The sequence below is a fragment of the Phocoena sinus genome, chromosome X, assembly GCF_008692025.1.
Source record: "Phocoena sinus isolate mPhoSin1 chromosome X, mPhoSin1.pri, whole genome shotgun sequence".
NCBI lineage: Eukaryota > Metazoa > Chordata > Mammalia > Artiodactyla > Phocoenidae > Phocoena > Phocoena sinus.
The window spans coordinates 53,847,765-53,919,853 of NC_045784.1; the positions used below are offsets into that span (position 1 = coordinate 53,847,765).

The window sequence follows — 72,089 nt, forward strand, 5'->3', positions numbered from 1 at the left end:
CTCCTTCAAATACATCAAGAATACATCTAAAAATGGAACAATCCTCACAGAGCACTTGGTGAACATTAGCAGAGAACCTCAGACCCCTAAAAGGACAAGAAAAATCCCTTCACAACCAGGTAGGATGAAAGAAAGAAAAAAAGAAAAGAGAACATAAGATGGGACCTGCACCCATTTTGTGGGGGTGGGGGATCTGAAGGAGAGGATTGGTTCTTGCACTCAGGAAAGTCCTCTCACTGGCAGGGACATCAGCTGGGAGAGAGAGGGAACTTTGGGGGCTTGGAGGAGAGCACAGCAACCACTCTGTGGCAGGCAGGACAGAATAAGATTTACACAGATGGTCTGTGCCACAGCCTTGCAAGGCCCAGCCTGAGTTGTGTGTCTGCTAGAGTGGAGTGGGGCTGGTTGCTGGAACATTGGGTTTGGAGAATGGACCCAGGGAGGGAACAGCTGTTGGCTATGAAGAAACAGCCTAAAGGAACAGGAGTAAGGAACTTCACAAAGGGAATATTCATGGAAGAAACCCAGACCACCAGAGAAGCAGGGTGCCATTGTTGAGTGGTGCCAAGGGGCAGGGCCGCCATTGTATCCACCTTCCCTATACACTGGCCTCTGCCTCCAAGGGCACTAGGAGAGGTGCCTGGCTGAGGAGCCTCACCCACCTTGCCCAGCAATGCTTCCTCTACCCCCACCAGTCCCTGGTGGGCTCACAGACCCCTCTCACCAATGTTTCCACCCTCCCTGCCAGCCCCAACAGGCTCATGCACCCCTCCCACCAATGCATCCTTTGCCCCAGCCAGCCTCTGGTGGGCTCTTTTGCCAAACCCACCACTGCCTCCTCTGGCCCTGGTGGGCTTTCCTATACTGCCTGCTGCTACCTCTGTCCCTGCCCACCTGGGCAGGCACATGTGCTCTGGGGAAGCCTCAGAAGCACAGGGAGGGACACACACAGAGGTGGGGCTGAAACAACAGCTCGGCCCTAGGTGCTGAGCAACTAAGAAAGAAGAGTTGAAATCTCTCCTTGTGGTTGCAGGAGCTGTGGTTTTACACCCCCCACTGCTGGCTTTGTAAACTCAGTGCCTGCAGAGCATCTGAATGGATGAATGCCCCTGCAGCTGAGACAGGTCTATCTTTAGCAGCTGTGGGCTTTGTGAGCATGTACATGTGGGGACTGGACCAAGCCAGAATCTGAGCTGCCTCCATAGCTCCCATAGTAAGTCCAAGTACATGATTACTACAGTCCTGGGACCTGACTTTGGTGGATTGGTGCAGGTGGCCTGGAGGAAACAACATATGAGAGATACCAAGGTCAATTGCCAGCATACCCACAGTTAAGGTTAGACTGAGAGCAGTTCCAACAACAGTGTAATTTGTGAGCCAAACAACAGGTAAAAAGTGACACAACAGAGTATACTCACAGGTGAACAACTCCAGAGGAGGAAAACTCAGTGGCTTCTCTCCCAGTGGGAATTCTCAAATCCCACCTGTCTAGTGCCACAGAATAGAAACATAGCTCAGAAACAGATGTGGGGGCCTCTACTCCAACAACTAGGGAGCAGACACTGACTCTGAATGGGCAGTAACAACCACAGAGCAAAGGGGAGGCCCCACCCAATATCCAGTGCAGGCTCATGTCACCACAACATCAGTAACAACTCCTATCAAGTGTATAATGGTGAGCACACACTGAGAAAAGATGTGCCAAATATTCATACTAAAAATAGGCCTCACACCAAAAATTACTAAACACGAAGACTACACAGGGATGTTCCTTCGTAAAAATAGCCCTCCAAGAGAGTTTGAGGTTCAAGCACCAGGTGGAAGAACCCCAAGAGCATTTGGATTTGAAGGCCAGCACAGCCTGAGTGCAGGAACACCAAGGTCTGGGAGAAAGAGAGACTCCACTCTTGGAGGGTGCACACAAGACCTCATGTGCACTGGGACCCACCACAAAGCAATACCTTCATAGGAACTGGAACTAGACCTAACTAGATATCTGGGAGGGTCTCCTGGGAAGGCAGGGGTAGGCTGTAGCTCACTGTAGGTGCAAGGACACTGGTGACAGAGGGCCAAGAGAATGTTGATCAGCATGAGCTGTCAAAGAGGTCCCCACTTCACCACCAAGATCCAGCTACAACCAACACTCTACAGTCTACAGAACTGGAACACGTCAGCCCAAACAACCAGAAAGACGGAAACACAGCCACACCCATCAGCATATTGGTTGCCTAAATACATACTGAGCTCACAGCTACCTCAAAACACACCACTGGACACAGCACTGCCCATCAGAGGGACAAAACCCATATCCACCCAACAGAGGGCAGGCACCAGTTCCTCCCACCAAGAAGCCTGCACAAGCCCCTGGACCAACCTCACGCACAGGGGGCAGACAAAAGATGCAAGAGGAACTATGATCCTGTAGCCTGTGGAAAGGAGACCACAAACACAGAAACTTAGGGAAAATGAGATGACAGAGAAATAAGTTGTGAAAGAAGGAACACAGTAAAAACCCACAAGACAAATGAATGAAGAGGAAATAGGAAATCTACCAGAAAAAGAATTCAGAGTAATGATAATAAAGATGGCCAAAGATGTCAGAAAAATAATGGAGGCACAGATCGAGAAGATATATGAAATGTTTAACAAGGAGCTAGAAGATTTAAAGGAAAAACAAACAGAGATGAGCAATACAATAACTGAAATGAAAATGCACTACAAGGAACTAATAGCAGAAATAAGTAAGGCAGAAGAACGAACAGGTGAAGCAGAAGACAGAGTAGTGGAAATCACTGTCACAGACCAGAATAAAGGAAAAAGAATGAAAAGAAATGAGGACAGTCTCAGAGACATCTGGGGCAAGATTAAATGCACCAACATTCTCGTTATAGGGGTCTCTGAAGGAAAATAGAAAGAGAAAGGGCCTGAGAAAATATTTGAAGTTATTATAGCCAAAAACATCCCTAACATGAGAAAGGAAACACTCACTCAAGTCCAGGAAGTGCAGAGAGTCCCATACAGAATGCACCTAAGGAGGAACATAACAAGGCACATACTAATCAAAGTGACGAAAATTAAAGACAATTTAAAAATATTAAGTATCAACAAGGGAAAACAACAAATAACATACAAGGGAATCCCCATAAGGTTATCAGATGATTTTTTCAGCAGAAAATCTGCAGGCCAGAAGGAAGTGGCATGATACATTTGAAGTGATGAAAGGGGGAAAAAAAAAACCCTACAACAAAGTATACTCAAACCAGCAAGAATCTCCTTCAGATTCGATGGAGAAATCAAAAGCTTTACAGACAAGAAAAATCTACAAGAATTCAGCACCACCAAACCAGCTTTACAGCAAATGCTAAAGGAACTTCTCTAGATGTGAAAGAGACCAGCAAATAAAAACACCTTGTACATATATAGACTGCTACATCAAAACCTCAAGGGAACAGCAAACCAAAAAACTACAATAGATACACACAAAAAAGAAAGGCAACCTAAACACAACACCAAAGGTACTCATCAAATCAAAAGACAAAAGAACAAAAGAGGAAGGCAAGTAAAAACACCTACAAAAACCAACTCAGAACAATTAACAAAATGTCAATAGGAATGTACATATCGATAATTATCTTAAATGTAAATGGATTAAATGCTCCAACCAAAGACATAGACTGGTTGAATGGCTACAAAAGCAAGACCCATATATATGCTATACACAAGAGACCCACTTTGGATCTGGAAACATATGCAGACTGAAACTGAGGGGATGGAAAAAGGTATTCCATGTGAATGGAAACAAAAAGAAAGCTGCATAAGTGTCCATCATCGGATGAATGGATAAAGAAGATGTGGCACATATATACAGTGGAATATTACTCAACTGTAAAAGGAAACAAAATTGAGATATTTGTAGTGAGGTGGAAGGACCTAGAGTCTGTCACACAGAGTGAAGTAAGTCAGAAAGAGAAAAACAAACACCGTATGCTAACACATATATATGGAATCTAAGAAAAAAAAAAAAGGTCATGAAGAACCTAGGGGTAAAATGGGAATAAAGACACAGACCTACTAGAGAATGGACTTGAGGATATGGGGAGGGGGAAGGGTAAGCTGTGACAAAGTGAGACAGTGGCATGGACATATATACACTACCAAACGTAAAATAGATAGCTAGTGGGAAGCAGCTGCATAGCACAGTGAGATCAGCTCGGTGCTTTGTGACCACGTAGAGGGGTGGAAGACAGAAGGTGGGAGGGAGAGAGACGCAAGTGGGAAGAGATATGGGAACATATGTATATGTATAACTGATTCACTTTGTTATAAAGCAGAAACTAACACACCATTGTAAAGCAATTATACTCCAATAAAGATGTTAAAAAAAAAGAAAGCTGGAGTAGCAATACTCATACCAGACAAAGTAGACTTTAAATAAAGACTGTTACAAGAGACAAGGAAGAACACTACATAATGATCAAGGGATAATCCAAGAAGAAGATGTAACAATTGTAAATATATATGCACGCAACGTAGGAGCACCTCAATATATAAGGTAAATGCTACCAACCACAGAAGGGGAAATCGACAGTAACACAGTAGTAGGGGATTTACACAATACTTACACAAATGGAGAGATCATCCAGATAGAAAATCAATAAGGAAACAAAGGCCTGGGCTTCCTTGGTGGCGCAGTGGTTGAGACTCCACCTGCCGATGTAGGGGACACGGGTTCGTGCCCTGGTCTGGGAAGATCCCACATGCCGCAGAGTGGCTGGACCCATGAGCCATGGCTGCTGAACCTACACGTCCAGAACCTATGCTCTGCAACGGGAGAGGCCACAACAGTGCGAGGCCCGCATACCGCAAAAAAAAAAAGAAAGAAAGAAAAGAAAAAGAAAACAAAGGCCTTAAATGGCATATTAGACCAGATGGAATTAACTGATATTTATAGAACACCTCATCCAACAGCAGCAAAATATACTTCTTATCAAGTGCACATGGAACATTCTGCAGCATAGATTACATATTGGGCCACAAATCAAGCCTCAGTAAATTTAAGAAAATTGAATTCATATCAAGCATCTTTTCCAACCACATGCCATGAGAGTAGAAATAAATTAAAGGAAAACAACTGTAAAAAACATAAACATGTGGGGACTAAACCATATGTTACTAAACAACTAATGGATCACCAAAGAAATCAAAGAGGCAATAAAAAATACTAAGAGACAACAAAAGCATGACAATCCAAAACCTATGGGATGCAGCAACAGCAATTCTAAGAGGAAGTTTATAGCCATATATTCTTACCTCAGGAAACAAGAAAAATCTTAATCACACAATGAAGTTTTACACCTAAGGCAACTAGAGAAAGAAGAAAAAACAAAACTCAACGTTAGTAAAAGGAAAGAAATCCTAAAGATGAAACCAGAAATTCAAGAAATAGAGATGAAGAAAATAGAAAAGTTCAATGAAATTAAAAGTTGGTTCTTTGGAAAGATTAAAAAATCAATAAAACTTTACAGACTCATCAAGAATAAAAGGGCAAGGGCTCAAATCTATAAAATTATAAATGAAAAAGAAGTTACAACTGACAATAAAGACATAAAATTATCATAGGAGACTACTACAAGAAGCTATATGGCAATAAAAAGGACAACCTAGAAGAAACGGACAAATTCTTAGAAAGGTACAATCTCCCAATACTGAACTGGGAAGAAATAGAAAACATAAACAGACGAAACACAATCACTGAAATGGAAACTCTGATTAAAAATTTTCAAACAAACAAAAGCCCAGGACCAGATGGCTTCACAGGTGAATTCTATCAAACATTTAGGGAAGAGCTAACACCTGTCCTTCTCAAACTCTTCCAAAATATAGCAGAGGGAGGAATACTCCCAAACTCATTCTACGAGGCGACCATCACCCTGATACCAAAATCAGACAAAGATGTCACACAAAAAGAAAGCTACAGGTCAATATCACTGACGAACATAGGTGCAAAAATCCTCAACAGAATATTAGCAAGCAGAATCCAATAGCACAATAAATGGATCATACACCATGATCAAGTGGGGTTTACCCCAGGAATGCAAGGATTCTTCAATATACGCAAATCAATCAATGTGATACACCATATCAACAAATTGAAAGATAAAAACCATGTGATAGTCTCAATAGATGCAGAAAAAGCTTTTGACAAAATTCGACACCCATTTATGATAAAAACTCTCCAGAAAGTAGGCATAGAGGGAATCTACATCAACATAATAAAGGCCATATATGAAAACCCACAGCCAACATCGTTCTCAATGGTGAAAAACTGAAACCATTTCCTCTAAGATCAGGAACAGGACAAGCTTGCCCACTCTCTCCACTATTATTCAACATAGTTTTGGAAGTTTTAGCTATGGCAATGAGAGAAGAAGAAGAAATAAAATGAATCCAAATTGGAAAAGAAGAAGTATAACTGTCACTGTTTGCAGATGGCATGATACTATATGTAGAGAATCCTAAAGTTGCTACCAGAAAACTACTAGAGCTAATCAATGAATTTGGTAAAGTAGCAGGATAAAAAATTAATGCACAGAAATCTCTTGCATTACTATACACTAATGATGAAAACTCTGAAAGAGAAATTAAGGAAACAATCCTATTTGTAACAATCCATTGCAACAAAAAGAATAAAACACCTAGGAATAAACCTACCTAAGGAGACAAAAGCCCTGCATGCAGAAAGTGATAACACACCGATGAAAGAATTAAAGATGATACAAACAGATGGAGAGATATACCGTGTTCTTGGATTGGAGGAATCAACATTGTGAAAATGACTATACTACCCAAAGCAATCTACAGATTCAATGCAATCCCTATCAAACTACCAAGGGCAGTTTTTCACAGAACTAGAACAAAAAATTTCACAATTTTTATGGAAACTCAAAAGACCCTGAATAGCCAAAATAGTCTTGAGAAAGAAAGACAGAGCTGCAGGAATTAGGCTCCCTGACTTCAGACTATACTACAAAGCTACAGTAATCAAGACAGTTATGGTACTGGCACAAAAGCAGAAATATATATCAATGGAACAGGATAGACTGCCCAGAGATAAACCCACATGCACAATGTCACCTTATCTTCGATAAGGCTGATTTTATTTAATTAAAGCTGTTGAATGGTCAAGAGAATGACCAAAAGGAGGGACTATTGAAATAAATTTCTATGTCCAATGGAGAGACACTTCTGACCGTGATGTCATATCAATAGCCCAAACTTTTGTGTTCCTGTAAATGCTCTGCCTGTCTAGAAACACAATATATTGTCAGCCAATTCACAAATTCCAGGCCAATTTTGGGCTCTATACTTATTTCCCTGTTCTTCAATCTTTCTAAATAAAGCTAGATGTACAACCATAGCGAATCTTTCTCTGTTTCCACACTGAGTTTTCTAAAGCTCTATAAAATTTGCTGTTGCCCAAGTACCTTGATAAATGTGCTCCACTACTTGCGAGGCAATGTACTCCCAAATCTGTTGATTGTTAACTTTTTAAAAAATTAATTAATTAATTTATTTATTTTGACTAAGGTCTTCGTTTGGGGTCTTCGTTTCTGTGCGAGAGCTTTCTCTAGTTGCAGCAAGTGGGGGCCACTCTTCATCACAGTGCGTGGGCCTCTCATTATCGCGGCCTCTCTTGTTGCAGAGCACAGGCTCCAGACACGCAGGCTCAGTAGTTGTGGCTCACAGGCCTAGTTGCTCCGTGGCATGTGGGATCTTCCCAGACCAGGGCTCGAACCCGTGTCCCTTGCATTGGCAGGCAGATTCTCAGCCACTGTCCCACCAGGGAAGCCCGGATTGTTACCTTTTAATACTTCAGCTTAAATTAAGGATTGAATAAAAAGGAATACTTCTGAACTCTTTACCATAATATTATATGTATTAGCATTTCAGAAACTCTTTGTCAGGATGCTTTTATTGTACTTGGAAAAAAAATGTACTGTAGAACTGCTACATGAGTGGCGTGATTGATTAAAAATACTTTTGTTACTTTAAAAAACAGACTGAATGAGGATATTTGTTAGCAGTATTTTTTAAATCATTTCTTTTAGTTTTTCTTTTGAAAAACTTATTTGAGAGAATGTTTTTTGACTTTTCATATTGCATTTAATTTATTTAAAGTAGAAGTAGAATTTGTATAGGACTAATTTTATTCATGTGCCTGCTTTTGGACTATATTCTCTTAGCTAGAGAAAAAGTTTATTATGTTTTTAAATAAAATATTCCTTATAATTTAAGAAAAATATTTTAGGTTATTTTTCTAGTGGAATTGCCTTTTTTCTTTAAGCCTGTACTTTAGAGGTACTTGAACTGAAATTGATAGATGAGAGAAAAAAGTATGTGTTTTGTAATTTGTCCTAGGAGTTCAAATATTAAGAATGAGTTACACCCCAAAGGGAGGAAATTTCACAGTGTTTTGTCAACTAGGTAAATATCCAAAATCCACTTGTTAACTTTATATGTAGAATACGAAACCTTCTGATTTGTGGACATTTCCCACCTCCATTTATATATACAAAAGCATTCTAGCTTAAGGGTATTTGGCAGGAGGATAATGCTTTTTGTTGATCTTAGCTTTTAACTTTGATCTAATTAGTTCTATTTTATTAGAAAACAAGAAAAAATCTATCTAACCTTTCTCTGAGAAAGATCTCTGTGTATTGATAATGGTTTCTCAGATATATTGTTAAATAAAAAAGGCAAGGTAGTTACATACAATATTCTAGTTTTGTATAAGGAAGAATGGAGAATAATAATATATTCATATATTTACTTACTTTGCATCAGTAAACATTGGGACGATAAATCACAAAGCAATAAAAATGGTTTATTAATAAGATGCAGAGGAATATAGGATGGGGAGATAGGCATGGAAGCAAGACTTCTCTGAATATACCTTTTTATATAGCTGTAAGTTTGAAACTTTTAAAATGTTGAGTGTTTTAAATATTTAAGTATTCTGAAAATAAATTTAAATTGAAAAAAACAAAAAAGCAACCTCCTAAAGTAGAAATCAAATCTACTTAACTATATATGGAACAACTATCTTTGAGAACAATCTGAAGATTAACAGAACAGATTTTCTACAACTAAGGATATAAAGGAAAGGCCACATAGAGATGGGTAGAAGTGGCAGAGATGCAGTCTATCTGGAACTCACACCCCCAGGGCAGTGAGCCACAAGTGGGAGGGATATCACACATTTACTTTTGATGAAGTCCAAATTGTCATTTTTTGTGTGCTTGTGCCTTTGGTGTCATACCCAAAAAACACAAGTTGACAAAGCTATTCTCTAATTTACTGCCATAAATTAACAATACTGGAGCCACAGTTGCAATCCCCAAGTTATTCTATATATTTTTCTCCAACCTATAGCAATCACCAACTTATAGGTAAAGCAGATTAGTACTGGAAGCAGAATTGGGGAATGAGGGGTTTGTGCACCATGTTTGGCTTCCCAAACTGACAGACTTACAGGGGGAAGAGTAGCCCCATAATGTCTGGCTTTGAAAAATAGTGGGGCTCACATCCTGGAGAGCCAGAGGGTTGTGGGAAACTAAGACTCCACTCTTGAAGGGCTCAAATGTAAACTCACTAGCTCTAAGTCCCAGCACAGAGGCAGCAGCTTGAAAAGTTCCTGGGTCATATGAGAAGGAGATTAATTGACTAATTTTACAGCATGTTCTGGAAGGGCAAGAATCCGGTAGAACTTTCTCTGGGGAAAGAAGTACTGGTGGATGCCATTTTCTTCACTCTCCTTCCACTTAGTTGGTCTGTTGCTGACTGGTGCCATTTCTGTCACTCTCTATCAACCTTGCTATCACTGTACCCCACCCAGCTATTCCATGAGGACCCACCCAGGCCAAATCACCTGCCCTGGTTGATCACTCCAAAGTGGCTCCTGCTTAGCCCCACATGGTGAGTGGCCTCAGCCAGTACCTGCATCCCACCAAAGCAGTTCCTACCCTGCCCACACAGCAGGCAGCTCTGGCCATCACCAGAACCCCTCCAAAGTGTCTTCCACCATGAACCACCTGTTGGGCAAATTCTGCCAGTGCCAATGCCCCTCCAAAGTGGCTCCTGCTCCATGAGAGTAGCCTCACCCACCAGTGCACTCACGGCAGTTCTGGCTGGACCTTGTGGCATGCCAGTCTGGAGGCCAGGCCCACCAACCACAGGGCCTGTAGGAATCATGGCTCAACCACAGCAGGAAGGTGCAGAAATACCCCATAGGGGGTACCTCTGGAGCCCTTGACTCTGGAAACTGAGAAAACCACACCACTGGGACCCATGTTATAAACTTTTAAAATGTTGAGTGTTTTAAATATTTAAGTATTCTTAAAATAAATTTAAATTTAAAAGAACAAAAAGCAGCCTCTTAAAGTAGAAATCAAATCTACTTAACTATATATTGAACAACTATCTTTGAGAACAATCTGAAGATTAGCAGAACAGATTTCCTACAGCTAAGGATATATATTCTTTCAAGACCAGGAGACATAACTGATATATCTAATATATGTAAACAAATAGAGAAAATTAAGCAAAATGAGAAGATACAGGAATATATTCAAAACAAAATAATAAGACAAAACCTCAGAGAAAGAGCTAAGTGAAACAGAGATAAGCAATTTGCCAGATAAAGAGTTCAAAATATGGTAATAAAGATGCTCATTATGCTTGGGAGAAAAATGGAAGAAAACACTGGCAACTTCAACAAAGAAATAGAAAACACAGAAAAGAACCAATCAAAATTAACTGAAATTGAAAATTTCAATTTCAACAACAGATTGGAGTATGCAGGAGAATGAATCAGTGATCTGGAAAACAGCAGAGTGGAAATCATTCAATCAAAAGAGAAAAAGAAAAAAATTATGAGGATAGTTTGAGGGACCACTGGGACAACATCAAGTACACTAACATTTACATTACAGGGTTCCCAGAAATAGAGGAGAGAGAGAAAAAGACAGAAAACATATTTGAAGAAATAATGGCCAAAGACTTCCTAACTTGGTGAAAAAACAGATATACGAGTCCAGGAAGCACAAGGAGTCCCAAACAAGATATGTCCAAAGAGACCCATACAAAGACAAGTTATAATTAAAATATCAAACATTAAAGATAAAGAGAGTCTTAAAGGCAGCTAGGGAAAAACAGCTAGTTACATACAAGGGGACCCACATAAGACTACAAGCTGATTTTTCAGAGAAACTTTATAGGACAGAAAGGACTGGTGCCATATATTCAAAGTGCTAAAAGAAAAAAATCTTACAACCAAGAATGCTCTACCTGGCAAGGTTATCATTCAGAATTGAAGGAGAGATATAAAGCGTTTGCAGAAAATCAAAAGCTAAAGGGGTTCATTACCACTCAACCGGCCTTACAAGAAATTATATAAAGGACTACTTTAAATGGAAAAAACGCTATAACTGGAAACAATCGTAAAAGAAAAAATATCACTGGTAAATGAAAATATATAGTAAAGATAGTGGATCAACCACTTATAAAGCAAGTATGAAAGTTAAAAGACAAGAGTAGTAAAATCATCAATATCTAAAATAATTAGTCACATAATATACAAAATACAACATATAAAATATGACATCAAAAACATAAAATGTGTGTGAGGGCAATAAGATATAATGCTTTTAGAATATGCTAGAACTTAAGTGACCATCAGCTTCAAATGGACTGTTGTATATGTAGTTTGTCATATACGAACTACATAATAACCACAAACCAAATACCCATAACAGATACACAGAAAACAAAGAGAAAAGAATATAAACATAACACTAAAGAAAGTCATTAAATCACAAGTGACAAGAACAAGGGAAGATAGAAAAAGAAGAACTTCACAAAATAACCAGAAAACAATTAAGAAAATGGCAACAAACACAAACCTATCAATAATTACTTTAAGTGTATGTGGAATAACTATACCAGTAAAAAGACATAGGGTGGCTGAGTGGATAAAAAACAAGAACCAGTGATATGTTGCCTATAAGAGGTTCACTTTAGATCTAAAGACACAAGTAGACTGAAAGGGAAGAAATGGAAGTTATATTACATGCAAATGGAAACAAACGAAAGCTGGGGGTTTCCCTGGTGGTGCAGTGGTTGAGAGTCCACCTGCCAATGCAGGGGACATGGGTTCGTGCCCCGGTCCGGGAGGATCCCACATGCCATGGAGAGGCTGGACCCGTGAACCGTGGCCTCTGAGCCTGCATGTCGGGAGCCTGTGCTCCACAACGGGAGAGGCCACAGCAGTGAGAGGCCCAGGTACAGCAAAAAAAAAAAGAAAAACAAAAGAAAAGAAAGCTGGGTAGAAATACAAATATCATAAAAAGGACTCTACCAAGTCCTTTAATATCAAGTCTGATATTAAAACAGACTCTACCAAGAGACAAAGAAGGGTATTACACAGTGATAAAGTATAAATCTCAAAAGAGGATATAAAAAATGTAAATATCTATGAACCCAATGTAGGCATACCTGAATACATAATGCAAATATTAACAGACATAAAGGGAGAAAATGAGAGTAATACACCAAAACCATATGAAACTACAAATCAATTACAAGACAAAAACTGGAAAATACATAAACTCATAGGGATAAACAATCTGTTTCTAAGTAACAAATATGTCACTGAAGAAATTAAAGAGAAAATTTAAAAATACCTTGAGACACATGAAAATGAAACCACAATATCCAAAATTTATGGAATGCAGTAAAAGCAGTTCTGAGGGCGAAGTTGACAGCAACTTAGGCGTACCTCAGGAAATAAGTCTCAAATAAACTATTTGGCCTTACTCTAAAATGAACTAAAAAAGAAGAGCAAACAAAGCACAAAGTTAGTAGAAGAAAGGATATAAAAAAAGACAAGAGTGGAAATAAATGAAATAGAGACCCCCCTATAAAAAGAAAAACACAATAAACTAAGAGTGGTTCTTTGAAAGATAATCCAAATTGATAAATCTTTAGCCAGACTCATCAAGGAAAAAAAAGAGAAATAGTTCCAATAAATAAAGTCAGAAATGAAGGTTAAAACCAACACCACAGAAATACAAATGATCATAAGCGATGATTTCATATATGTACAATTATATTCCAACTAACTGGACAACATAGAAGAAATGGATAAATTCTTAGAAACATACACTCTCCCAAGACTGAATCAGGAAGAAATAGAAAATCTGATCTGACCATTCACTAGTAAGGAAATTGAATCAGTAATAATAATAATAATAAATTCCAACAAACAAATGTCCAGGACCAGAAGGCTTCACAGGTGAATTCTACCAAACATTTAAAGAATTAATACCCATTCTTCTGAAACTATCCTAAAATATTGAAGAGAAAATAAAGCTTCCAAACTCATTCTAGGAGACCAGCTTAACCCTGATAACAAAAACAGACGAGGACACTACAGAAAAGCATCCTTGATAAACATAGATGCAAAAGTCCTCAAGAAAATATTAGAAAACTGAATTCAACAACACATTAAAATGATAATATACTATGATCAGGTGGAATTTACCCCTGGGATGCAAGGATGGTATAACAGCTGCAAATCAATGTTACACATCACATTAATGAAGTGAAGGATAAAAATCATAATCATCTCAATAAATGCTGATAAAATTTTTGTTAAAATTCAACACCAATTTATGATAAAATCTCTAGAAAGTTGGTACAGAGGGACTGTAGCTCAACATCATAAAAGTCATATAGGACAAGTCCACAGCTAACATCACACTCTCAATGGTGAAGAGTTGAAAGCTTTTCCTCTAAGACAGGAGCAAGATAAGGATGCCCACTCTTGAAACTTTTATCCACCATAGTATTGGAAGTCCTAGCCACAGCAATCAAACAAGGAAAATAGATAAAACAAATCCAAACTGAAAAGGAAGATGTAAAACTGTCACTGTTTGCAGATGACATATTCTATATAGAAAACCTAAAGACTTCACCAAACAGAAAGCCTATTAGATTAATAAATGAACTCAGTAAAGTTGCAGGATAAAAATTCAATATATACTTTGAGTTTATTTGTATATGATGTTAGGGAGTGTTCTAATTTCATTCGTTTACATGGAGTGGTCCAGTTTTCCCAGCACCACTTATTGAAGAGACTGTCTTTTCTCCATTGTATATTCTGCTTCTTTGTCATAGATTAGGTGACCATATGTGTGTGGCTTTATCACTGAACTTTCTATCCTGTTCCATAGACCTACATTTCTGTTTTTGTGACACTACCATACCTTTTTGATTACTGTAGCTTTTTAGTCTGAAGTCAAGGGAGGCTGATTCCTCTAGCTCCGTTTTTCTTTCACAAGATTGCTTTGGCTAACCGGCGTCTTTTGTGTTTCCATACAAATTGTACAATTTTTTTGTTCTAATTCTGTGAAAAATGCCATTGGTAGTTTGATAGGGATTGCATTGAATCTGTAGATTGCTTTGAGTAGTATAGTCATTTTCACAGTATCGATTCATCCAATCGAAGAACATGGTATATATCTCCATCTGTTTGTGTCATCTTCCATTACTTTCATCAGTATCATATAGTTTTCTAAGTATAGGTCTTTTGCCTCCTTAGGTAGGTCTATTCCTAGGTATTTTATTCTTTTTGATACAGTAGTAAATGGAATTGTTTCCTTGATTTGTCTTTCTGATCTTTTGTTGTTAGTGTATAGGAATGCAAGAGATTTCTGTGTATTCATTTTGTATCCTGCAACTTTACCAAATTCATTAATGAGCTCTAGCAGTTTTCTAGTAGCAACTTTAGGGTTTTCTATGTATAGTATCATGTCATCTGCAAACAGTGACAGTTTTACTCCTTTTCTTCCAACTTGGATTTTTTTTATTCTTTTTTATTCTGTGATTACTGTGGCCAGGACTTCCAAAACTGTGTTAAGTAATAGTGGTGAGAGTGGACATCCTTGTCTTGTTCCTGATCTTAGAGGAAATGCTTTCAGTTTTTCACCATTGAGAATGATGTTGGCTGTGGGTTTGTCATATACGGCCTTTATTATGTTGTGATAGGTTCCCTCTATGCTCACTTTCTGGAGAGTTTTTATCATAAATGGGAGTTGAATTTTGTCAAAAGCTCTTCCTGCATCTACTGAGATGCAGTTTTTATTCTTTAGTTTGTTGATGTGGTGTATCACACTGGTTGATTTGCAGATAATGAAGAATCCTTGCATCCCTGGAATAAATCCCACTTGATCATGGAGTATGATCCTTTTAATGTGTTTTTGGATTAGGTTTGCTCGTATTTTGTTGAGGAGTTTTGCGTCTATGTTAATCAGTGATATTGACCTGTAATTTTATAATGTTTAACCACTAAATATGATGCATACTGTGGGCTTTAGGTGGATACCTTTTATTCAATTAAGGAAGTGACCTTCTATTACTAGTCTGCTATTTTTTTCCTTTTAAATAGTGAATCATTATAGAATTTTATCAAATGCCTTTTTGTCATTTGTTGACATACTTCATGGGGAAAATGCTTTGTACACTGTAAGGCACTAAAGGAAATAAGTGGATTGTCTCATACTGAGACAATTTTCAGCAACAAAATACTGTTCATGTGTTCTTAACACTTTGAATATGTGGGCTCCCATATAAAAGGACTTCTAAAATCAAGAGTGTAATTATGAACAAAACAGGAGCTGATTATAAACGTAACCTACAAAAATCACATCTGAAAGACATAAAAGTGGACTTATTTGCATTTATTCAAATCTCATTATCCCAACACACATATTGTTGTGTAGGAAAACTGAACAGCCGACATTTGTAGGAGCATACAAGCAAGAATAACCAGAAAAATACTGAAAAAGAAGAGGGCTGTACCAGGAAATGAAAGTAGCTAACACTACTAGATAGTTAGAAATAGAGGCATTTAAAATGAGGTATTGGTGCATGACTAGACAAACAGACCGATGGAACAAAATAGGAAAAGAAACGAGAGATACTCAATTACACATGCAAATTTAGTATACACATAAGCTAGCTCTTAAATCACTGGGGAAATGTAGTCCTTAATAAATAGAATTTGGATAACTGGAGAGTTTTATGGGAAAAGATACAATTTGATTCATTACATGATAAATTCCAAGTGGGTCCGCTATTTAAATGTAAAGGTTTGAAACATAGGGTTATTAGTAGAAAGCCTATATGAATTCCTCTATATGATGGGAATGTTTAAATCTTTCCTAAAATTACTAATAATTCAGAATCAATAAGAAGAATACCATATAAATTTGATTACGTAAAAATATAATTTAAGATATTTTTGTCTTCCATAAACAAAATTAAAAGTCAGGTGACAGGCTGGAGAAATATTTACAACTTTTTCCATAGAGTAAGAGTTAACATATTTAAATGAAAATAGAAATTCTAAAATGAGGAAAAAATACAAACAATCCTGTAGAAAAATAGGCTGGAGATATGATCAGACAGTTCACAAGAAAATAAATGCATCTAGCTCAACTTTGTTCATACAAAAAAAGTGAATGCAAAGTAAAGTCACACTGAGATATTCTTTTTCAACTAATATATTGAGGAAGATTTAAAATCACATCCACGAAATATGGTATGATCAGATGTAAAAGAAAACAAAACAAAAATATGAGGGACATCCTTATATACTACCACAAACTGATTGCACAAAAATATCATTCAGTAGAAATGAAAAGGTACAAAATAGTGCATCTAATATGCTACCATTTATCTCAGAAAAGAGAATAGTAATATAAATATAGTTACATAATATGTTATATATAACAAAGAATACATCATTGCATTAAAATTATATATTGTATGTTATGTTATAAAATCTATAACATATAATATCTTATAAATTATACATAGATATGTATAATAATATATAGTATGTATTAATATATAATATATAGATAAGCATATATATATGCTTATATGCTTACAATTAATAATAGGATAACAATTCATAACATCTAAAGAAAGATTGCCAATAGATGGAGGAGGCAAATAGGATCGAGGGGACAGGGATTCAGTGTAGTTTTTTTATGGATTTGAATCTGGATGGTATACAAATTTTGTACAGTCATAATACAAAATTAAATTTCAAAGACCATTTTAAATAAAACCTAAAAGTTTAAAATAAAATAAACATAAGCCTAAATGTGCATCGGATTTGGTGGCAAAACTCACAGAATGAAACCATTCCAAGTGACTTCATCACAAAGTTCTTTGATTGTAAATCTCTGTGGAGATATGCCCAGAAGACAGAGAGAAATGCAATAATGGCAAACTATCAGAAACAATGGTCTATCCAATAGCAATGAGCATTGCTTGCACCCAATTTGTGGCCCTTTTTTTTTTAATTGAAGTAGAGTTGATGTACAATATTATGTAAGTTACAAGTTTACAATATAGTGATTCACAATTTTTAAAGGTTATACTCTATTTATAGTTATTCTACAATAGGTCTGGCCCAGGCTCTTATGGAGTCACTGCTTTGCCCTGAGTCCCCATGTATGTGACACCTTGTGTGCACCCCGTAAGAGTGGAGTCTCTGTTTCTCCCAGTCCTGTGGAGCTCCTGCACAAAATCCCTGCTGCCCTTCAAATCCAAATGCTCTGTGGACTCCTCCTCCTGATGCCACACCTCTGGGATAGGGAGCCTGATGTGGGAGAAGAACTCTCAGTCCTGTGGGAGAACCTTTGTGATATAATTATTTTCCAGTTTCTGGTCACCCACCCGACGGGTATGGGACTTAATTATATCACAAAAGCCCGCTTTCTCCTGTCTCATTGTGGCTTCTTCTTTGTCTTTGGATGTAGCATATTTTTTTGGTAAGTTCCAGTCGTTTTTGTCGATGATCTTCAGCAATTAGTTGTGATTTTTGTGTTCTTATTAGAGGAGGTGAGCTCAAGTCCTTCTACTCTGCCCTCCCGTCTCCTCTCCCTGTTTGTTTGCTGTTTAAAAGTGTATTTTGGTATTACTCACTAGCTGATTTTAGAAATTGCAAATAGCTTCTCCATGTGTTCCATATGTTTATTATATTTGTCCTTGGTGTCCGTTATTGAATAGAATACCTTAATTTTGCATTAACTCTAATTCCTATCATTTTTTTTAAAGTTTACTGTTTGTGGGACTTCTCTGTTGGTCCAGTGGTTAGGACTTCACCTTCCAATGCAGGGGGTGTGCTTTCAATCCTTGGTCAGGGATCTAAGACCCCACATGCCTCAGGGCTAAAAAATGAAAACATAAAACAAAAGAAATATTCCAACAAATTCAATAAAGACTTTAAAAATGGTTCACATCAAAAAAATATTTAAAATAATAAAGTTTACTGTTTGTGTTTTTGAAGTTTAAAGATAGCCTTTTCTGTTCCTAAGAATCACAGGTAATCTTTCATATCTTTTCTCTTACCATTATGTTTTTACCTTTTACATTTTGATATTTAACCCATCTTGGTAGAGTGATGCAATGTGAGAAGAACCAGGCCTGATGTTGCAGGCTTCGAAAATGGAGGAAAGCCATGAGTCCAGGAAAGTCGATGGCCTCTAGAGCTTGAAAAGTGCAAGGAACTAGATTCTTCCATAGGACCTTCAGAATAGAACATGACCCTGCCTGTCACCTTGATTTTATTCCGGAAAGAACCATTTTGGTATTTTGAGTTACAGAACTGTGAGTAAATAAATGTGTAATATTTAGGCACTAAGTTTGGGACAATTTGTTACAATAGACAACTAATACAACATTTTTATAATTGTAGGTCATTTCATATAAGAGCATGGGAGGTCTTCATCTGTTCAGATTATGATTTATGTCCTTTACTAGAGCTTTACCATCTTATTCACAGAGGTTTTTGTATTCCTGGTTAACATTCTAGCTACTTTTTAGTTTTTATTGCTACTGTGAATTATATAAAAGAATTATATTGAATTTTTTTGTTTGTTTGTGGGGGAGAGTTCTAAGAGTATGATCTTGTATCTGGCAGTCTCATTAAATTTTCTTATTAGTTGTCTGTTATTCTCTTGGTTTTTTTTTTCCCCCTAGGACCATCTGTATAATGGCAACTTTATTTTCTCCCTTGCAATCTTTCTACCTTGTGTTATATATTTTTCTTTCTGCTTTGGCCAGGATGTCCAATCATATAGTAAATGACAGCAGTGATAGAGGGAAACTTTCTCTAATTTCTGATCTTAAAGTAAGTGCATTTAAATTTTATCCATTAATGTGATAGACAGACTCTAGTTCAGCACCTCATGGCCCTTACCTCCTGGTGTTCACACGTTTGTGTAATCCTCTCCAACTGAGTGTGGCCTGAAACTGTGACTTGATTTTAATCATTAGAATATGTCAAAGGTGATAAGATGTCATGCCTCTGATTATTTTATTCTTTAATAATTTCCTGTCTTGCTAGCATTAGAGACTTTCCTTATCGGCTTGATAAAGTGGTCATATTGAGGATCCCAAGCCTTCATTGCAAAGGGCTGTAGGGATCCTCTAGGAACTCTTGGAGACCTCCAGCCAGCATCCAGAATGAAGTTTGGGTCCTCAGTCTTAAATTCACAAGGAAATGAATTCTACCCATAAACTGAGTGAGCTTGGAAGCAGATTCTTCTCCATTCTCACTTCAAGATGAGAATGCAGCCCAGAAGACACCTTGACTGTAGCCTTGTGAGAACCTAAGCAGAGGGCATACTTAAGTCATGCCCACACTCCTGAACCACAGAAACTGTGAGATAATAAATATGTGTTGTTTTAAGCTGTTAAGTTTGTAGTAATTTGTTGCAGGGCAATAGAAAACTAATACAATTATTGTAATATTTGTTATACAGTGTTATATAGCTTATATTATTTTTTTACTTTGTAAAATATTTTTACATTTCTACAGTGACTGGATAAACATATGAGTTTTCACATTTCGTTTATCAATGTAACAAATTACATTGAGATATTTTCTGATGTTGAGGACCATGAGAGGCTGTATGTCTGGGTTAAATCCTATTTGATCATGAAATGTATCTTTTAAGACTATGTTGGATTTAGTTAGCTAATATTTTAGGTAGAATGTTTGCATCTATGTCCATATTTTCTTTCTTGAATTATCTTTATCTGGCCTTAGAACCGCAATTTTGGTTGCCTCATAGAATGAGCAGAGCAGTGAAATATAAATCAATTTTTAAAACTGAACTGAGCAGGTTTCTCTCTTTCTATTTCCTAGAGACATTTATATAAAATAGGAATGAAATTTCTCTTAAACATCTAATAGAACTGACATTTGGGGAGGGGCCTTCAAGATGGAGGAAGAGTAAGACATGGAGATCACCTTCCTCCCCACAGATACATCAAAAAGAAAGAGAAATGTCTCCCTGCAACCTCAGAAGCAGCAGATTAAATCCCTACAATCAATTTGATGTACCCTGCATCTGTGGAATAACTGAAGGGACAACATATCATCCCAAAATTGTGGCAGTGGACTTTGGGAGCAACTGTAGACTTGGGCTTTGCTATCTGTGACTGATTTGTTTCTGATTTTTATGTTTATCTTAGTTTAATTTTTAGCACTTGTTATCATTGGTTGATTTGTTTATTGGTTTGGTTGCATCTTCTTTATTTATTATTATATTTTTATTTTAATACTTTTTTCCTTTTTAGTATTCTTTTAATTTTAATTTTAATTTCTTTTTTTCTCCCTTTTCTTCTGAGCCATGTGGCTGAGAGGGTCTTGGTGCCCCAGGCTGGAGTCAGGCCTGAGCTTCTGAGGTGGGTGAGCTGAGTTCAGGATATTGGACCACCAGAGACCTCCTGGCCCCATGTAATATCAATCAGCGAGAGTTCTCCCAGATATCTCCATCTCAATGTTAAGACCCTGCTGCAACCAACGGCCAGTAAAATCAAGTGCTGGATGCCCCATGTCAAGCAACTAGCAAGAAAGGAACACAAATCCACCCATTAACAGAGAAGCTGCCTAAAAACATACTAAGTTCACAGACCCCAAAACAAAATGCCAGAAGTGGCCATGCCCACGAGAAAGACAAGATCAAAGCCCACCCACCAGAACACAGGCACCCGTCCCCTCAAACAGGAAGCTTACACAAGACACTGAACCAGTCTCAACCACTGGGGGAAGACACCAAAAACAACATGAACTACGAACATGCAACCTGCAAAAAGGAGACCACAGACACAGTAGGTTAAACAAAATAAGACAGAGAAACATGCAGCAGATGAAGGAACAAGGTAAAAACCTACAAGATGAAACAAATGAACAGGAATCAGGCAGTCTACCTGAAAAAGAATTCAAAGTAATGCCAGTAAAGATAATCCAATACTTCGGAAATAGAATGGAGAAAATACAAGAAACGTTTAACAAGGACATAGAAGAACGAAAGAGCAAACAAACGATAATGAACAACACAATAAATGAAATTTAAAATTCTCTAGAAGGAATCAATAGCAGAATAACTAAGGCAGAAGAACGGAGAAGTGATCTGGAAGATAAAATTATGGTATTAAATACTGCAGAATAGAATAAAGAAAAAAGAATGAAAAGAATTTACGACACTCTCAGAGACATCTGGGACAACATTAAATGCACCAACATTCGAATTATAGGGGTCCCAGAAGAAGAAGAGAAAAAGAAAGGGTCTCAGAAAATGTTTGAAGAGATTATAGTTGAAAACTTCCCTAACATGGGAAAGGAAATAGTCAACCAAGTCCAGGAATCACAAAGGGTCCCATGCAGGATAAATCCAAGGAGAAACATGCCAAGGCACATACTAATCAAACTATCAAAAATTATATACAAAAAATATATGAAAAGCAGCAAGGGAAAAGCAACAAATAACATACAAAGGAATCCCCATAAGACTAACAGCAGGTCCTTCATCAGAAGTATTGTAAACGAGAAGGGAGTGGCAGGACATATTTAAAGAAATGAAAGGGAAAAACCTAAACCAAGATTACTCAAACCAGCAGGGATCTCATTCAGATGCGATAGAGAAATTAAAACTTTACAGACAAGCAAAAGTTAAGAGAATTCAGCACCACAAAACCAGCTTTACAACAAATGCTAAAGGAACTTCTCTAGGCAGGAAACACAAGAGAAGAAAAAGACCTACAATAACAAACACAAAACAATTAAGAAAATGGTAATAGGAACATACATACCGATAATTACCTCAAATGTAAATGGATTAAATGCTCCAACCAAAAGACATAGACTGGCTGAATGGATACAAAAACAAGACACATATATATGCTGTCTGCAAAAGACCCACTTCAGACCTAGGGACACATATAGACTGTAAGTGAGGGGATGGAAATAGATATTGCATGCAAATGGAAATCAAAAGAAAGCTGGAGTAGCAGTTCTCGTATCAGACAAAATAGACTTTAAAATAAAGACTACAAGAGAAAAAGAAGGACACTACATAATGATCAAGGAATCAATCCAAGAAGAAGATATAACAACTGTAAATATTTATGCACCCAACATAGGAGCACCTCAATACATAAGGCAAATGCTAACTGCCATAAAAAGGGAAATCGACAATAACACAGTAACAGGAGGGTACTTTAACACCCCACTTTCACCAGTGGACAGATCATCCAAAATGAAAATAAATAAGGAAACACAGCTTTAAATGACATATTAAACAACATGGATTTAATTAATATTTATAGGACATTCCATCCAAAAACAACAGAATACACATTCTTCTCAAGTGCTCATGGAATATTCTCCAAGATAGACCATATCTTGGGTCACAAATCAAGCCTTGGTTAATTTAAGAAAATTGAAATTGTATCAAGTATCTTTTCCAACCAAAACACTATGAGACTAGATATCAATTACAGGAGAAAAAACTGTGAAAAATACAGACTCATGGAGGCTAAACAATATGCTACTAAATAACAAAGAGATCACTGAAGAAATCAAAGAGGAAATTAAAAAATACATAGAAACAAATGATAACAAAAACAGGATGACCCAAAACCTATGGGATGCAGCAAAAGCAGTTCTAAGAGGGAAGTTTATAGGAATACAATCCTACCACAAGAAAAAAGAAAAATGTCAGATAAACAACCTAACCTTACACCAAAGGCAGTTAGAGAAAGAAGAGCAACAACAAAAAAAAATCACAAAGTTAGCAGAAGGAAAGAAATCAAATGATCAGATCAGAAATAAATGAAAAAGAAATGAAGTAATTCATATCAAAGATCAATAAAACTAAAAGCTGTTTCTTTGAGAAGATAAACAAAATTGATAAAACATTAGCCAGACTCATCAGGAAAATAAGGGAGAAAACCAAAATCAACAAAATTAGAAATGAAAAAGGAGAAGTAAGAACTGACACCACAGGAATACAAATGATCATGAGAGACTACTACAAGCAACTATATGCCAATGAAATGGACAACCTGGAAGAAATGGACAAATTCTTAGAAAAGTGCAACCCTCCAAGACTGAACCAGGAAGAAGTAGGACATGAACAGACCAATCACAAGCACTGAAATTGAAACTGTGATTTAAATCTTCCAACAAACAGAAAACCAGGACCAGATGGCTTCAGAGGCAAATTCTATCAAACATTTAGAGAAGAGCTAACACCTATCCTTCTCAAACTCTTCCAAAATATAGCAGAGGGAGGAAAACTCCCAAACTCATTCTATGAGGCCACCATCACCCTGATACCAAAACCAGGAAAGATGTCAGGAATAAAGAAAACTACAGGCCAATATCACTGATGAACACTGATGCAAATATACTCAACAAAATACTAGCAAACAGAATCCAACAGCACATTAAAAGGATCATACACCATGATCAAGTGGGGTTTATCCCAGGAATGCAAGGATTCTTCATATACGCAAATCAATCTATGTGATACACCATATTAACAAACTGAAGGATAAAAACCATATGATCACCACAATAGAGGTAGAAAAACTTTTGACAAAATTCAACACCAATTTATGATAAAAACTCTTCAGAAACTGGGCATAGAGAAAACCTACCTTAACATAATAAAAGCTATATATGACAAACCCACAGCAAGCATCATTCACAGTGGTGAAAAACTGAAAGCATTTCCTCTAAGATGAGGAACAAGACAAGGGTGCCCACTCTCACCACTATTATTTAACATAGTTTTGGAAGTCCTAGCAACAGCAATCAGAGAAGAAAAAGGAAGAAAAGGAATCCAAATCGGAAAAGAAGTTGTAAATCTGTCACTGTTTGCAGATGTCATGATACTATACATAGAGAATCCTAAAGATGCTACCAGAAAACTTCTAGAGCTAATCAATGAATTTGGTAGAATACCAGGATACAAAATTAGTGTACAGAAATCTCTTGCATCCCTATACACTAATGATGAAAAATCTGAAAGAGAAATTACGGAAACACTCCTATTTACCATTGCAACAAAAAGAAAAACATACCTAGGAATAAACCTACCTAAGGTGGCAAAAGGTCTGTATGCAGAAAACTATAGGACATTCATGAAAGAAATGAAAGACGATACAAACAGATGGAGAGATATACCACATTCTTGGATTGGAAGAGTCAACATTGTGAAAATGACTATACCACCCAAAGCAATCTACAGATTCAGTGCAATCCCTGTCAAGCTACCAATAGCATTTTTCACAGAAGTAGTACAAAAATTTTACAATTTGTATGGAAACACAAAAGCCCCAAATAGCCAAAGCAATCTTGAGAAAGAAAAATGGATGAATCAGACTCCCTGATGTCAGACTATACTACAAATTTACAGTAATCAGGACAGTATGGTACTGGCACAAAAACAGAAATATAGATCAATGGAACAGGATAGAAAGCCCAGAGATAAACCCACACACATATGGTCAACTTATCTTTGACAAAGGAGGCAAGAATATACAACAGAGAAAAGATAGCCTCTTCAAAAAGTGGAGCTGGGAAACCTGGACATCTTCATGTAAAAGAATGAAATTAGAACACTTTCTAACACCACATACAAAGAGAAACTCAAAATGGATCAATGACCTAAATGTAAGGCCAGACACTATAAATCTCTTAGAGGAAATCATAGGCAGAACACTCTATGAAATAAATCACAGCAAGATTCTCTTTGACCCACCTCTTAGAGAAATGGAAATAAAATCAAAAATAAACAAATGGGACCTATTGAAACTTAAAAGCTTTTGCACTGCAAAGGAAACCATAAACAAGATGAAAAGACAGCCCTTATAATGGGGGAAATATTTGCAAACGAAGCAACTGACAAAGGATTAATCTTCAAATTATACAAGCAGCTCATGCAGCTCAATATCAGAAAAACAAACATCCCAATCCAAAAATGGGTGGAATACCTAAATAGACATTTCTTCTAAGTAAACATACAGATTGCCAACAAACACATGAAAAGATGCTCAACATCATTAATCATTAGAGAAATACAAATCAAAATAACAGTGAGGTATCACCACACACTTGTCAGAATGGCCAGCATCAAAAAATCTAGGAACAATAAATGCTGGAGAGGGTGTGGAGAAAAGGGTACCCTGTTGCACTGTTGGTGGTCATGTCAATTGATACAGCCACTATGGTGAGCAGTATGGAAGTTCCTTATAAAACTAATAATAGAACTACCATGTGACCCAGCAATCCCACCACTGGGCATATACCCTGAGAAAACCATAATTCCAAAAGAGACATGCACCACAATATTCATTGAAGCACTATTTACAATAGCCAGGACATGGAAGCAACCTAAGTGTCTATCAACAGATGAATGGATAAAGAGGATGGGGCACATATACACAATGGAATATTACTCAACCTTAAAAAGGAACTAAATTGAGTCTTTTGTAATGAGGATGGACCTAGAGTCTGTCATACAGAATGACGTAAGTCAGAATGAGTAAAACCAATACTGGATGCTAACGAACATAAATGGAATCTAAATAAACCAATACTGATGAACCTAGTTGCAGGGCAGGAATAAAGACGGAGATGTAGAAAATAGACTTGAGGACTCGGTGGGGGAATGGGAATCTGGGATGAAGTGAGAGAGTAGCATTGACATATATATACTACCAAATGTAAAATGGTTGGCTAGTGGGAAGCTGCTGCATCGCACAGGGAGATCAGCTCCATGCTTTGTGAAGACCTGGAGGGGTCGGAAAGGGAGAGTGGGAGAGAGGCTCAAGAGGGAGGGGGTATGGAGATATATGTATACACATAGCTGAGTCACTTTGTTTTAGAGCAGAAACTAACATGACATTGTAAAGCAATTATACTCCAATAAGGATATTAAAAGAAGAACTAGATGGCAAGTGACATTCTTTAGTTTGTATAGCTGTGGTTTTGAAATGAGCCATGTATCCTGGTGGAGCGTGACAGGCAAAAGATGCAGAGATATGTTGCAGACCCTCTGTATGCTCCTCCCCCAAAAGGCCAAATAATTCTTTATAAAATATCAATCGCCCTTCCAGATCTGTTTCTGGCTTTATTAAAGGGACCTGTGTAGTTGGAGGTATATCTTAGAGTTTCACAGAAGCATAGAATTGTAGAATGTCATAGCTGGAAAAGGCTTTAAACAGTTTATTTAGTCCCCTTATTTTCCAGTTTAAAAGGCTGAGTCGAACTAGGAAGATGGGAGACATGTTTTGCATTTCTAAGTGACATACTGCTTGCAACAGAGAATGAAACATCAATTTCCACTGCCAGTTAGTCATGGATTAAATATTCAGCATGAGGTAGTCATCTGGATCAGAGAGTTGCTGTTGAGCTGGCCTTGAAAAACAAGGCAAGTAGTATGCTTTGGCAAACTCCTTTTCAAGGAACCTTTAAAATTGTACCGACTCAGCTATCCACCCCACCTCCCAGCTTTGCCCTCCAAAACTGAAATTTTATTAATGTAATTGTGGAGCCCACAGAAGAAAAATAAACCTGGAGTCTTGTTCTTCCCACTATCAAATCACATGAATGAACAATTATTTGCATCAGAATGGGCTTTCAGAATTAGCCATACAAGTCATTCATTAAATGTACAGATGTGTTTCCGAATAACAGAGGACATGTAAAATGAAGCTTTAAATAAGCCAGTTAGTGAGTTTAATTCTATACAATGCCCTGTCCCATTTCTTCTGTTTAGTCTTATTTATGATCTAAGCAGAGATTCAGAGGGACAGGGAATATGGAATCATTCCTATGTCAATTTTGGGTACTTATTCCTTGAGTTCAAGTGAATTCAACAAAGATTCATCAAATTTAAGTGTGTGTGTGAGTTGTGTACGGAGGGGAGGGATTTAACTACAGATACACATAAGGCCTTCAGCCTCCTTGCTTCAGTAGCTTGCCTCAGGTGCATTTGTGAAAGCTTAAGTCCCATCTGCTGGTGTCACATATTCAAGCGTATGATTAGCTTGTTCTTTTCTCATTCCTGAAATCCAGCATCTGAAGAGTTTCCAGAAACTTGGTAAAACCAACACAAATTGATCACTTACTGCTGCCTCTGAGTATTTGCTCTCGTCTTTGCTCCCTCTTGTCATACCCCTCCTCCATTCCCTCTGACTCTTCCCCAAGGAAAAATATATTCCTTACTGCTTATGGATTTGACTTCAATAGATGTGAATAAAACCTAAAAACAGAAATTGAGACTCCATGGCTTAAAACTTTCTCTTTTGTATATGTTTGTAAGAGTAGTTGGTAGTTGTTGTATGTTTTAATTTTACTTTAGCATAGGTGGCAATGAAAATGTCTTCCGTCTAACTTGTGTCTAAAAAGTTTTTTAAACAAAGATGGTATTAAAACAAAAACAAAATAACACCACTGCCCTTAAAGTAGCCTCACACTGAAGCACCAAGTCCCCAGGCAAATTTTATAGGGCTATAGTTCCTGGGCTAAATTTAAGGTACCTCACTGCTATCTGAAGGTGTGCTACTAAGGAGGGGCAGGCACCAGCACACTTCCTTAGTCTAATGCTGAGCTCCTCTCCACTTAGGGCCACTAGAAAGGAAGGGTTGAATTTCAGGTCTGGACATGCTTAGGCACCATCTTTGAAAACCATGCATTGAAGATCACTGTCACCTCTTTATTCTCCCATAACAATCTGTAAAACTGTTTCTCTGCCTGAGTCTAGATATCTTTCTTTAGCAGATTACTTCCTCCCATCCCCAATCAGGACTGTTGGCTGGTGTACACTGATTTCCATTTTAATGTCTGGGGGAAGGAGAATCAAGTGAAAAAGTAGTAAATTAAGTGACATAGTGAGAAGTTATGGCTGATACCTTATTTAGCTTCTGACTGTACCATGAGTTGTCAGTTCATGAGTGTGTGTGTATCTCTTATGAAAACTGAGCCCTACAGCTTCTGGCTAACCTAAAACCCCCACATACAGGAGAAGATACTGAAAGGAGGAGTGGCTCAATCGCTGTAATGGTGGCCTCTCTCTGCCCGACCAGGCAACCTCACTGAGGGTCATTTCTTCTTTGAAATCTATCTCAGGTCCTGCAAAGGGTTGGAGTCCTGATAGTTACTTGTTGATGGGAACTGGAGGTGGTAGATACTGTAAAAGGGAAATTATTACCACTTGCAAGTAAGGGCAGGTGAAAGTGCATTGCTAGCATGGGTAGCAAAAGCTAGTTGCTTTAAAGGTAGGTGCACTACCCTGTCCTTGCCCAATGAAGACAAAGGACCACAGTCTAGGATTCAAAAGGTGGGAAGAGCTGGGGGCTTATGCCCTTCCCTGGCTCCACTCTTCCCCAGGGTACCTTGCGTTGGAAGCGTAAAGTCCTCAGGGTGGTTCCCTCCCCTTCCAGGCTTCTCTGCCATTCAGATGGTTGGTGCAGCTGCCACTGTTGTCAGATGGAGCTGCCAGATAAGGATTTGGACTTAATGGGGACCATCCTATGCCATCTCCACCCCCACTTCACCTTGCCTTTCCCTCCCTCCTCCACTCCTTTCTCAATGTGGGATGAAACCTGTGTGTCTCAAAAGCACTCTCAGGTTTAGGCTGGAGGATTATGGCCTCTGGGCTCCAGAAGGGTGAGCCTCTTGCTTACCCACCCTTTTTCCAGGTGGGGCGTGGTCTCTCAGCTGTTACCTCAAGGACAGTGGTGGGGATCCCTCGTGAATTGAGAGTGGAAGCATGGGGCTTCAGATCATGTCTTTGGCACGGGCTGGACGCCTGAGAATTCCCCGCTGTATTCTCTCACCCCCTCACCATACATACAGACACCCCTTTCCTCCCTGACTGTTCTTGCGCTCTCTTCCCCTCCCCCTCCCTTTCCCGCAGTGATCCCAGAGCAGGTGCATCTTGGGGAGAGGGTGGCCAGGGAGGAGCCTAGGCATTCTGGGGAGCTATATCTAGCAATTTGGGGTCCCTCTGCCATAGGTAGGGCACAGGAATGCCAAAAAGACGCTGGCCCAGTTGGAAGGATGCAGCAGCCCTGGGAGTGGGAGGGTCAACGGACCCCAACTGTGTGCACAGCAGCAGCTGGATCCGCACAAGGGTGCCGTGGGGCTGAACGTCCCAGCCCCGCCCCCACATACTCCATTCCCATTCTGGAGACGGCCTTCGCCCCTATGGGATGGGCTCTTTCACCGTGCCTCAATTCCACAGCCCTTGGCACAGGTGCACATTGCTTGGGTGCCCTCAGGTGTATTACTAGCTGGAAAAGACAAGAGTCTGAGACTGGTTCTTGCAAATGGGAAAACTAAGGTTTAGAGAAGTTAATAAAGCCTTCTTGCTCAAGGTTAAGCTGCAAGGTTGAGGCTGGGTTGGGGAGCAACCCCAGGCTTCTGGACTCCCAGTCCACACCACTTTTCCCATCTGGAGTCCAACACGGCTCCCCCAAAGCCTTGCAAGTACAGCAGGACCCACACGCACAAACAGAACTCATCCTTACAAGTGTTTTCTCACACTTGGAGCTATTTCTTTCTCTCTTGACTCCCCATCCCACCCCGCAGACCAGCTTCTTTAGCCAGTGCCAAAGCCCCACCACCCACCCATCTTTTCACCTGAGGAGTGAGCAGGCCCCCTAGCTGTGTGGTTCACAGACTCTCGGCACTGGGCTGGGCTCTGGATGATGCCCGTTTCAAGGGTGCAAGGCATTGTGTATGTATGTGTGTGTGTTTGTGTGTGGTGGGGGATGGCGGCATGCCAGCAGGGGACTGCTGCAGCTACAGAAGCTCAATCTTGGTGCAGTCTTGCTCAGCTAATGAGCGCAGCTTGGAACTGTTCAACATTATCTAGGGGGATGTGATCACGTGGGTACGCCCACAAACAGAAATGTGGCAAATGAAATCATGTCACCTCATCCTAGTTGCCTCTGTCCTGTTCCTCCCACCCCCACCACTGCTAGTCCTGAAGCCACACACCAACTGCAAGCCAGGCAGGAGGTGGGGAACTGGTTTAATTTTAGGCTTTTGCCTCTTAGGAAGTGAAAAGATGATTTGAGGTTCAGGCAAGAACCAGTTGCCCAGCTCTGGGTTCTGGAGAGGTGCACCCATTAATAATGTGAGCCTTGACCTTATTTACTATTTTGTCCCAGTGTCTAGAGTGGCACAGAGGAGGTGCTGGGTAACTGCTGGTTGGATTTAAGGGAATTTACAGCAGAGGTGTCATCCGGCTGGGAGTTTTGGATGATGCCCCTTGCGATTCTTTAAGCCTACCACAGGATAGCATCCTTGCTATCCTGTGCCTCTCTCCTACTCCCATCTTAACCCAAACCACACCTCTGGGAGTTGTCTGTCCTTTTCCTGTTCCTCTCAGCAGTGTCCAATTCCTGAGGGATTCTTTGTTGGGACACTGAGATAAGTGGGCTCAGGTGGAATGAGGCACCAGGGAAGCTAGCTCTTTATGGTCCTAGAAGCAACCTCTGTCCTGCTCTTTGTCCATTAGGCTAAGGACTGAGACAGAGATAGACCATCAGAATAAGAATGGATCTAGGATTTGAGTTCCAACCTCTTCTGCTTACAAAGGGACAACCCACAGCCTGGACCAGCAACCTCATTTCCTTCATTTTCTCACCTACCCAGAAGAATTCACTAATGCTCAGATTGTAAGGAGGTTCCTAACTTCATTGTCTCTAAATATCACAAATGATCGTCCCTGCAAAGATGCAAGGACAGGCCCCTAATTTAAGGAGACAGCTTTATTAGATGAGCCTCTTCAATATAAAGGGGAAAAGGTCTCCCTGCCAAAGAGCTTCCTATTCTTTGATGGTACAGTAGAAACTATCAGAAAGTCAGCACTTCCTTTTTGTGGAACTGAGATGCTACAGATTTGGGAGGATAAGAAATTCCAAGCATAATTCCATTCATTTGTCTATTATTTTTAAGGTCCAGATGATGGAGGTATAGATGTCAGTAGCATTGCAAAGGTCATTTGATTTCACACATTTATAACCTATAATCTTTTTTTCTGGAAGCCACCTTGGGGCCATATCACTTGTTCATTTTCAAACTTAAGTTGAATGAGGACACCGGAGACCCTCAGGTTAGACAAGATTTCCATGGAGAGTGATTCTGAAAAAGTTTCTTAAGACACTAATACAATATTTAATGAACTTCATTTTTGGAAAATTATTCCTGTTCCATAGCTTTTGAATGTACCTGGCAAAGTTAGTTCACATAGCTGCTGCAATAACTACAGATAATGAACAGTGATATTAAGAGACACAGGCAGAGTCAGAAGAACCTGAGTTGTATCTAAACACAGTCTTACCAATACAAAGTATGACTATGACCATCATGAAGTGACACAGAAAAAACTGGACGTGGTAAAATAAAAAGTGAAATAACATGAGGTAAAACCATGGGTAAAAAAATAACTAAAACAACATGAAGTGAAAGGGGAGGAGAAGAATGACAATTGTGCAATGAATATTGAAAGCAAGAGTTCATGTAATAGTTGATCTGTTAATCAATCTGTTCCTTGCTTGAAAGTTGCTTACAGTTTCATTATAGGTCATAAGCAAAGTAGTGGTGGGTTCTTTTGTGTTTTTTTTTCATTTTTTGTTTTTTCTTTGCTTTATTTACCTGTAAAGTGAAAGCAAAACTATTATCAGCCCTTTGTGCGCTCTGATCACTGTTTTCTCTAATGCTTTGAGGTGGTTCTTTCCTTGGCTTCAGGTAGTTACTTTCCTTACACACATGTGCTGATCAATAATTCAGTGAGTACTTGAGGGGGAGCCTCTGAAAATTGTAAGCATTCTCTCTCTACACAGGTCTCCCCTCTCCAAAACTCTTTCCTGTGAACTCGAGTTTCCTTGGATTCTCCAGACTCATATCTCCATTTCCTCAATTGAGGGAGATGGCCAGGCTCTGTCTGAGTTCCCTATCCCTGTCTTACAGTCTAGAATATTTCTCTAGGCAGTAGGATGGGGCAATCTTCAGGCTCATCTAAGCTTTTCCATCTCTCAGAGATCACTGACCTTACTTGCCTGATGTCCAATGACTTGAGTTTTTTTCATAGATTTTGTCTTGGTGTTTTTGTTTGTTTTGCTTTTAGTTATTTTGCACAGGTGGGTAAATCTGGTCCCTGTTACTCTATCTTGACTAGAGTGGAAGTGAAAGTTATTCCCCAAATTTGGTTTTAAAGGACCAGATTTCACCATTTAATACACACATATTTTATATTTTAAAAATCTAAAGTCAGGATGTGTCTTAAATACAATTCTACCTTACAACTGCCATTGGCCAAGAGGGAATTGTGTTATTGTTCACGCATGAGCACATGTGAACTTGGCCATGGCTGTTCATATTATCATCCCTTCAATTGAATTATGTGCATGATTAACACTGTATGTGTTGAGTTTAATTGCCATTTAAAGTATCTTCAAAAAGATTTCATCATGGTTTTCCCTTGAAATAAAAAGTTATTGTGTATGAGAAATGACTCAGACTAGAAAAGTCTGATTAAAATAGTGTCTTAGGGACTTCCCTGGTGGCGCAGTGGTTGAGAATCTGCCTGCTAATGCAGGAGACATGGGTTCGAGCCCTGGTCTGGGAAGATCCCACATGCCACGGAGCAACTAGGCCCGTGAGCCACAACTACTGAGCCTGCACGTCTGGAGCCTGTGCTCTGCAACAAGAGAGGTTGCGCTAGTGAGAGACCCATGCACCGCAATGAGGAGTGGCCCCCACTTGCCACAACTAGAGAAAGCCCTCGCACAGAAACGAAGACCTAACACAGCCCAAAGTAAATTAATTAATTAATTAATTTTTAAAAATAGTGTCTTAAATCAGTCTACCAGAGCTCTTTCAAAAACTATTAAATGAACATTTAAATTAAAAGAAAACATTTTGTCATAATATAATAGGTAGCATTTTTCTCTTAGTAGTCCATAAGATAATGTGTACCCTATGTCCAATGGCATTTTAGATTCAATTAAATACAGTAGCCAATTAACTGGGATGTTTATTGGTAAAGCTAATCCAACTTGCTTCCAAATTAACAGTGGTTAAAACAAGACAGAAGTTCATTTCCCTCTCACATTATCAGTCTGGGAACAAGTGACCTGTGGTTTGTGTGGTTATTCCATGTTAGGGACTCAGGCTCTTTTTATATTGTTACTTCACCATGTGCAGGGTGTAGCCTTCATCTACAGGGTTGAAGATGACTTGATGTTGTGTATACATGTTAGGCAGTGGGAAGAGGGCAAAGGAGAAGTGAATGGCATACTCCTTCCCTTTAGGGTCACAGCCTAGATGTTGCACATATCACATGTGTTTTCATCCCACTGGCCAGAACATTGTCACATGGCCACAAACAGCTGCAAAGGAGAGAGGGAAATACAGACCTTAGTCAAGGTGTCACAGGCCCAGATGAAAATCAGAGGTTCTATTATTATGGACGGGGGGAAAATGAATAAGGTGGGGGGACAAGGAGCATCTGATCTGTGTTCTGTGTGACCCTAGGGTTTTCAAATTGTTGGAGCTGCCTAGAGAAGGAATGGATTGTCTAGAGAAATAGTGAGAGCTCTGTGACTAAGTTGTTCAAGGAAGGCCTAATTGAACACTTGGAAGTGATGTTATAGAAAGCACTTAAGCAGTGGTTGGCAAAGGGACGATAGATGCCTTTGAAGGTCCCTCCCAGCCTGGAGAGTCACATGTGCTCATGTCCTACCCACATTGGTCTGTGAGTCCCACTGCCTGTATGTGAATCACTTGTCTGCTGTCTGTGCCAAGGGTTTGGCGTCACTGAAAATGCCCAAGTACATACAGAGAGCTCCAGATAAAATTCTATTTAACCCCCAGAGATCAGGGATGGGGCATGGGGGTGGGCAGAGCAGCAATAACTAGTCAAAGCTCTTAATCAGATCTTGATGGTGGTAAGATAGAGCTGCTGGGTGAGTCAGGCAGAGGTTGTTTAAGAGAGAAATGAGACCAGCTCAGGGTGCATTCTGTTACAGGTCTCCAGTTGGGGCATCCCCTAAACTTCCCCATTGCTCTTCCTTTCTGAGTACAAGCACAGATAACAGGTGCCCTCATGCACTACTGGTGGGAGTGTGAAATGGTGTAGCCATCTTGCACAGCAAATTGGCACTGCTTACATGAAACAAGAATACACGTTACCTGTGTGCTAGATTTCCCACTCCTGGGATATAGCCCCCTAAATATACTCAGACAGGTACAAGAAAATTCATCAAAGTATTGTTTGTGGAGGGGGGATATAGAAGCAAAGTGAGAGTTTATCCTTGGAAGGGTGGACAGGTAAAATGTGGTGGATGACCACACTTAGAAGCAAGGAATCCTGGATCTTAACGTCAGAGTGCCATGTGAAAACTATATGTTATCATGAGTCTATACCGTGTGTGTGCGTGTGTGTGTGTGTGTGCATGCACGCGGGTGCCCAGGCACGCGTGTATTAGTCAGCTTATTCTGCCACAAAGCAATAACACATTCTGGGTGGCTTAAATAGCAGACATTTATTTTCTCACAATTCTGGAGGCTAGAGATTCATGATATAGATACCAGAAATTTTGATTTCTGGTAAGGGCTCTCTTCCTGTCTTGTAGATGGCTGCTTCCTCCCCGTGTCCTCATTTGGCCATTCCTCTGGTCTTGTGTGGAGACAGAAAGAGCTCATGCGTCCCTTCCTCTACTTATAAGGACGTCAATACAACCAGATTAAGGCTCTACTGTGATGACCTCATTTAACCTTACACCTTCCTAAAATTCTCTCTCCAAATATTTTGGAGATTAACCTTATACCTCCCTGAAAGTTCCCTCAAAGTACTTGGAAGTACTTTGCGGGTTAGGGCTTGAACATATGTATATTAGGGGACTCAATGCATTCCATAACATTCCTCCCTATGCCTCCCACCAAATGCATGTCTTTCTCACATGCAAAATTCATTCATCCCTTCCCAACAGCCCCAAATGTCTTCATGCACTCCAGAACCTATGTCCAGTCAAAAGTCTCATCTAAATATCACCTAATTTAGGTTTGGATGAGACTTGAGTTATGATTCATCCAAAGGGCGAAATTCCTCTCCAGCTGTGAAACCAGACAAATGATCTGCTTCCCAAGTATAGTAATAGGACAAGCATAGGATAGACATTCCCTTTTGAAAAGGGAGAAACCAGAAAGAAGATAGGGATGATAGATCCCAAGAAAGTGCAAAACTTAGCAAGGCAAATTTCATTATATTTTCAGGCTGGAGAATAATCTTTGGCTGGATGCTTTGGGCAGTATCACCCCCACCCTCACAGCCCTTTGCTGTTGCCTTTCTCCTGAGGCACTAGTCAGGGGAAGCCTGTCCTACTGAAACTGAGAAGGCAACAGCCTTGCCCCCAGGGCCTGTTAGGTCTAGACCCAATGGTGGGAATGGCAGCCGTGATGATCTCTTAATCACGTTTGGTGTCATTCTTTCCTTTACTTGAAGGGTGAAGCATGTCTGCAGCTAAGTAACTCTATTGTCCTGCCTTGTAGATTCCAAAAACTTTCCTTTATTTCATCCTCCCTCTGCTCCCCTTGGTCCATGCTGACAGTGTCTGTGCTTGTATAATCCCACCTCTGTTCCTGACTTCTGCTGAGATACCTAATTAAAATAATGAGTAATCTCAAGGAGTGGTTTTCTAGCCACATCCTTGGTGTTCTCTCCAGAAGATGCTTTATATTTTTTGCAATATGGATAGAACGAGAATTTTTCAAATCTTCAAGTCCTGGTTCATCTTGCTTAACGATTCTGCTGATTTCTCTCTCTCCTCTTGCATTTTACTATAAGCAGCTGAGCTTCACATTCACCACTTTGCGTAAAAATCTCCTCAGCTAAATATCTAATTTCATTGCTCACAGGCTCTACCTTCCACAGAACACTAGAACAAAATTCAGCCAAATTCTTTGCCACTTTATAATAAGGATCACCTTTTCTCCAGTTTCTAATGACATGTTCCTCTTTTCTCTTTGAGACCTCACCAGGAGCATCGTTAATGTCCATGTTTCTACCAACAGTCACTTCAATGCAATATAGGCTTTTTCTAGCATGCGCCTGAAACCTCTCCCAGCCTCTACTCCTCATCTAGTTCCAAATACACTTCCACATTTTTAGGTTTTTATTAAAGTAGTACCCCACTTCATGGTACCAAAATCTGTGTTAATCTGCTCAGTCTTCCACAACAAAATACCACAGACTGGGTGGCTTAAACAACAGACATTTCTTTTCTCACAGTTCTGGAGGCTAGAAGTCCATGGTCAAAGTGCAAGAAAATTTGCTTTCTTGTGAGGGTTCTCTTCCTGGCTTATAGTCAGCTGCCTTCTTGCTATGTCTTCACATGGCCTTTCCTCTGTGCATGTAGAGACAGAGAGGAGGCAACCTCTGGTGTGTCTTCTTCTTCAAAGGGCACCAATCCAATTGGATTAGGGTCCCACATTTATGACCTCATTTAACCTTAATTACCTCTCTAAAGGCCCCCCTCTAAACACACTCACATTGGGGATTAGAGCTTCAACATATGAATTTTGGAGGGACATGATTCAGTCCATAACACTCACACTCTCTAGATCTCTCTCTCTCTCTCTCTCTCTCTCTCTCTCACACACACACACACACACACACACACACACTCTTCCCCTCTCCCTCTCCTTCTTCCTCTCCTTTTCTCTCCTTAATATACATCAATAATTTACCATTTAGAAGAGCACATGCAACACAATAAATAGGCATTAAGTAGTTTTGAATGGTTGCCTATGTGGGGCGTAAATGGTGTAGGAAATGGGGATAAACGAGAAGGAAGGCATAAGGAAGGAAGGAAGGGGAATTACACAACAGAGAGGCCTTATCTACAGAGAAAAAAGAGGGTGAAATTTAAAAATATTTGAAATAATGGCTGAGGACTCTCCAGATTTGTCAAGAGATATACGCCAAGTGATTCAAAGAGGATAGACTCATAGAAATCCACACCAAGACACATCATGGTTAATGTCTGAAAACTAGGGACAAAGAATGCCTTAAACAAGTCAAAGAGAAATTACACCTTACCTATAGGTGAAAACAGTTTGAATGACAGTGAATTTCTCATCAGAAAATATAGAGGCCAGAAGGAAGTGGCACAAGATTTTTCAAGTCCTGAAAGAAGAGAACTATCAACCGCAAATACTACATGTAGCAAAAATATCCATCAAGAATGAGGAATAAATTAAGACATTCTCAGATGAAGAAAACTAAGAGAATCTGTCACCAGCAGATCTACCCTAAAATAATAATAGCTAAAGGAATCTTTCCTAAAAGAAGACAACATGGAATATCAGGAAGGAAGAAAAACCAAGAGAAAGAGTAAAAATATAATTAAAATACAGTACATTTTCCTTCTCCTGTTTAGTTTTCTAAATCATTTCTGATGGTGGAAGCAGTAATATGGTTCTCTACAAACATAACTCTTATGTAGGAGAAATATTTCAGATAGTTATATTATAAATGGTGGAGGGTAAAGGGGGCGTAAAGGGAGGTAATGTTTCTACTCTTCACTCACCCTAATAAAAAGATGACACAGAAGACTATGATAAATTATGAAATATAATACCTAGAGCAACCACTGAAAAAACTATAGAAAGAGATACACTTAAAAACAGTATAGGTAAAATGTAATTCCAAAACACATTCAATTAAAGATAGGAAGGCAGCAAAAAGGAAACAGAGAATCGAATAAGAGAGAGATCAAATAGTAAACAAAAATTAAATGATACACTTAAGTTCTAACTTATCAATAAGTACACCGGATATAAATGGCCTAAATACTGCAATCCAAATACTGATCAGCCAAGATGATTAAAAAATATGACCCGTCTATGTGCTGTCTACAAGAATCTCACTTCAAATATAAAGACATAGGTATGTTGAAATAATGAAAGAAGATATACCGTGGAAACATTAATCCAAGGAAAGCAGGAATGGATATATTAATATCAGATAAAGTAGACTTCAGAGCAAAGAAAATTACTAGGTACAGAGAGGTACATTAGATAATGACAAAAGTGTCAGTCTGCCAAGAAGACCTAGCAGTCCTAAATGGGTATACACCAACAACAGAACTGTAAAATATGAGAGGCAAATCTGACAGAACCAAAGGAAGAAATAGACAAAGCCACAATTATAGCTGGGGTCTTTAACACACGTCTATCATTTGATGAAACTAGACAGAAAATCAGCAAGGGTATAGAGCTCCACAACACCATCAATGACAGGATCTAATTAACATTTATAGAACATTCCACCCAACAACAGGATACACATACTTTTCAAGTGTCCATGGAACGTAGACGAATATAGATAGACCATATTCTGGGATACAAAAAAAAAATTCTTAACAAATTTAAAAGACAGGAAATACAGTGTGTTCTCTGACATTAATAAAGTCAAACTAGAAATCAAGAAGTCAGAAAAAATACCAGGAAAAGGATAATAATAAAAAAAAATTCTAAAATAACGCATGTTTCAAAGATGAAGTCTCACGTGAAATAAAAATACACTGAACTGAGTGAAAATGAAAATGAAACATATCAAAATGAAAAATGAACATATCAAAATGGGATGATGCAGAAGCAGTGGTGAGAGGGAAATTTTTAGCACCAATGTTTACTTTAGAACAGAGGAAATGCCTCTAATTAATAATCTAAGCTCCTACCTCAAGAAACTAGAAAAGAAGAGCAAAATAACACCGAGGCAAGCAGAAAACAGGAAATAATACAGATAAGAGCAGATATTGATGATTAAAAACAGAAAGAAAAGTAGGGAAATCAATGAAACAGAAAGCTTAATGTTTGAAAAAAATACATAAAATTGAAAAAACTCTAGCAACCCTAACAAAGAAAAAAGAGAGAAGACACAAACTACAGACATCAGGAATGAAACAGAAAATGTCACTACCAACCCCACAGACTTCAAAAGAATAGCAAAGGAATACTATGAACAATTCTACTCGTGTAAATTAAACAAGTTACATGAAATGGACCGATTCTCAAAAAACACTACCACAACTCACCTGATATAAAATAGATAATTTGAATAACCCTGAAACTATTTAGAAAATTAAATTTGTAAAGTAACAACCCCCAAAACCAGAACCTCCATGCCCATTTGGTTTCACTGGAGAATTCTAACAAATGGTTAAAGAGAACTAACCCTATTTCTTAACAGTCTCTCCAAAAAGCAGAAGTGGAAAGAACACATCTCCATTTATTTTATGAAGCCCTTAATACCCTGAAACAATTTCAGGCAAAGACAATACAAGAAAATTATAAATTAATATCCTTCATGATTATAGATGTAAAAATCGTTATCAAAGTATTAGCAAACAGAATTCGGCAATATATTAAAAAAAAAATTGACACCATGACCAAGAGGGGTTTATTCCAGAGATGCAAGGTTAGTTTGTTATTCAAAAATCAATCAATATTATTTATCATATCAAAAGGCTAAAGAAGAGAAATCGCATGACTATGTCCATTAATACAGATAAAGCACTTGACAAAAGTCAGCACATATTTATGATAAAATCTCTTTTAAAAACTAGGAACGGGGGTGGGGGGACTTTCTCAACTTGATAAAGTACATCTACAAATACCCTTCAGCTGGCTAACAATACACTTACTTGTCAAAGAATGAATGCTGTCCTACGTAGATCACGAGCAAGGCAAGGATGTCCACTCTCAGCACTGCTAGTCCATATAGCACTAGAGGTTTTAGGCAGGACAATTAGGCAGGAAAGTAAATAAAAGGCGTACAAGATGGAAAGGAAGAAATAAAACTGTTTTCGTTTGCAGATAACATGATTTGTCTATGTTGGGAATCCTGATAAGTCAAAAACAAAACAAAAAACCAAAAAACTCCTACATCTAATACGTGAGTCAGCAAGATTGCAGAATGTAAGATCAGCATCAAAAACAAATAGCAATATGCATGTGGAAACTATAATTACAAAACATGAAACCACTTACAAGCACTCAGAAACATGAAATACCTAAGTGAAACAAAGATTTAACAAAAGATGCATAGGACTTTTATGCTGAAAACTACAAAATGCTAATAAAACAAATCAAAGGAGATCTAAATAGAGAGAGACACTGTATCCAGGGTTTGGAAGATGAGTCAATATAGTAAAGATGCCAATCCTCCCAAACTGATGTACAAATTTAATAAAATTCCCATCAAAATGCCAGAAAGATTTTTGGTAGATATAGACAAAATTATTCTAAAATTTATATGGCAAGGCAAAAGAACTAGAATGGCCAAAAGTATTTTGAGATATAAAAATAAATGGGAGAAATCGCTCTTCCTGATTTCAAAGCTTATTATATAGCTACAGTGATTAAGATTGTGTGATACTGACAAAGGGACAGACATAGGTAATTGGAACAAAATTGAGAATCCAGAAATTGACCCACACAGTATGGCCAACTGATTTTTGGCAGAGGTGCAAAAGTAATCTGACAAAGGAAGGACAGTCTTTATAGCAAACGGTACTGAAGCAATTGCATATCCATAAGAAAAAAAAAAAATCTCAACCTAAACCTCAAACTTTGTACCAAAGTTAACTCAGAGTGGATTGTAGACATAAATGTAACTATAAAACTTTCTGAAGATAACATAGGAGAAAATTTGCAGACCCTAGAGCTTAGTGAAGACTCTTAGACATGACACCAGAGCATTATCCATAATACATATATATATATATATATATATATATATATATATAGTCCTATATATATATAGGACTTCATCAAAAAAACAGTTTTAAGTGTTCTGCTAAGGACCTGGTTAAGAGGATGAAAAGGCAAGCTAATAAATGGGAGAAAATATTTGCAAACCTCATATCTGACAAAGCACTCATATCTAGGACACATAAAGAGTTCTCAATACTCAGCCCTGAGTAAACAAACAGTCCAATGGGCCAAAGACCTGCACAGACATTTTTTGGAAAAGGACATACAGATGGCAAATAAGTACATGAGAAGATGTTCAGTATCACTAGCCACTAGGGAAATGCAAATTAAGATCACTTTGAGGTATCACCATATACCTTTTAAAACAGTTCAAGCAAAATGGCTGGCCGCATAGAGGAACTAGATCACTCATACATTGTTGGCGGGCATGTGAAACGGTACAGCCGCTCTGGGAAACAGTTTGGCAGTTTCTCAAAAAACTAAGCATGGGGCTTCCGTGGTGGCGCAGTAGTTGGGAGTCCGCCTGCCGATGCAGCGGACGCGGGTTCGTGCCCCAGTCCGGGAGGATCCCGCATGCCGCGGGGCGGCTGGGCCCGTGAGTCATGGCCACTGGGCCTGCGCATCCGGAGCCTGTGCTCCGCGGCGGGAGAGGCCACAGCAGTGAGAGGCCCGCGTACCGCAAAAAAAAAAAAAAAAAAAAAAAAAAAAAAAAAAAAACTAAGCATGCAATTACCATACAAACCAGCAATTGCAGTCTTGGTCATTTATCCTAGAGAAATGAAAACTTACGGTCACACTAAAACTCGTAGTTGCATATTCATAGCAGCTTTATTCATAATCGCCAAAAACTGGAATCAGTCCAGATGTCCTTCAGTGGACAGTGTTTAGAATTGTCAGTGCATGGTGATAATAAAGAGCAGGCCAACTTTTTAATTGGTTCTATTTTTTTTTTTTTAATTCTCTGCACACAATGCACCTCTTTATTTTCCGCACCTGAGGTGGACTGCTCTCACTGCCCGGCCCTTGGTAAACCACTGCTGAGAGGTAACAGTGGTACCGTCAAAGGCTGCAGTGACACCACTGTCCCTCCACTAAAGCATGGGCCGGGCTCCCCGCCAGCCCCTGAGAAACTGACTTTAGAAATAGCAGTAAATAGAGGCTATTTCTGAACTCCATCTTCATAACCCTGCTTCCTTCTCATAACGAGGAGTCTTAGCCCTTCTGCCCCTTAGTCAGGGTCCCTAGTCCTTGCCATTTCTTGCCACAGTGGACAATAGGAAAAGGCTCCAAAACACCTTGGATTGTGGCCTCCCTGGCCCTCATACCCAAAGGATAAAGCTGCCATTTTGCTGGTGACAGCCCTCCTCCTGAAGGAGAGGAAATACCACGGTGCTTTTGAGGAAGCCTTTGTGCCTTTGATTTTCCAGTTCCAGGCAGCACTTTAACTGTGACCCCACCAGGTGAAAACCTTTGGTTTATTTTGACTTAATCTGGGATTGCAGTGTCCCCTGCCCGACAACACGGGGTTGTCTATAAGCAGAATTGGACATGGATGGAGGAGGGAGGATTAGATAAAAGGCACTCATCCAAGCAGGGAAAGATGTACTATGTTGATTTCTATGAAGTGTCAGTGAGAGAGACCTCTCACCCCTGATTTCATTTAGTAGTAGTCGCTAGCATCTTAACTGAATTGATCACAAATTAGGAAGTCTTGGGCCAGCCCTATAAAATGCCATTATTCATACTGACATTACGAGGTGACTTATGTTAATGATTATTATTATAGTCTTAATAAGTGGTAATATACCTCGCTACTCATGCTAGTACATGTGCACACATGCATGTGGGCACACACACACACACACACATTATACACACATCCTACCCATTGTAGGCTCTTTATAACAAAATTTAAACCACTGTGGTAAAGGAGATAACCATAGCAGAAGAGTTGGGCAGTGTGGGGAGGGATAGGTACTATCATTTGTTGACTGCTCACCACGTGCCACATACTCTGCTTGGGGACTTTACATGTCTTAGCTCATTTAGCCCTCAGCAAAGAACCTGTAAGGTAAGTGCTATTATTATTTCTGTGTTACTGATGAAGAGACCAGGGCTGAGAGAAGTGAAAAGAGATAATCCGATTATGTCACTCCTGCTGCTTAAAGTTCTACAATGATTCCCCCTTCTCCTGAAGATAAAAGTACTCGCTCCTCATCTCAATCTCCAGGTTGTATTCTGGCAACTTCCCTAATTTCATCTCAGACAGCCCCCCCCCCACACACACACACACACGCACACGCACACGCGTGTGCACACGCACACACACACACACACACCACTTGCAGTAGGTGTTCCAGCCACATTGACCTTTTTTCAGTTCCTCTAATGTGCCACATTCTTTTCTGTTCTAGGGCCATTGCAAATAGTATTCTCTGCCTGGACTGCTCTCCTCTATGTCTACCTGCTACCCACCATCTACCTCCGACCCATTCTCCAGGTCTTAGCTTAGATGTCACATTCTCAGTTTCTCAGGGGAGCTTCCTGTGACAGCCCCCTTGACTACAGTGTCCCTCAGACTATGTTAGAACCCTTTGGTGTGTCCTTCCATTGCATTCTGCATTTCATCCATATTACTTACCACTTAGTTTTACATGTGTTCAGGGTCTATTTTCCTCATTAGGTGAAGATTCCTGTCCACAGGCTGTCCTGTTCTCTGCTCTATCTCTAGCACCTAGTACAGTGGCTGGCACATGATAAATGTTCCATAAGTATTTGTTGAATGAATGTATCTTCAAACCTTCTATAATTGGTGCATAATCGGTGCTCAATGAATATAATTAAACTATAAATATAGTTGTTATTCTTATTGTCCAAGGGCAAATAGCTAGTCAGGGGCAGAACCAGGAATTATACCCACGTCTGAATCTAAAGCCCATGTTCCTTTCAAATTATGGCTCTGCCTGCAGAAATGGGTTCTAGGCCTAGCACTGCCACAAACTGGCTGTATGAATCAGGGTGAGACACTATATCACTCTGAATCTCAGTTTTCCCATCTGTAAATTGGGGTAGGGATAGGTGAAGTTTAGACTGCACTGTATGCAATCTAGAGGAAGAGAATAGAAGTCTAGATGGGAGGGGGCTCTAAGTAGTGGATTAACTGACCAGTACAAATCACTATCATCCCTCTGCAAGGCAGTTGAACAGGTATACCGAAAACCCTCACTATGTTTACGCCCCTTAGTCTGGGTAACCCCAGTCAGGCAGTGTGGAGTAGTGGGTGGTGTTAGAGAGCCCTGGGTTCAAATCACAACATCCCATTTACCGCAACTTACCATCCTGAACTCCCAATTTCCTTCTTTACAGATGGGATAATAACACCCATCCTTTTAACCTTTTCTAAGGTAAAAGCAATATAATAACTTGAAAAGAAAATTTTGAATATTGAAAGAAAAATTTCGTCTGTCATCCTACCCACCTTACATAATTCTTTCTGTGGTTCTGTGCCATTGAGGGCCACCTCTTGAGGCAGGAGCCACAGGCAATGCTGAAGGAAGGAGAGAGAATGAACACAGAAGCAGGCTGAGGTCAGAGGCCAGAGGCCAGGGTGTGGAGCAAGAGTAACCATGGGATGGGCTGGGGCAGAGGAGAAAGCCAGCTACTGAGGCAGAATAAAGGAGATGCCTAATCTGAGTAATGGATGATGGCTAGACAGAACCTGAGAACCAGAGAGTAGAGAGTGAGTGGGAGGGCATCAGTGTGCCCTAGAGGGGCTTCCTTCCAAAGTTTTGTGGCTCTTTCACTTAGGCAGGCTTCAGTGGTCTCAAAGATCCTTGAAACTGTACTCTTGCCAATTCCTTTTGTTTAGTCACATACATGTGTATTTTGAAATTGCAATCCTAGTGTATATACATTTTCATGGAGTATCTTCAACATTTTCCATGTCACAAGTCTTCATAATGATTCCTTTTAGTGGCTGCCAAATATTCCAATTTTGCCCATAGACCAGAAAGCATATCCCTGTGTAACTTTTTGCTTCCTTGACTTATTTCCTTAGAATAAATTGCTAGGTGTGGGATTACTGAGCCAGAGGGTATGCAATTGGGATTTAACAACCAGAAATAGGTTTTATGCTTTCTAGGAAAAGAAATGAGCTGCAGTTCTTCCCGTCTCCTGCCTCTTCTGGAACTGATGAGGGGACCCTATAGAGCTGTGTGGTCCAATATGAGAGCCATTATCCCCATGTGGCTGTTTAAACTTAATTTTGATCAATTGAGTAAAATTAAATAAAATTCAAAATTCAGTTCCTCGGTTGCACTAGCCATATTTTGAATGCTCAGTAGCTTCAGGTGCCTAGTGGCTACTGTATTAGAAAGCATAGATACAGAAAATTTCCGTCATTGTAGAAAATTTATTGGATAGTGCTGCTCTAGAGTTTCTCAAGAGGTCATGGTTGGCATCTTGGGTGGGAGTTATTTGTGATGTGGGACTTTCCTGTGCGTTGAGAGGCTGTTTAGCATTCCTGGCCCATATCCACTAAATGCCAGTAGTGCTCTCCCTTGAATAAATCTAACAGCTAAAACCTGCCCCATGTTTTCAAATGCTCCATCAAGGAACAAAATCATCCCCATTCAAGACCCACTGAGCTTTTAGCTTAGAAGAAAGAATCTCCTGCCTTTGTGGGGACGGCTTCAGGCTGCCTCTGCCTGAAGAGAGGGAAGCTTAGAAAGATGGCTTAACAAGATAGCCCTGGCTCAGGGCCTAACTCTGTACTCCATTTCTCTAACTCTGTACTCCATTTCCCTAACTCTGTACTCCATTTCCCTTTTCCTGCCTTCTCCTGCTGGTCTGTTTCCTCCTTTGGGGGAATGGCAGGAACAAGACCCTGCAGATGGGAAAGATCAAGACCCGTTTGAAGGCTGAGTTTGAGGCCCTTGAATCAGAAGAGAGGCACCTGAAGGAATACAAGCAGGAGATGGACCTCCTGCTACAGGAGAAAATGGCCCATGTGGAGGAACTCCGACTGATCCACGCTGATATCAATGTGGTATGTGGCTGGCTGCCTGAAGCCTATTTCTGGGCCCTTTGAGGAGGAATAGGCAGTGGTGAGTGCTGTGGACTCTCCTTGAGATATGGCTGTGGCCAATTTGGGGGAGTAGGCATCAGGCTATGGTGAAATGGAAGAATCCAGGAGTTCTGAGATCCAGCCCTGGCTCTGTCACTGATCGACTGTATATCACTGGACAAGTTCCTTCTTCTCTCGGGGCCTCATTTTCCTTTTCTGTACCGTGAGAGGGATTCAGTCACCTCTGAGGTCTCACTCAGCACTGGTGTACTCTCATTCTGGGAGTCTAGAAGTTGAGAGCTAGCTTTGGGGAAAAGCAGAGCAGGCAGATGCCTTGGGGAACTAACTTAAATTTAGGGCTCCATCCAAAGCTTCCAACTAAGCCAAACAAACCATCTCTGCCAGCCTACCCAACTGGGGCTCCCTCATTACAGTCTCTCTTTTGGAGACCCTTGGAATGTGGGGAATGAACTGCCTGCTATGGTGATAAGTCCCCCACTTTATAGAGTTATTAAAGCAGAGTCTGAATGATCACCTGTCTGGGCTGCAGTATTGGTGATTCCTTCACCAGGAGGGAGGTTGGAGGTGCTGACCTGTAAGGCCCTTTCCAACCCTTAGAGCCTATGATAATGAGAATTTTTTTTTTTTAAATCACGTTTGAAGGAGCTAAGTTTCTATTCTTGGGAGACTCATTTCTGTGGCAATATCTACTTCCTGATATTGCCAGGCCTAGGGTCTTAAAGGAAATATGAATGCAATTTGGACAGTAGTTACCTGGGATTGTCTGTGTCACAAGATCACAGGATATCAGGGTCTCATGAGGAGTTGGCAGTTCTGCTGCCAGGTAACTAAGGATAGAGAAATAAACAAGGTATTAATCACAGAGGGGCTGAAAATCTGGGCCAGTGGATCTCCAACTTGAACATGCCTCATGAGTCACCTAGAGGGCCTGTTAAAACACAGATTGTTGGACTTCACCGCAGAATTTCTGATTGCTTATATCTGGGGTGGTGCCTGAGAATTTACATTCATAATGAGTTCCCAGTTGATGCTGATGCTGCTGATCTGGTAACTGCATTTTGGGAACCACTGATCTAGGAGAAAAGCCACTGGCCTGGGAGGCAAAAGCCCTGAGTCTTTATGTAGTCTTTGCTCCTAGGAAGCATTTCTCTGAGGAAGTTACTTCTTCTCTCTGAGTCTCAATTCTCTGATCTGTACAATGGTGGTGGGGTGCACTACATGAACTCTAAGGGCCATTCCAGCTCTAAGATTCTATATTTGAATAACAACTACCACTAATTGAACCTTTACTCTGTGTTAGCCCCTGTACTGAGCGCTTATATGAATTCAATCATTGAATCTTCACCAAGATTATATGAGGTAGGTATGAAAGTTACCACCATTATACAGATGAAAAAACTGAGGCTTGACAAGAGTCACATAGAATACATAGTGGGTTGAGGACTTGATCACAGATTGGTTTGGCTCTGGAGCCTGTGCTATTATCCACTCAGCTGTACAGCCTCGCTGAGAATCTTGGAGTCTTTTCTCTGTGCTTGCCTCACTCTGTGTTCCAGATGGAAAACACCATCAAACAGTCTGAGAATGACCTAAACAAGCTGCTAGAGTCTACCCGGCGGCTACATGATGAGTATAAGCCGCTGAAGGAACATGTGGATGCCCTGCGCATGACTCTGGGCCTGCAGAGGCTCCCTGACCTATGTGAAGAGGAGGAGAAGCTCTCCTTGGAGTAAGTTGCCTGCCTCCTGTCCCTGCAACATACACCACACACACACACACACACACACACACACACACACACACACACACGCACACACACGTATATATACACACATAAAGCCTGGTCTGAAAGTCAGGGTACCCAGTCCTAGCCCCAGGCCTGTCAGTGGCCGACTCATTGCATGACCTTGGGTAAGTCTCTGTGTTGGGCTGTCAGATGATTAGACTAGAATTACTAGATGGCTTTTAAAGTTCCTTGTGCAATTTTGACAATACAAGACTATGGCTATGACTCTTTGTGTGTGTATGTGTCTGTGACTCTTAAGAGGTCACTTTCCAAGTCAAGGTCTAGAAGGGGTGTCCAGAAACCTTGAACACACAGAAGGGTGAGCTTTCATGGCCTCCAGGGGCTAGCCTGGAACTTCACCTTAAGACCCAGAGTTAAGAACTGGGCTTACTTTACAGAGACACAGAGCTCATTTCTGTAGAAGGAATACAAGGGAACATACTTCCTTAAGGTAGAGCAGGCTGCCTGTGGAAGTGGTGAGCTTCTTATTCCTAGAGGTATGCCAGCGGAGGCCTGAGAACACTTAATAGGAATACTGCAAAGGAACATGGGATGGAGGGCAGACAAATGCCCTTTGAGGACTTGGCTAGCCTTGGGATTTTTTTTATTTTTCTGGGCCTGTCAGAGCCAAGGAGCAGGAGGAGTACCCTTCCCAACACACAGTGGGCCTGGTACCCAGGGAAAAGAGCCTTGGGCTGGAGAGGGTGCAGGAGCTTCCTACAGTGAGCCACAGCCCAACCCCCTTCGTTCTGTAGCATGGAGTCCTTAAGAGGGGCAAGGTCCTCCTTGCTTTCAGAATGATCCAGCTAATGTCTCTCATCTCCAAAGTTACTTTGAGAAGCAGAAAGCAGAGTGGCAGACGGAGCCTCAGGAGCCCCCAATCCCTGAATCCTTGGCCGCCGCAGCCGCTGCCGCCCAACAACTCCAAGTGGCTAGGAAGCAGGACACTCGGCAGACAGCCACCTTCAGGCAGCAGCCCCCACCTATGAAGGTGAGTGAGCTGGGTATGGACTGTGGAGGAAGCAAGGTATCCTCAAGCCGCCCCATGGAAGGTTGGGTCTGGGACTTTGGCCTTACTTGTTTGGGGTCTTCCTAAAACAGCCTTTGCTTGGGACACAGAGGAAGGGGTGGTGTGTATGTGTGCTATAGTAGAGCCACTGGTCTTGTTGCCTCATATTCCCAGAGAGGTTAGAATGCAGGGAGATTGGCAGGCTCTGCTAAAGTATAATTTTCAGAAAGTTAGAAACGTGACTCGGACAAATATACAGTGAACGTGTGTCATTAACAAGGGAGCCAGCAGCATCACAAAGCTGGTTCCAGAAGCATTAGAGGAACAGATAATTATATAGTCAAGAAAGGAAAGGAATGCCGAAATAAGTTTGCAATGTTAAATCCAGAACTGGTTAATGTCCTACAGGAAAATAAAACTGTAATCTTTAGGATTACCTTTTCTTTGTAACAAAAATAATTTGCATCTCTACTGGGCAAAAGCCATTTGTGCCTTATCAACATTAAGTCACAGCATCTGGGCCCTGATCAATAGTAAATAGGCAAATAGTATACTATTTAGTGGAAAAGTATTTATAGCCAGTGGAACAGAATAGAGAGCCCAGAAATAAACCCACTCACCTACGTTCAATTAATCTTCGACAAAGGAGGCAAGAATATACAGTGGAGACAAGAAAGTCTCTTCAGCAAGTGGTATTGGGAAAGCTGGACAGCTGCATGTAAATCAATGAAGTTAGCACACTCCCTCACACCATACTCAAAAGTAAGGTCAAAACAGCTTAAAGACTTAAATGTAAGACATGATACCATACAACTCCTAGAAGAGAACACAGGCAAAACATTCTCTGACATAAATTGCACCAGTGTTTTCTTAGGTCAGTCTCCCAAGGCAATAGAAATAAAAGCAAAAGTAAACAAATGGGACCTATTCAAACTTATAAGCTTTTGCACAGCAAAGGAAACCATAAACAAAAATGAAAAGCCAGCCTAAGGAATGGGAGGAAATATTTGCAAATGATGCGACCAACAGGGACTTAGTTCCCAAAATATAAACACAGCTCATACAACTCAATAACACAAAAACAAACAATCCCATCAAAGAATGGGCAGAGGACCTCAATAGACATTTCTCCAAAGAAGACATACAGATGGCCAATAGGCACATGAACAGATGCTCAGCATCACTAATTGTTGGAGAAATGCAAGTCAAAACTACAATGAGGTATCACCTCACACCGGTCAGAATGGCCATCATTAAAAAATAACAAATGCTGGAGAGGGTGTGGAGAAAAGGGAACCCTCCTACACTGTTGGCAGGAACGTAAATTGGTGCAGCCACTATGGAGAACAGTATGGAAGTTCCTTAAAAGACTAAAATTTGAGCTACCATATGATCCTGCAATCCCACTCCTAGGCACATATCCAGGGGAAAACTCTAATTCAAAAAGATACATGCACCCCAATGTTCGTAGCAGTACTATTTACAATAGCCAAGACATGGAAGCAACCTAAATGTCCATCGACAGATGAACGGATAAAGATGATGTGGTACATATATACAATGGAATACCACTCAGCCATAAAAAAGAATGAAATAATGCCATTTGCAGCAACATGCATGGACCTAGAGATTATCATACTAAGTGAAGTAAGTCAGACCGAGAAGGACAAATACCATATGATATCATTTATATGTGAAATATAAAATATGATACAAATGAACTTATTTACAAAACAGAAACAGACTCACAGACATAGAAAACAAACTTATGGTTACCAAAGGGGAAAGGGGGTGGGACAGGGGTAAATTAGGCTTTTGGGATTAGCAGATACAGACTACTATGTATAAAATAGATAAACAACAGGGTCCTACTGTATAGCACAGGGAACTATATTCAATATCCTGTAATAAACCATAACAGAAAAGAATATCTATCTATCTATCTATCTATCATCTATATCATTTTGCTGTATACCAGAAGCGAACACAACATTTTAAATCAACTATACTTCAATTTTTTAAATAAGTAGTAAATAGTCAAATAAAGAGACATTCTCCTAGAGCAAGGGTCAGCAAACCAGAACCCATAGGCCAAGTGTGACCTGCTCCCTGTTTTTGTAAATAAAGTTTTATTGGCCCCCACACATGCCTGCTTGTTTATGTATTGTCTATAGCTTCTTTTATGTAAGGCAGTTAGAGCTGAGTAGTTGCAACTAAAATCATATGACCTGAAAAGAAAGTCCAAAATATTTACTATCTTGGCCTTTACAGAAAAAGTTTATTGATACCTGTCCTAGAGAATTAAATAATCCTTGAGTGAGCCTGTTAGATCATGCTCCAGTATAATGCTTAATGAATATGCAAGTCACATTTTGCCTTATTGCCAAATTTTGGATATTTTTCCTCAGTACCCCTCTTTGACTCTCACTCCCTTATATCCTTTGCATCCCTTACATCCAGCACAGGTCTTGCTACTTGGGACTCACTACTTGGGTCTTGCTCCTTCCTGTTGGGAAATCGCAATTGCTTGTGGGGGCCCCTGGGAAAGATGGGCCATGGCCTAGAAGAATCTGACCACTAACTTGCTTTGTATTGTGCCCCCCACCAGGCCTGCTTGTCATGTCACCAACAAATTCACCGGAATGCACCTATATGCCCTCTGTGCAAAGCCAAGAGTCGGTCCAGGAACCCCAAAAAGCCAAAACGGAAGCAGGATGAATGAAAAGAGGGAGAACACTTAGAGCTCTGCTGCTCATAACCTCTCCCCTTGGCCAGAGTGATTGATGTCTCCATGTGAAACAACCCTTCCCCACCTCTACAAAGTCTCCTATTTAATGTGATGGAAGCACAACCCCTCTCTCACTTTGCTCTTATTTCTTTTTGCTCTTGGAGTTTCTGGTTTAGGAAGAGATGTGGTTCAGGTGCTAATGACAGTTGTGTCTAAAGATCCCTTCTCTCTCACCCACATTTCAACCCCTGCCCTTGTTTGGAGCTAAGGGAAGGGTGGAAGTCCCAGATGTGATTCTCTGTCTCTTGTGCCTGAGGCCTGGGGCCTAAGGCCTGAGGGCCTGGGGAGACCCATATCTTGTTTCAGGTGAAGGCTCCAGTGTGCCCCCTCCCTGTACTTTTGCCTTAGGCTCTGAAGGGACAACAGTCTTCTTGCTGGACTTTTCAATAGGCTTGGTGCATTTATCTGCCCCACCCGCAACCTCATCTCATCCTCAAGGCCCGGAGGTAGCTTGGACAAGCTCTCCTTTTTCATATTCATTTGGGAGGCCTGGCTGTTATTATTGAGCTCACCACCCCACCACCTGGCAGTTTCCCAGATATATTAAAGTTCTCAGGTACCAGGCTATGTGTCTGGGGATCCTAAAATCTGTGGGCTTTTCTCCCATAATAAACCCTAGCTTTTGAAAATCAGTAGCAGATGTTCCCCACAGTGAAATCAGGGAGCCAGACCCACTCCACAAGTCCTGCCTAACTCGTTGCCTAAGTCGTTGGTCTGAGGGCTCTGCTATCGGGGCTGCCTTAGGCTGGAGAGGCCCCAGGCTGACATTTGTGTTGACTTTTGTTCAAAACCATTACTCTGGCACTTACTCAAATGGTATATCTTAGAGGTCAGAATAGTGGGTTGAGATTCAAGTGAATGCCAATCACTTTACACATGCAGGTAGGTGGGATTTCTACTCCAGTCTCTCTTCTCTAAGGCAGCCTCAGCTCAGGTCAGCTTTTGGCCACCCCTTTTTCTGTGGATTGTGTAGGTGGATTTCCCTCTCAAAAGAAAAGGCACCAGGCTCCCCAAGCCCTACAGCTCTTCCCTCCTCCAAAGCCACATCTCTAGTCAAGTCACTCTCAAACTTAAGGGACAGGGATGGGGGCTGGCTGACTGAAAAAGTGTTAGCTCCTGGCTGGGGAGGGGGGATATTTTTCCTTCCTTTCTTAGCTGTAGTTTTAAGTTGCCACAGCGTCTGTGTGTTCATAATATATAAAAGGTTCCTCTTCTCTTTGAAAGTAAGAGCGTTATGTCTGTACAAATCCTTTTAAATAAACGTTTGTTCATTGGAGTAAATGCTGACTCAGTGCCTACAAGTACCAGGTAACAGAAAAGATGTAATGCCCTTTCCCCTTCTGGGTAACTCTTCTTTACTCTTATTCACTCCACCCTACAAGTGAGAAAACCAGGCACACCGCCGCATAATAATTTACCCTATTTTTATAATAATTTCCATGTATTCAGTGCCTACTCTGTGTCAAGTCTCTATGTAAGATGCTTTATATAGATGATTGTATTTGGTTTTCAAAACAACCTTTCAAGCTAAGTATTCTTATTGCCATTTTCCAAAAATGTAAACTGAAGCTCAGAGAAGTTAAATAACTTGTACAGAGTTAAACAGACAGGTAGTAAGAGAAGTTTCAGGATTTGAACACAGATTTGTCTGGTACCAGAGTCCATTTTTTTCCCTACTTTTTCTCCATGATCACTTTTTTAAGCTTTTCTCCCGTTTGGGATGGCTTGATCACAGGAGTAGGTGAAATAACTCTGAACTAGAAATCAGGGACTAGGAATTCAGTGACTGATGCAGGAATGTAAAGGCCTGTTCCCCTATGAGGATACAATAGGGAACAACTCCGAAGGGTCATCCCAGCTTCAGAGCTCCCCATGGGTGGGCTGTGGTTTCCGTTAAGACTGAGTTGCAGTTCAATAGCTCCCTCTGTCCAATCCTGCCTCCTTCTCTTCCCTTTTCTTCTACAAGTGTTGATCCCAAGGGCACCCTAATTAATATCCTGTACATTAAACTGTCCCAATGCTTTCCAGAAACCCAACAGTTGACAGAAACTTCTCTGTGCTTCAGTGTCCTCATCTGGGAAAATAACAGTACCTACTTCTGGCACTGTTGTGAGCAATGCCAGGCATATAGTAAGCACTCAATGCCAGGCATGTAGTAAGTACTTCTACCCCTTGTGCCTCTGGTACCAGGTAGATTGGATAAGCGGTCAAAAGAAACACTATTTGTCTTAGCTGACATTACTCTACCACCCCAGATTTTGTTCAGCTACAAGCCTGCTTTTAAGGTGGCCTAGACTCACTCTGGGCAAAGGGAGGACACTCAGCTGTGTAACTTGGAGTACACCTTAACCTGTATAGCTCTCAGCAGGTCCCCGTAAAGTATAGGAGAAGTGGTCATTGCTTTGCATCTTTGGCACACTGGAGGTCAGATCTGTCAATGCAGCTGCAGCACAACTAGCCAGGTCAGCTGTTTCCCAGGGAACACCTCTGAATGGGAAGGGAACAATCAAATGTTGAGTACCTATACCTGCCAGCCACTGGGTGGGGTGCTACTATCTCATTTAATTTTTCTGGTTCAGCTATCTGTTGTGAAACAAACCACCCAAAAACTTAGTGGCTTAAAACAGCCACCATGTGTTTGCTCGTGATTCTGCAATTTGAGCAGGACTTGCTGGGAACGGCTTATTTCTATTCCATGTGGTGTTGCCTCAGACAGCTTGGCTGGGGCTGAAGGACCCAAGATGTGTGCTCTCTCATATCTGATACCTCAGCTGTGGTGGCTGAAACAGCTGTGGGCTGGCTGGGCCTCCCACCTCCCTTTGTAGTATTTTACTCTCCAGGGCCTTTCTTTCTCCATTGGACCTCTCTCTCCAAGTAGAATAGTGAGACATTTTTTTTATGTGGCAGCAGTCTTCCCAGAGGGTGAAAACAAAAGCTGCAAGGCCTTTTGTGGCATAAGACCAGAAGTCATACAGCAAAACTGCTGCTGTACTCTATTGGTCAAAGCAAGTCACAGAGCCAGCCCAGATTTAAGGAGTGGGGAAAAGAGACTCCGCCTCTTGATGGGAGGAGCTGCATGTATGCCAGAGATGGGGGCAATTCTTGGTCGTATTTGCAGACAACCTACCACATCATCCAACAGAAACCTTACAACGAAGGCATTATGCGTGTCCATTTTTACAGATGATAAAACTGAGGCTCAAAAAGGGTAAAATAGTTGCCCAACAAAGCACTAGGAAGGGGCAAAGCCAGGAGGCAAAGCTAGGTCTGTCTGCCTTTAAAGCCTGTGTTTCTTCTGCCTAAGAGCAGTTCTTCAGGTAAGTCTGAGACCTGGTTAGAGGAGACTGAAGAAAGGAAGAGAAGGAACAAAATAGAGTAAAAGATGAAGACGAGGCAGGTGAAGGAGAGAGAGATGAAGGAGGAGGAGGAGAGTAAGGGAAGTTATTTGTTATATTGGTAAGATGCTGTAAAGCACCTTCTTCAACATTCTCATTTAATGCTCACATTAATAGCCCTGTACTGTTAGTAGTATTACATTTTATAAATGAGACCCAGAGAGGGGAACTGACTTACGCAAGGTCATTTAGCAGGTTAAGAGCAAAGCCACAACTAGAATCCAGACCTTCCAATCTGGGAATAACCTGGTTTGGGGCTCTCTTTACACGTTTGACACAGTGGGGATGATTGTATACCTGCTTTGTGGCAGATGGGTCGCTTTTACACTGAGGATAGGTGCTCACTCCACAGGGGAAGGCCAGGCAATTTTAGCAATTCTGCTCTTAAAGTCCAGTTCCCTGTTACTATTATGCCCCCAGCTTTCCCATAGCGATTATCAGCATCTTTGCAATGATCAACATCTCCCAAGGTGAACTCTGGGAAGGCTGTTAACTCAGGGCCAGGTGCCCTTAGGTTAGGTACTTAACCTCTCTGGGGCTCCAATATCTCATATGTGAGGTAGGAATAGTAGTAGTCCTCTCCTCATGGCATTGTTGTGAAGATTAAATGAGCTAATCATATATGTAAAGTGCTTAGAACAGCACTTGAGAAGCATTCTGTAAATGATAGCTATGAGGAAGAAAATGATAATGATTATGACTGGCTTCCTGAGAGGCCAAAGATGATGATGAGGAGGAGGAGGGGAGGGAGGAGGAGGAGGAGGAGGAAGAAGAGAAAGGGAAGGGAAGGGGAGGAGAAGGGTGGGGGAGAAAAGGGAAGAGGAGGCAGGGTACAATAGGGAAGGGATTGCCCCCATGTAAGGCCTCCCTCAGAGGGAGAGTTGATAGCTAAGAGTCATGGTTCCTTTCCTGGAGCTTGATGAGATTCCGAGGCTCTGCTGCCACTTGCCACTGAGTCTGTTTCATAGCTATAAAAAGACACGGGCCCCTCATGGTAACTAGGCAGAAACCCCTCTTTTCACCACATTCTTTTCTGCTATGGCTGAGGAAAGACCATCCCTAAACAAGAATCCCCCATAAGTGGTCTAGGCTCATGTGCACTTCAGTGGTTTCTGTACTGTGCAGTACAGGGAAATGACACTGACCCAGGAATGAGTCGTTCCTGGGTTCAAATCCCCAATCCTTTATTTATTAGCAGTGCATTCTTGAGGAAGTTATCAAACTTTTCCAACCTCCAGTTTCCTCATCTGTAACCTGGAGATAATACCTATTGTGTGGGGTTGCAGTGAAAGATCTAAAAACAAAGAAGGCGAGGGTGACCATTCACTGGATGTCCAGAATTTAGTGGGCGCTGTGGGAGGCAGCATAGTGTAGTAGCTAAGAACGTGGATACCAAAGCCAGAGAGTCTGGATTCAACTCTCAGCAATGCCATTTGCTGACCGTGTGACCTTCAGGGAGCTCCTTAACTTCTTGAAACCTCATCTGTACAATGGGGGTAATAACAGAATTTACCTCATTGGATTGTTACTAGGATTAAATGAGATAAGATTTATGAGTTGCACATAGAAAGCATTATCTGAGTGTTTCATAAAGTAAACAAATCAAATCTTCCTACCAGCACTCAGTGTCATCAACTTAGAGATGAGAAAATTTAAGCTGGTAGAAGTCAACTGCCTTCAAATTTGGGTCTATCTGACTCCACTAAACCTCAAAAATGCTTGGAAGAGTGTAGTGATGTCTACAATCTTTTTTGAAATGCATCAAAACTTAGGTGGATTGGTGGATGGATAGAAGAATAGACATGTGATAAAAGAAGTCCAGTAAAATGCTAATTGTAGGATCTAGGTGCGGGCATATGGGTGCTACCTGTAAAATTTGCTGTATATGTAATTTTTTTTCATAATAAAATATCGGGGCCATAATACATCTACCTGATAATGTTACTTCTCTGCCTAAAAGCCTTGGTTTGTTCCCCAGCACTCCCACTTTCTAATTTGACCTCTTGTGTAATCAGCATAGCTCTCACTGACCCCCCCCCCACCCCCACCATGTGGAATTGGCAGAGCACCGGGTAGAACAGATGATAATGGAGAGAGAGGGAGAGACAGCTCTGCGTTCCTACTTAGGGTGACCAACTTGTCCCAGTTTGCCCAGGACTGCTCTGGTTTTAACATCCTGGGAAATCCCTCAGTCCTAGGCCCAGCTGTACTGTGAGCCTTCTTTCTTTCTGGTAGTGTTAAGGGCAGCTGTCACCTCTTGTTTCTAATCCACGTCATAGCATGCTCAGGGGCTCTGGGCAGACAGTTTCAGATCTGGCCCTGACCCACTTACCCTGCCATCTGGGCAGATGCTGCCCCCTGCTGGTGATGGGGTGAACCTGTTACGGAACCTCCCACCACACTGCTGTGCACACCCAGTGCAGAGGCAGTTAATGCCTCCGCCGTTCTCCTCCACACATCACCTTAGTCCTAGTCGTCTGAGCTTGAAATTCCATAACCCTGACAACTCCAAGGGCCTGAGACACTGCCCTTGATCTCTGGGTCCTACTGCCAACCCTGACTCCAGACATTCTTCCACATCCTGACCAAGTAACCACATTGCCCACCAGGAGGCCTCTGGGTTCCATCCAGAAAGCAGAGGGGATGCCTCCACAGCAGGAAGGTGGTTATATTCATCCAAAAGGAGCAAGGAACAGATGTCCATACATGGCAGCACCAGGAAAAAGTGAAGAGTCAGCATAGGGGGTCCCCAAGAATACAAATGGCTGTTTATGGGTTCCCAAGAGAAAAGTGCACAGAGAAGTGCACTCCCTCTGCCTAATGCTACTCTGGCAGGGCACCATATCCCTTAAAAATCATGGATTGCCAGGACCCTTGACGGCTCTGCTTTTGGTCCGATGCCTTCTAATATATGTCCCTCTGTGACACATGCATTGGGGTGAAGACAGACCTGAAAGAGACACAGTATAATAGCTTCTCTTTATTGAGTGAGCATTTACTGTGGTCTAGGCATTGAACTGTGTGCTTCACATAATGCTCACATTTAACCTTCACAGAAGTCCTAAAAGATATGTGCGATTATTTATCCCCATTTTACAAAAATCGGAGGCACCAAGTGTGTTAGGTTTCTTGCCCAAGGTCGTGCAGTGAGTCGCAGAGCTGGGACTCAAACCTAAGAAATCAGGCACCAAAACTCAAGTGCATAACCAGTCTCCCAAAGAGATCCGCAATCTGATTTTCAATGGAAGTGCTCCTGGACACAATCACCATGAACTTCATAACTGACGTGAGTGTCCTCCTAAAGCCACAGCAGGACTGGGCGATGATACATTGGAAAGTATTGTTCAGTGCCCTCTCCACCTCTGTCTTTCTAGCCTATCATCCGCAACCCAGGAATAATCAGATCCTAGCAAGAGAGTACCTCAGCTGTTACACTTCTTACTGACACTAAGCTTAGATTCACTGCTGCTGAATCTATGGGTATAACTGGCTGCTGTTCTCCATTCTACCCCAATGGTGGCATTTACTTCTGCTACTACTCCACCCCTCAGCGCACCACCAGCAGCCCTCAGCCACTTGCATGAGCAGCATAGCTTCAAAATTTTCTATAGGACCCACTGGAATTTACAGAGGAATAATGTGAAGCCAACACTCATCCCTGAGAACCAGAGAAGACAATCTCCATACAGAGGCCATCTTTATCACCCTTACCCCTGAAAAGATCTGGAAACAGTTACTAAGGAAACAAACCCCATGGCATTCTGTTTCCAGCTGTCAACGTCTATGAAGATTCACTTATCTGCTACTGCCGCTGCTCCACCTGCCCTGCCTGGAGCACATTCCCCATCTTCTAGCCCTGTGTCCAGCCCCAGCTAGTTTAGATGGGGAACTGGAGAGCAGAATGGAGGAAGTCTGAACTTCCACTAGCACCACAGTCAGCCCCAGTTTCTGGTGCAGTAAAGGGTTTGGGGCCAGGCGAAAGCTTGTGAAAAGCCACCTTCCATCTCAGGAACGCCCATGAACCCATTAGATTCCTTCACCAATAAAGTCAAGTCCGGGGCCAACCCTTACCAGGGAATAGCATGTCTGTGTTGGAGATAGGGGTGCTCCATCTTTGCTCTGGTCATTTAAGCCAACTGGAGAAATGCACAAACTAGGTACCCCATGCCTCATAAATGCCACAAGGTTGTTTATGACAAGCCTCTGAGGCACCCCCTTGCTTGTTCCTGGCCTGCATTTGCTCCAGTTTCATCCTTTTGCAATGCACACTCTTGGCTCTTGACCTTGATTATACCATTGGTCCTCCTTGGGTCTTGGGGTTTGGGGTTGATTGAGCAGTGCTGGAACCTCAGCTCATCCACTGGCATGCTGTCTTGGGGCTTATGCTCTGGTTGTGGCCTCTCTGCGTACAACTTTGACCTCAGTCGGTAAACGTTTTAGACTAGCTGGCCCAGTCCTGGTCCTGTCTTATGAGGAAAATGGTAATCAGACACTTGCTCCATTCCCCTTCCCCTGTCCTGCCTCCCATCACGCTAAGCACTGCCCAAGCCAAACAGTGGTACAGCTCTGGCTGGAATTGCCCAGTATCTCTCAATGCTTCCCTTCCCCTCTCTGACTCTCTCTTTTGTGGCAATTAGTGACAGGGGGATAGATGCTGGTAGACATCCATATTGTTTCCTGTAGGCAACTCTAGAAGCCTTCTAAACTCCCTTTTTAATTTCCCCCAAAGCATTCTGCAGGATGGGTCATGATCAGCCACATCATGGAGAAGGTGTTGAGTGAGATGGGATGACCTAAGGCTATGCTGCAATGCCAGCTGATGGGTGACTACTGGAAGATTAATGAGGTTTCCTGATGTATCTATTTAGTCCATCTTCTAAATGTTAATTTAGACACACTCCTTCTCTTCCTTAAGTTCAGGATTGGAGGAGGGAAGGAAGGAGAAAACCCAGTTTCAGTTTTGCCTCAGAGCCCAATAATATGATAGGTATTCAACCAGCCTACGGCTCTTAGCAGCCTCTACTCTGTTATGCAACCAGCTTGATCAACTTCGGCATGAAGAAACTCAGCAATTGTCCCTAGACAAGCAGAGGAGTAAACGGCAGCACACCTTAAAGCTTCAAAAATAAATTCAATAATCCCTGTGTGACCCCATTAAAATCCCTTCAATAACTTGCCATACATTAGTTCCCATTCCTTACACAGCTGATCCCTTGTTAGATTTGAGCCTAGGAATTTAGAGCTGGAAAGGTACGTAGAGTCATTTAGTCCAACTCGTCCTCATGCTAACGGGTACAGTAAGCCCAGAGAAAGGAAGGGACTGGCACAAGGTCACAAATCAGTCTACTGTGGAGGAAGGGCTAGAACCGAGGTCTCCTCCTGAGTTCCAGCCTATTCTAGGTTCCTGATGCCACCTTTGCCCTGATTCATCAAAGTAGCTAGATGTCCTTCTACTGGATACCCTCTTCTCTGAGGCATCCCTAAGTGACGTTGTCTTCAACGTGACCAAAGGTAGCCTCTGGCCATTGTTGCTGCATGGCAGTGAGCTGTGATGGAGGGGAAGGGGCATAAAGGAGCTCAGTCCAATGGGACAAGCCAACTGTGTTTGGGGAAAAATCCAGCTCCATATACCATCTAGGAAGACTGAGGCTGAACCCCTTCCAGGGACAGGATGGTCTTTACTGCCTGAGGCTCATCTCAAGAGAAGGCATTTGTTCCCTCCAGTTACAGATCAAAGCTTGTTGGACCTTCATCTCCGCTCCTTCTCAACTCCCAATTCCAAGATCTGTCCACATCCAAAAGGGATAACCTCATAACCTCTAAAATGTTATGACACCATGTCCCCTTTCTGCCCCTCACACCCCTACCATGTTTCCCAGTCTCCTTCCCCTTTCTGTCAGTTCCTTATGCCTACCTAATCTTGGACCCCACAGAGACCTCAGGCCTGGGATCCAACCTGCCTTTCTCCTCCAGCCTGGACCACCTGGTCCATTGCTTCAGCGTTTCATTTGCCAATACCTTCAGCTCTCCTTGTCCCCATCCTTCCTCCATCTTACCCGGAGAACCTCAAATCAAAGATCATTGCTGATGCTCTCCCGGGCAGCCAAGTGCTGCTGGGAATACCTCCCAGTCCTGGGTAGCTTGGCCCTGCTTAGCATTCATGGTCCCTAACCTCATCTGAGCCTTTAGCACCGTGCAGTTAGACCCTGATCACGATCCTTTCCTGTTCCTTCAGTGAAGAGGAGTGAGGGCTGCCACCCAGAGGCCAGCCACATGGGTGCTCAGAATTGCATGTGTTACGGCAGCATGGGTAGGGGAGAAGGGCAGTCTACAGTTAGGCTGGTTCGAATTTGAATCTTGTATCTTCCACTTATTGGCTGTGTGATCTTGGGCAAGTCAATAATCTCTCTTAAGCCTCATTTTCCTCTCCCATAAAGTGTGGAAAATAGTGTGGTGGGGAATCCATCTAAGGGCTTAGAAGAATACTTAACAGGTGGTAGGCACTCAATAAATGGTGGCTGTTATTCCCTAGTGACCTGGGTAGCAATACATCTTAATTCCAAGTCTTATTGCTTAGTACAAAGAAGGTGCTGACCAAGTTGTTACTCTGATGGGGACTGGATCAGGGCCTGTGATGGGCCTGAGCCTGCAGGTGGACACATGAGGGGCTTAGTTTGGGAAAAAGACATGGGTGGGGGACCCAAGGATGTAGAGGCTGGGGTCAGACAGATCTGAAATCTTTGTGACCTGGAGTAAGTCACTTTACCTTTCTGAGCCTCAGTTTGCTCATGTGTAAAATGGGGGTAATAGTTATTGCTCAGAACACCTCCCAGGACTTTGGGGAGGATCAAATGGCATAATGGATGACAAAGTGATTTTACGAATTATAACAAACAAACTCTCCTCATGTTAGTTGCACACACGTGTGCGTGTGTGTGTGTATGTGCGTGCACGCGTGTTTGTGAGTGTATTCTCTCACAAGGGCTATCTATGTTCTTGAACCCTGACTCAGAAGGTGGCAAGAAGCAGCATTGGGGTGGCCACCCTAGGATGTCACTCTGAGGAAGAGCTTCCCCAGAAGAACAAACCGCAAGATTAGCCAGGGTCCAGTTAACTTGACTCTTCTTTTTTCCATTCTGGCAGCAGTTTAGGGTGAAAGACTTGAAATCTTTTTCTAAGATTGAGGCTACCCTATGAGCTAAATGTTGAATCATCTAAAAATCTGATTATGTGAGCTCTGCCTCAATGACCTTTTGAGGATCCATCTAGCCCCAGGATCTGGTGGTATTATGAATTTCAAATCAGAATTATAGTCTCATCTCTGCCACTAACTTCCTGTGTGATCTTGTGTGTGTCCCATCTTCTCTCTGGGCTTCAATATTCCTAGGAGTCAGACAAGATCAGTGGTTTCCAAATGCTGATCCATGGACTGGATGCCTCAGAATCACCTGGGAAAGGAAGACCACTCAATGCCTATGAAGTAGCTATGTTGATGAGTTAACATGAATCTGATCAAGTCTCTAGATGTAATTACCATATTACAGGATATACAAGGGACAGAGGAACATGTTAAATGACACCACGGGAATGCAATCAACTAAATTCAGAATGTAGGAGATTCTGTAGGACAAATGTGGTTTCACCAAGAAATAAATGGAGAGAGAGAAAAGAGGGTAAGAGAATGAATTAGTTTTCAATGTGATGTTTTAACAAATTACCACAAACTTGTTGGGTTAAAACAACATAAATTTATTATCTTACAGTTCTGTAAGTCAAAGGTCCAACACGCGTATCACTGGGACAAAACCAAAGTGTTGACAGAGCTCTTTTCCTTTCTGGAGGCTCTAGGGTATAATCCATTTCCTTGTGCTTTCCAGCTTCTAGAGACTGCCCACATTTCTTGGCTCATGGCTGCCTTCCTCCATCATCAAAGCCAGCAATGTTGAATCTCTCTGACATTCTTCTGTACTCACATCTCCCTCTGATTCTTCTCTCCTGTCTTCCTCTTCCACTTTTCAGGGCCCTGGTGATTACACTGGATCCACCCAGGTAATACGGGATAATCGCCTTATTGTAAGATCAGCTAATTAGCAAACTTAGTTCTACCTGCAACCTTAATTTCCCTTTGCCATGTAACCTAATGCATTCATTACTTTCAGCATTTAGGATGTGGACATTTTGGGGGGGGGGCATTAATCTGCCTATCACTGATAATTTGTAAGTTAAAAGAGAATTAAGATATGAATCAACAGAATGTAATTTCTAGATCTTGGATTGGATCCCAATTCAAACAAACTAACTCTAAAGTATAAGAAAAGTCAGGGAAATTTGAGCACTGATGGACTATTTGATGACATTAGGAATTGTGAACTCTTTAAGCTGTGATAATGATACAGCAGTAATATTGGGAGGAAAAAAATGGGTCCTTATCTTTTAGAAATACATACTGAAGTATTTTAGGATGAAATGAAATGATGTTTGGGATTTGCTACAGAGTACTCCAATAAGGAGGTGAGAGAGTAAAGAGGGATATAGAGTGGCCATGTGCAGACAAATGTTAAAACTGGGAGGTGGGTGCTTGAGGTTTGATCACACTATGCTCTGTTTGTGTATACGCTTGAAATTTTTCATTATAAAATAATCTGGGGAAAAAATGGGCCACAAATTAATAGTAATATTTTTTTTCTAGCTCTACCCAGACTCCCTCAGTGGGAAGTCAAGGACATTGAAACACCTCCTAAGGAAACCTGGGAATCCTCAGGAGGTTCTCATGTATGCTGCTAATATATTCCTTCTGATTACTACCTGGTGTCAGTCATTTCACTTCATTTTCCTTTTGCTCCCTGGTGTGATGCCCCCTTTCTCTGCTTGATTCCTGAGCCACTTGGTCTGTTTTATGAGGAAAAGCAGACTCTACTTTCACTAGTTCCATGTAACACAGGCAAAGTTGCCAGTGAAATCTCTAAGTCCTACTTTCATGAGACTTAGGAATGGGTTCTCAGAGACTGGGCAAATGTGAGTGGCAGACCCTATACTGTACTCAGAATCTTTCCACTGAACACTGAGCCATTATTCTTGACTCTCCCACCTTTTAGGGTAACTGTTTCCCCAGAAGACTCCTTGGTTTCATATGCAAACATACTCCTGTGGAGTTGAAGGGGCCATCCTATTGGCATTTCAGTTCTATCTGACTTCTGAAGTGAACATAGTTGGAATCTCTGTTATACTCCAAACCATCGTTCTAACTAGGCATTAATAGATCCACATTACTGATGAAGGAACTAAAGCTCAGAGGTTAAGTAATTTGCCTAAAGTCACAATATTAGTGCCGTCCGGAGGAAGCGAGACTATGCTTGCTCGGGCAGTAGGAGGAAACAGAATGGGACCGATGGGCAGGCAGACTCCTGCCCGGCCGCAGGTGCCCCTGGATGAGGCCACCCCATGCACGCTGACCAGGGGAGAGCAGACAAGATGGCAGAGTAGAAAGACCCTAAGCTCACCTCCTATCATGAGCACACCAAAATCACAACAATCTGCAGAACAGCCATCGTTGAAAAAGATTGAAACCTACCAGGAAAGATCGTCCACAACTAAAGACATGAAGACGGAACCACAACGAGACTAGTAGGAGGGGAAGGCTCATGATATAAGCAAATCCCATACCCTCAAGGGTGGGTGACCCACAAACTAGAGAATAATTACATTACAGAGGTTCTCCCACAGGAGTGAGAGTTCTGAGCCCCATGTCAGGCCCCCCCATCCCAGGTGTCCGGCACCAGGAAGAGGAGCCCCCAGAGCATTTGGCTTTGAAGGCCACCAGGGCTTGATTGCAGGAGCTCCACGGGACTGGGGGAAATAGAGACTTCACTCTTAAAGGGCACACACAAATTCTCATGTGCACTGGGACCAAGAGCAAAAGCAGTACTTTGATAGGACCCCAAACCAGACCTAACTGCTGGTTTTGGAGGGCCTCCTGGGGAGGCAGGGGGTGGCTGTGGCCCACCCTGGGGACACAGACACTGGTGGCAGGTATATCGGAGAGCGTTCATGTGTGTGAACTCTCCTAGAGGCTGACATTTTGGCACCAAGACCTGGCTCCATCCAACAGCCTGAAGGCTCCAGTGCTGGGATGCCTCAGACCAAGCAGCCAACCGGGTGGGGACACAGCCCCACCCATCAACAGGCAGGCTGCCTAAAGACTTCCTGATCCCACAGCCACCTCTAGACATACCCCTAGACACAGCCCCTGCCCACCAGAGGACCAAGACCCAGCTCCACCCACCAGGGGCAGGGACCAGCCCCTCCCACCAGGAAGCCTACACAAACCTCTAGACCAGCCTCACCCAGCAGGAGGCAGACACCAGCAGCAAGAAAACTACTGTCTCACAGCCTGCAGATCAAGTCTGCAAACACAGGCCAGACACTACCCTGGGACCAGCTGGCCCCTGGCCCTTGGGGGGATGAGAGGGGAGTGCACTGCAGGGACAGATAGGATGTCTCCTACAGAGGGCCACTTCTCCAAGATCGAGAAATGTAACCAAACTACCACATACATAAAAATACAAGTATCAATTTAGGCAAAATGAGGTGACAGAGGAAAATGTTTCAGACGAAGGAACAAGATAAAACCCCAGAAGAAGAACTAGGTGAGGTGGAGACAGGCAATCTACTCGGGAAAGAGTTCAGAGTACTGATCATAAAGACGATCAAAGAACTTGGGAGGAGAATGAATGCACAGAGTGAGAAACTGGACGTTTTTAACAAATAATTAGGAAATACAAAGAAAAATCAAACAGAATTAAAGAATGCAATAACTGAAATGAAAAATACACTAGAAGAAAGCAATTGTAGACTAAGTGAGGCAGAAGGACGGATCAGTGAGCTGGAAGACAGAGTAGTGGAAATCACTGCTGCCAAACAGAAACAAGAAAAAAGAATGAGAACAGTTTAAGAGACCACAGGGACGACACCAAGGGCGCTAATATTCACATTATAGGGGTCCCAGCAGGAGAAGAGAGAGAGAAAGGCCCGGAGAAAGTATTCGAAGGGATAATAGCTGAAAACTGTTTTAACCTGGGGAAAGAAACGGTCACCCAAGTCCAGGAAGCACAGACAGTCCCATACAGGATTAACCCACAGAGGAATAAACCACAACACATTGTAATCAAAATGACAAAATATAAAGACAAAGAGAGAGTATTAAAAGCAACGAGGGAAAAGCAACAAATAACATAAAAGGGAACTCCCATAAGGCTATCAGCTGATTTTTCCCCAGAAACTCTGCAGGCCAGAAAGGAGTGGCACAATATATTTTAAATGATGAAAGAGAAAAACCTACAACCAAGAATACTCTACCCAGCAAGGCTCTCATTCAGATTTGATGGAGAGAGGGGAGAGAGGCAGGCCTGGAGAGAGCATGGAAGATCCACGCCATTCCCACATACTTTGTCTTATGCATCTCAGCTATATGGCTGTTCCTGAGTTATATCCTTTTATAACACACTGATGATCTATATCAGAAAGATTCTGTTCCATTATCTCCAGTTGTCTATGGATTCTGTTGAGAAGGCAGCCATCTTTTAAACTGTCGTTCCTGGGGAGCTTTGGAAAGATTCTCCATTTTCTCTGGTCCTCCATGGAGTCTGCTGAAAAGGCAGCAGCCATCTTTTAAATCGTTGTTCTGGGGTAGGTTCTCTGGGGGCAAGGGCACTGGTGGCAGAGGCTCCAGAGAATATTGATCAGCGTGAGCTCTCCCAGAGGTCCCCATCCTGGCACCAAGACCCGATCCCACCCAACAGCCTACAGGCTCCAGAGCTGGAATGCCTCAGACCAAACAACCAGCAAGAGAGGAACACAGCCCCACCCATCAGCAGACAGGCTGCCTAAAGTTGTACTGAGCTCACAGCTACCTCAAAACACACCCCTTGACACGGCCCTGCCCATCAGAGGGACAAGACCCAGCTCCACCCACCAGAGGGCAGGCACCAGTCCCTGCCACCAGGAAGCCTGCACAAGCCCTTGCAACAACTTCATGCACCAGGGGTGGACACAAGAAGCAAGAGGAACTATGATCCTGCAGCTTGTGGAAAGGAGACCACAAACACAGAAAGTTAGACAAAATGAGATGACAGAGAAATATGTTGCAAACGAAGGAACAAGATAAAAACCCTCAAGGACAACTAAATGAAGAGGAGATAGGCAATCTACCTGAAAATGAATTCAGTGTAATGATAGTAAAGGTGATCCAAAATCTCGGGAAAGGAACGGAGGCACAGATTGAGAAGATACAGGAAATGTTTAACAAGGAGCTAGAAGATTTAAAGAACAAACAAACAGAAATGAGCAATACAATAACTGGCATGAAAAATACACTAGAAGGAATCAATAGCAGAATAACTGAGATAGAAGAACGAAAAAGTGAGGTGGAAGAAAGAGAGGTGGAAATCATTGCCACAGAATAGAATAAAGAAAAAAGAATGAAAATAAATGAGGACAGTCTCAGAGACCTCTGGGACAACATTAAACACACCAGCATTCACATTATAGGGTCCCAGAAGGAGAAGAGAAAGAGAAAGGGCCTGAGAAAATATTTGAAGATATTATAGCCAGAAACATCCCTAACATGAGAAAGGAAACACTCACTCAAGTGCAGGAAGCACAGAGTCCCATACGGGACGAACCCAAGGAGGAACATGCCGAGACACATATTAATCAAACCAACAAAAATTAAAGACAAAGAAAAAATATTAAAAGCAGCCAAGGAAAAGCAACAAATAACATACAAGGGAGTCCCCCTAAGGTTTTCAGCTGATTTTTTTAGCAAAACTCTGCCGGTCAGAAGGGAAGAGTGGCATGATGTATTTAAAGTGATGAAAGGGAGGAACCTACAACCAAGAATACTCTATCCAGCTAGGCTCTCATTCAGATTCAACAGAGAAATCAAAAGCTTCACAGACAAGCAAAATCTAAGAGAATTCAGCACCACCTAACCATCTTTACAACAAATGCTAAAGGAACTTCTCTAGGCGGGAAAGAGACCAGCAACTTAAAACAACATCGTACCTATACACACTGCTATATCAAAACCTCATGGGAACAGCAAACCCCAAAACTACAACAGACACACACACAAAAAAAGAAAAAGCAACCCAAACACAACACCAGAGATAGTCATCAAATCACAAGAGAAGAGAACAAAAGAGGAAGGGAAGAAAAAAGACCTACAAAAAAAATCCAAAACAATTAAGAAAATGTCAATAGGAACATGCATAATGATAAGTACTTTAAGGTAAATGGATTAAATGCTCCAACCAAAAGACATAGACTGGCTGAATGGATACGAAAACAAGACCCGTGTATATGCTGTCTACAAGAGACTCACCTCAGATCTAGGGGCATGTACAGACTGAAAATGAGGGGATGGAAAGAAGTATTCCATGCAAATGGAAATCAAAAGAAAGCTGGAGTAACAATACTCATATCAGAGGAAATAGACATTAAATTAAAGACTGTTGCAAGAGACAAGGAAGGACACTATATAATGATCAAGGGATCAATCCAAGAAGAAGATATAACAATTGTAAATATACATGCACCCAACATAGGAGCAGCTCAATATATAAGCCAAATGCTAACAGCCATAAAAGGGGAAACTGACAGTAACACAATGATACTGTGGGACTTTAACACCCCATTTACACCAGTGGACAGACCAGCCAGACAGAAAATCAATAAGGAGTTCATTGCAGCATATGGAAGCAACCTAAATGTCCATCGACAGAGGAATGGATAATGATGATACGGTACATGTACACAAAGGAAAACTACTCTGCCTTAAAAAAAGAATGAAATAATGCCTTTGCATCAACACAGATGGACCTACAGATTGTCATATTGGGTGAAGTAAGTCAGACAGAGAAAGACAAATATCATATGATATCATTTATATTAGAATCTTAAAAAGAACGATACAAATGAGCTTTTTTAGAAAAGTGAAATAGACTCACAGACTTGGAAACAATCTTATGGGTACCAAAGTGGATAGTTTGGTCACGGGAGATAGATAAATTTGAAATATGGGGCTAAGATATACACATAACTCTATAACTATATATAAAATAGGTAAACATAAAGGACTTACTGTATAGCATACGGAACTCTACTCAATATCCTGTAATAACCTATAATGAAAAAGAATCTGAAATAGTATATATATGTGTGTGTGTGTGTGTGTGTGTGTGTGTGTGTGTGTAACTGAATCGCTTTTATGTACACTTGAAACTAACACAACAGTGTAAATTAACTATTCTTCAATTAAAAAATAAAAGAAAAATAAAAATATTAACATCTGTGTTCTTCCTCTTTCCCCACACTACCATATAGCAACATTGGGCTTTATTTCCTCTGCTAATTACTTACCTTTTCATGATACAAATGTTGATGTGCTGAGGAGAGTGAGGAGAATAACGTGAGACTAGTGGAAGTTTTATATTAAGAAAGAGTAAGAAGTAAAACTGGATAGGTGGGTTGGCCCTGATTACAGTTGGCCTGGAAACATCAGGCTGAAGAGGATAAATTTGCTTTGAGAAGGAATAGGGAGATCTTGTGCTATCTGAAATAAGGTGGGTGTGATGGAATCAAACTCCAGGAATGTGAAGAGTTTGAGCAAAATAGAATACTCTTTGTTGCTTTAGTTGTTGTTGTCATAAATGTCATAGAGAGAGGCTTCAATCTTTGGCTGCTGAAGCCAAAAGGAGTCCAAAGAAATCAGATCAGAAATTGAAAACAGTCTCTGAGTAATGAGTAACTTTCATTTATGTCTCTATTTCACATTCACTTTCATTTCCGTCCAAAACAGGCTCCTGAAAGCAAATTAAAAACTTAAATATAAGAGAAAAATATGCTCTTGTGTGTTGTAGGGAAGAAAAATAAATTTTCCTCTACCCTTTGAAGTTCTTGGCTGGGCTCCTGTAACAAAAGACAGATTAACCAAAAAAAAAAAAAACATTTATTAAAATGTATGTCTCATATATACTTTGGAGATACCCAGGGAAAAATAGATGACTCTGAACGAGATGGCTTAGAATTTAGTCTTAAGTTCACATCATAACAAGAACAATAACAACAAAATGGTAATTATGTGAGGTGAAGGATGTGTTAACTAACTTTATCATGGTAAACATTTAACAATATGAGCATTAATCAAATAATCACTTTTTACACCTTAACCTTACACAGTGTTACATGTCAGTTGTATAGCAACAAAGCTGAAAAAAAGAATAATGCAGGCTTAAATACCATCTTCAGCTGAAACAAAGAAAGGGTGCGGAGGAGGCCAGTTATGGGGAGGTGACTAGGAAAAGCACTGTTAGGAAGGGAGAAGTTTGTTATGGAGATTTAAATAGGTATCTTCTCCACTGACAAGATTATTTTATGATTTAGAGTCTTCCTTCTCTTCCTGGTGCAGAGAGGGAGATACCCTTATAAATGGAGATTTTTTATATATGTAAATTTCATGTACAAAATGGTAATTTTTAGTCTGTTTTCAGAGCTTCTCCTATGTCTTGTGTTTCTCAAAATAATCAGCTGGAAATAATCTTTACACCAAAGAGGCACATTTTTGAATGATGTCGATGAAAAATGTTAATCAACAGTTGAACTAAGAAAGAAGTGGAAAATTTTATTCTAGCCAATCTGAGGATCATAACCCAGGAGACAACCATTCAGAAAACTCTGAGCACTATTCTGCCCATTAGAGGTCAAAGAACAGTTATATAAGTTTTTGAGACAATGGGTTATACGTCAAATGATGTATTAACAGTTTACACAATCCACATCTGCACTTACAAAGCGATTATTGGGTCATGGGTCTTCATGACCCCTTACAAGATTAAGAAAGAATGTTATCTCTTAGGGAGGTCTGGTTAATGCAGATGCACAATACATATTAAAGAGAAGGGAGGAGGCCCAAATGGGCAAAGAAAAATTTTATGTTTAAAATTTTCTCGTCTTGCCATAAAATATGAATTTTATTTCATCAGTGGCATATTCTGCCACCCTTCAATGTTACTAAGTGCACCACGCACATAGGAAAAAGGAACCCTAAATTCAGAAGAGAACTATCCTATCTTGTTCCTAAAACACACAACACCTATGCAGTAGCCCTGGAAAGGGGTTTTCACTTCCTGTCACACCCCACTGCAATAAAGAGAAGTTCAGGGAGGTAGAAAGCTATATTCTTAAGATGAACTAAAATATTCTCCTGGTAGATTTTTCTGAGTTTTATGAGTCCTTCTTGTTCTAACTCCTGAAAATCTATATAGAATCCATCAATAACCAGTTCTATGTAGCAGCCTTCTATATTTGAAGACAGTTCCAGCTGCCCTTGGCTATCAATTACATCACCTACTTGTGCAAAAGAAAATTTAAATTTTACCTTTTATTTTGCAACAAAGAAATTATAGTCTGAATTTTCCATGGAAACACAATTACATATTTACCCAAAGGTGATTTCATCCAAAAATTTCACTCACAGATGCACACACACATACACACACACACACTGTATGCATAACTCATGGTTATCATAGATTGGTGAGTGGATTTGGTGAAAGGGGAAGGGACTGGGGTGCATTTTCTATGGGAATTTACATTTCTGTGGGCCTTTCTTGAACAAAACTCCTTGTGTATAGAGACACTGTGTGCATCTCTGATCCTTTCTTTGGTGCAGTTTGGTGCATATCTGGTCTTGATGGAATATTATAAGCATTTTATCATATTTGAGAGGGTGGATAAGTCAGTT

At 40.9% G+C, this 72,089-nt stretch overlaps 1 protein-coding gene across 1 annotated transcript; it reads left to right on the forward strand.

The window, feature by feature from the left end:
• Nucleotides 1-46,067: 46,067 nt before the first annotated feature.
• Nucleotides 46,068-53,174, forward strand: LOC116746966 (zinc finger C4H2 domain-containing protein-like). Its single transcript, XM_032618733.1, has 4 exons — nt 46,068-46,271; nt 47,867-48,039; nt 48,925-49,087; nt 51,714-53,174. Exons 1-4 carry the CDS (start codon nt 46,116-46,118, stop codon nt 51,825-51,827), a joined length of 606 nt encoding a protein of 201 aa, XP_032474624.1. The 5' UTR covers nt 46,068-46,115; the 3' UTR covers nt 51,828-53,174.
• Nucleotides 53,175-72,089: the final 18,915 nt, after the last annotated feature.

Bases quoted from the DNA above. Each gene is read 5' to 3' on its own strand.
- LOC116746966 (XM_032618733.1), top strand. From the start codon at position 46,116: ATGGGAAAGATCAAGACCCGTTTGAAGGCTGAGTTTGAGGCCCTTGAA. The intron at 46,272-47,866 runs GTATGTGGCTGG...TCTGTGTTCCAG, and splicing joins TCCACGCTGATATCAATGTG to ATGGAAAACACCATCAAACA. The intron at 48,040-48,924 runs GTAAGTTGCCTG...TCATCTCCAAAG, and splicing joins GAGGAGAAGCTCTCCTTGGA to TTACTTTGAGAAGCAGAAAG.